This window comes from Pongo abelii, chromosome 10 (assembly GCF_028885655.2).
Source record: "Pongo abelii isolate AG06213 chromosome 10, NHGRI_mPonAbe1-v2.0_pri, whole genome shotgun sequence".
Lineage (NCBI taxonomy): Eukaryota > Metazoa > Chordata > Mammalia > Primates > Hominidae > Pongo > Pongo abelii.
In genome coordinates, this window is record NC_071995.2 from 65,615,291 (window position 1) to 65,673,068 (window position 57,778).

The following is a 57,778-nucleotide window of genomic DNA, read 5'->3' on the forward strand; positions in this document are numbered from 1 at the left end:
TTCTGTGAACCTAAAACTGCTCAAAAAAACTATTAATTTTTCAAAAGCTATTTATACAAAGCAGGTTTGTTCATAAATTGATAATTGTTGAAGCTGATGATAGGGACATGGGGATTCATTATACTTCTTCTCTCTAAATCTTCCATGATAATAAAGTTTTAAAAAATGTATTTGCTTCAACTGAGTCTCTGACTTAATCAACCAGAGAAAGATATCTGACATCTCCAAATAACAGGTGTTTAATTAGTCTAGTATTTACTGGCAGCCTGTTAATCATCAAACTCAGTGTTCAACCGAGTGTAGGGAAGAGGTTCTAGAACACTTTAAGACAAGCTTGTGCAACCTGCAGCGGGCCACAAGTAGCCCAGGATGGCTTTGAATGCAGCCCAATACAAATTCATAAACTTTCTTAAAACATCCTGAGTTTTTGTGTGATTTTTTTTTAAGCTCATCAGCTATCATTAGTGTAAGTGTATTTTATGTGTAGCCCAAGACAATTCTTGTTCCACTATGGTCCAGGGAAGCCACAAGATTGGATGCCCCTGCTTTAAGACATGTTGAATTCCTCTCGCAAAAGTTTAAATGTTGTTGCAGAGGCAAGAGGGCTACTTGTGAAGTAAGTGAGCAACACCAGAAAACAACCTAGTGGAGAACTTAAGTCCATGGCACAGAAAATGGGAAGTTCTAGCAGAAGCCTGAGTAAAACGGAATCAAAATTCGATCGATAAACCTGAAAGTTTCTCAATATCAGAATGTTAGGGGTTCTGTCAGCAAAAATATAGGGATTTTTGACTGACTTTGAGGCATAGATTGTCACATTCTATTCAGCCTGGATATTTTTTTAACTCCAAAATAAAAGACATGATGCTAAAACCATGCAGTAAGAGCTCATTCTTGAACTGAAAGTAAGGAAAAGATGAAGCAATATAAAAGCATGCTTTAAGAGCTGAGTTGTGCCCAGAGTTGGGCTGGATGCTGTCTTTTGGGCAGAGAACAGTGCCAAGCATTGAGTTGTCAATGAAATGATCATTTAGGTGGTTACTGGTCTTAAGAATATTAGTGCAGGCTCTGTAGAGAGTTCAAATAAGGAGAACAGTTTTGTTTCTAACTAGTTTAAAATAACAACATGTTTCTGTGCATACATGTTTGATAGATGCATTTTGGAATTTGTGAAAAATTATCGAGACCTTAGAGAGTACTTATGGTAAACTTTGCCTTATTAGAGAATTAAATGATGGATCTGCATGAGATTTTAATGTTAATTCTCACAGAATTTGTATGTTGTGATTTATCAAAATGTAGGAATAAAAAATTGTATATTTAGATTTTCATAGAGAAGTGTGAAATTACTACTCCTTGGGAACCAGGAACATTTGGGACTCTTTGTGCAGGGCTATTTGTTACTCTAAAATTAGATCTCAAAATCAAATTTCCTGAAACATAGAGTCAAGGGGGTTGTGAATTTCAAATTTTGGCAGCTTGTGAAGCACACAGGTATTTTGTGATGACTTTTAATTTAGATCTTGGAAAAGGAGAGTAGGATTTAAATCTAATTTTTATCTCTCTCTCTCTCTCTCTCTCTCTCTCTCTTTTAACTTGTGGAATCTTTTAAATGGTAAATAAAGTTTTCAGAAGAGGAAGAAGAAGATCTCTGCTCCAAGATTGCTTTCCTCAACTTCTCTGGGGAGCTTTTAAATCATTCCCTGTGTTTCTAACTGCTGCCAATTCCTAGAAATTCCCAGGTTTTAAGAAATAAATCCAAGAAACCAATCTGGAGAGGAGAAAGAAAAGTATTTGTGCTGAGCGCACTTGAAACATAATAGTGTAATAGCAGTCATTTAGAGAATGCAAGTGTGGAGGTTGATGCTTCACCTGTCCTGATTCACACGACCCTGCAGCCACTCTGCCAAGGGGCTGCCTCTATTTTCAGAGGAAAAAACTGGCATTCAGTTTGGAATATGCCTAAGGGCACACAGCTAGTATGTGGCTAAGGAGTTGAATCTGGATCTGTCTGACCCTAAAGCCCCAACTTCACAACATGATGCTTTCACAGTTTTTTAGTTTGACCTTCACACTCAGTGTCCACAATGTAAGCAGAGGAGAATAGGTGAGGTTCTTGTTCCATTCCCGAAATAGAGACTCTCTGAACAAAGCAAAGAAGTGAGCCCCTCTTGGCATAATTTAAGGCAAGGGTCCCCAACCCCCTGGCCGAGGACCAGTACTGGTCAGTGGCCTGTTAGGAAGTGGGCCGCACAGCCGAAGGTGAATGGCAGCAAGCAAGTATTACCACCTGAGCTCCGCCTCCTGTCAAATCAGTGGTGGCATTATCTTCTCATGGGAGCAGGAACCCTATTGTGAACTGCACATGTCGGGGTCTGGTTGCATGCTCCTTATGAGAATCTAATGCCTGATGATCTGAGGTGGAACAGCTTTATCTTGAAACCATCCCCATCCATCCATGGAAAAATTGTCTTCAACGAAACTGGTCCTTGGTGTCAAAAAGGTTGGGGAGCACTGATTTAAGGGATACCCTCTTCTGGTCTAAAATATTCATGTTTCCCTCAATCTATGAAATGGCTATGCACATACACAGTACTGGACATTCTGCCATTACATATTCAATTGTTTGAGTTAAATATTGCTTTTTCTTGGTTTCTCTTTTTAAAAGGCAAATACACCCAAGAGAGGGGTGACCTACTGATTAAGATCATAGTCTTTATAATCACATACTCTTTCCCCTCTCAGAAGGAGTTGGGGTGTTCTAAGATACTAAAAAAGGAATGATATACTGGATGGATTCACAGCCTGGGGTTGTGAATTGCTAAGGGTGCAGGGATAAGGCAGCTAGGAAATTCGTAACTGAGAAGAAAGTGATTAGTAAGATAATTTTGATATTAAAACAGAAATTATATGTTCACTGGCAAAGGGCTTCACATTTTTAACAAAAGCCCTTAGTTATTGTCTAGCTTTACATTGAAATAACAGTGTAATGAAATATTTTCCTGGAATCCCAGGGGGTGAACACTGGGGACCCAGCTCAAGCAGGAAAGCTCAGAAAGGAAGGGGCTGCACATGTGGTGGGCGCATACTCTCAGACACCATGCTGGGGGCTTCATAGATCTCATTGAATTCCATCATCACAATGGCCCCAAAAGAGAGGTTATTAGACCCTCTACACAGATATTATTAACAGTAGCTATCAACATCTCTGATTTTAAAAAGATGCAAAAGCCAATTCTATGTACATATCATTTTATAGACAAAAATAAAACCGATGCTAGTTTGGGCGTCACTGGCATATGGAAAAGTACTGAATTTAAAGCAGAAAACCTGTTTTCAAGCCCTGTGCTTGCCAGTAACAAGTTGTGCAACTCTAAGCCAGGCTTAATTTAAGCCTCAGTTTCCTCATCTATAAAAAAGGGATATTCATAACGTATCTTACCTAACTTCAGATAAATTAGCTCATGCAGTTCGTTTGGGGTAACGATTCATGACAGGTACCCAGGAGAAGAGGCTGGAGAAGAGGGGAACAGATTGTGAATTAGGAAAACTGAGCCTCCGAAGAAACTCTTGGCCTATTTCAGTTTTACTCAAGGACAGCCCCCCGCCGCCCACCACCTCAAATATCTACTGTATCTCATATACACTATTACAGTTTCTTATCCAACTCTGTCAGATTTCTATGAAATTGTCATAAATCCTAAGATTAAAAAAAGAAAAGAAATGCTTACATTCTTGCTATTAAGATCTCGAAAGTGTGTCTGCCACTTTATATCAACAATTAAACATACAGAATCTCTGGATTAGCTAGAGGGAACATCAGGTAAACACAGGCAAAACACCTGTGAATAGAAATCAAAATGATTTCGGTAGGCTGAGTAACTTGATTACACTGAGAACCTTGATTCCTCACCAAAAGAAGAAAAAGGGACAAAAACAGGAAATCATCAAAAGGGACATGCAAGGAGATCAGCCAAACAGTAGACATTTTCCTGGCACAAAGCAGACACTCAATATTTGATGAGATTTATAAGTAATTTTGAGGCTAACTCCTTCAGTCCTGAACATTTAAGGCTTAAAGCTAAAATCCTGTCCTCCATGTCTTCCCTGTGGCTAAATGGGGAGATTAAGTTTTTCTTGAATATTTCTGTAATGGTTTCCCATAGCCAGCTGCTCTCTGGAAGAGGTCAAGGTGGCTGCAGTGATATGAAGTTGTCCCTTGAATCCAGACCTGGCAATTCTAAAAGGCAGTTTAGAATGTAAGCATGTAACTACTCAGATGTAATCCTGGTGTCAGTGGGGGCTGTGGTCATCTGAGGCTGGAAAGTCCACTTACGTGGCATCTGGCTCATATTCCAGGTTCATAATGGACCAATCACCTAAAAGAAACCTAGGAAGGTAAGTGATTTCCAGGCTAAGCAAGCAGTTTAACAGAAAAGTTGTGCTCCTACCTGCCCCTCCACCATCCAGTATTACACTTGTGATAGTATTGTGCCCTTTGACTCGGGATTGCTCTGAAGGGAGCAGTGTCTTGCTGGAACAGGTGTGGAGTTCATACCATAGCCTTCATTGCTTGAATGAAGGAGGCTACATGTCTGTGGGACAATTGGAAGGAAAATCTAATGTCTGGCCCCACAGAAGTGCAGACTGAAATAAAATAGAAAATTTGTATCAAGTGTTCCAATTCCTGGGAGAAGAGGGCACTGGACAAATTACTTAGAAGTGCAGAAAGGTATGGAGAATGAGAAACAATCCTTGGGGGAAAGAACTGCTCACCCGAGTGAACTAAGTGAGCACTTTTAGGAAACTACCTTTCTAGAGAACTAAACATAGGTCCTGGAAGTGTTAGTGTGGCTTTATTTCTAGAGACTATTCAGAATTCCCATCACTGTAATCAGAAGGCTTTGAAACACACTCTATCTAAACAGTGATTTGAATTCCCACATACTCAGCTTGCTTTTGAGGGAGGTTTGGACAATTTGGGGCTTTAATTTTGTATATGGGCCACGAAGGTATAGAAAACTAAGCCAGCTGTGGAATGAGAACTCCCAAGAGAAGGAAGACCTACTGGGGATGCTTTGAACTCATTGAACACAACTGTCTCATAATGAAATGGAGCTCTGAAAACACTGATTTTCCAAGGTTTCAAAAGCAAAGACTTAATTAGAAAAATAATGCACGTGTTCTTAAAATAACCAATACTCATTTTTTTCTAGTAATAGCATTAAACTGCTTATCTTTAAACGGTTAAAAATCTTCCTTTATTTAAAAAAATAGAGATTATTGTTTGTTTATTTATTTGTATTAAGCCTGACACTGAGGCAGGATATCATTAAACAACATAACCAGAGGAATGGTATATACCAAACGGGGGGAAAAAATGGTGTGCTTCTGCCTGTAACGCCTGTGTGCAGGTTTGAGCAAATTGATCCGGAATCATAAATTAGCGTCTGTTCTCTTCCACACTTCCTTGTAAGGACACTTGGAGGTATATAAAATTTAGATGCTTACACATACATTTTTTTCCTTGTTGACTTTTACTTGAAATATTTGTCCTGTGAATCTATTCTTTAACAACAGTGCTTTTAAGATTTAGTCCATCTTAAGGGTCACTATAAAGCCAGTCTCTTTAATAATTTGGTAAATGTTAAAATATTCTATAGTTAGCAGCAAATAGACTGTTATTAACTTATTTTACTCAGATTAACAGCAAACTGATGGCATTGGTTTGGCATCTAGAAAATTGGTCATTGTCTTTAATTAAGGTATTTGGTCTATAGTGTATCCCTATATTTATTTTATACCATTGGCTAGGTCGAAAGATTTTGCTATTTTTCAACTGCTTAGCTATACTCTGAATATATTTCTTTTTTATTTAAAAATAATGTTGAAAATTTACATACAGAAAATATTACATAGATTTGTATATTAAAATACATAATTGTTATTAAAATAGAAAAACATTAGAAATATTAGACATATTTATTATAAATGCTAGTATAAAAATGTAATAAAAAATAAACCCCTGTAGGACCTCACCATTCAAAGATAATCGCTGTTCCCAATTTAATATATTTCCACTTAGTTTTCATTTCTATCACATATTATTTGTACATGGCCGAGACCATGTGTCTGAACCTTGTTTGCATCAAATGTCTCATTATGTCATAAGTATTTTCCCCACATCATTAATTTTTTCATAGAATGTTTAATGTTATATAACATTTCTCAATATGGATTTAAAATATTTTGTTTAACCTTCCTTCTTTTGCAAGGTATATAATTTTTCTGTATTTAAAATAATGCTGCAATTCAACTTTTTTTTGCATTATTTTCTAAAGAAACTTTTCCAGGAGTAAAAAGTACAGGAATATGCGATCCTTTTTTATGTTTATAATCCGTACTGTCACATTGCTTTTCTGATCCACTGAAAATATCAGCAATGTGAGAATTTCCCTATTCCCACTCCCAAGCAGTTCGAGACCGTGTCTTACTAAATGCCTATATTTTCACCCAAATACTCTAATATTCTTCTATTTTTCCTTTTCCTTGTTTTTTCTCCTCTTTTAAATTCACTTTAAGTATCTCATTACTACTTTAAATTTCTTTGGTTACTAGGGCAGCTAAAACATTTTTATCAGATTTATTAGCCATTTATGGTCTTCTTATATAAAATGTTTTCTGCAGTTTGCTTTTGAAATAGCCTCTATGTGACTTTTCCTTCTGGCTGGTGTCAAAACATTTCTAGGACCAATTCCAATAAATTTACTCATTGCCTTTTGATTCAGTAAAAATTGACAGGAATCCAGAAGTGATGATCTCTTGAATGTTGTTATTATTCCAAAGGTCCATATAGAACATTTGATTCAAAGAGGCAGTAACGTTTTGTAGGACCATTATGTAGCTATAATTATAAATTCTTATATCATATCCTGAATCTTGTGTCCCTTGTTATAAGAACTCATTTAAAGTAATATTTAAAATCAGAACTTAAGTTACATTTTTTTCTTTATTCCATCTTAGGACAGTATCCTAAATATCAGCTTGAATGTGAATTTTGAGAAATTCCTAGCCACAGGTCATAATGTTCCTGTGTGCCAAGATAAGTTGGCTGAGAAATCCTGGATAAGATTCAGACATACATACAGGATGAGACTTCTCATTTGGCACAGAATTGGCTGCACGAGAAAGTATTCAAGGGATATGAACGAGGAAACTACCAATTTAAAAAGATCATCTTCTTATTTACTAAAATAGAGCTTGTTCCCCAAATAGGCCTATCTATTCAAAATGTAAGCCAAATCATGCTACTTCTCTGCCCAGGATGCTGTACCGGCTCACTGTTTTACTTGGAATAGAAATTAGGCCCTACACAGCCTTTCCCCAGCATGCTCATCTCTGCCATTTCCTCCCTGCCTTCACCTTCTCTATCCCCTTCATTCTCTCTGCTCCAGCCACCCTGGCCTCTGTGGCATTCCTGGAATAAGTAAACTATCTGGCCTTTACATTAGCTGTTCTCTCTGCCTGGGTGTTCTTCCCCAAGACATTCACAGGGCAAACCTGCTTACTCCTTCAAATACTTACTGAAATGTCACCCTCTCAGTGAGGCCTATCTGACTCTTTTATTTAAAATTGCAACCTATACCCTCTTTTACAAGAACAGTAAGGAAGAAACAAATGACTATTTTCTCCTGCTATCCTCTCAACACAGATCACTTCTGATCACCAAGATGTGTGGGATTTTCCCCCACGCCAAGCAATTCACCAGCAGACACCAACTGGGTGTCCTATAATTTAATTCAATTCTGACAATAACTGGAGTTACTGCAGACCCCACAGGTTAAGAGCTTGTCCCATGAAACTGCCCTCCACTTCAGATACCAATCCCAAGTCTCAGGTTCTGTTCTATACTTCTGACCTACTAGCTACATATCGGAGGTTCCCACAATCCCCTGTGGGGTTCAATAATTTGCTAGAACAGCACATTTTTTTGTGTGTGAGCCCAGAAATGAGGGAAACACTTTGCTTATGTTTACCCATTTATTATAAAGGATATTACTAAGGGTACAGATGAATAACCAGAGGAAGAGGCACATGAGGTGAAATATGCGGGAAGGGGCACGAAACTTTCAGATCCTCTCCAGTCATGCCATCTTCCTCGCACCTCTACACATTCAACAACACAGAAGCTCCCTGAAGCTCAGAGTTCAGGGATTTTTATGAAGGTGTAATTGATTATTACCTCAATTCCCAGGCTCTCTCCCCTTCCCAAAGGATAAAGGAAGTACTGAAAGTTCCAAGCTTCTGATCAAGGCTTGGTCTTTCTGGTGAAGAGTCCCCATCCAAGAGCCCATCAAAAGTTACCTCGTTAGAACAAAAGACACTCGTATCACCCAGGAAATTCCAAGAGATTAAGATTCTGTCAGGAATGTGACCAACGACCAAATATTAGAACAAAAGATTCTTCTAGCATCCCGATTGCTCAGGAAATTATAAAGGTTTTAGAAGCTCTGTGCCAGAAACCAGGGGCAGAGACCAAATATATATTTCTTATTTTATCACAATATCAGACTGTCAGTTCTGAGCCCCCTTACCTTGCTTTGCTTCTCTCCCCATAACAATGATCACCAATCACATGGAAAGACTTATTTATTATGTTTATTATCAGTTACCTTTTTAGAATACAAGTTACAGTAGGGCAGGAATGTTTTGATTGTTGTTTAGCAACATGTGTCTCAGTAGCATAAAACAGTGTCTGGCAAATAGTAGATATTCAAGAAGTATTTGTGAAATGAGTTAAAAATGTCTTTAAGGGGCTGGGCACCTTGGCTCATGCCTGTATTCCCAACACTTTGGGAGGCCGAGGCAGGCAGATCACCTGAGGCCAGGAGTTCGAGACCAGCCTTGCCAACATGGTGAAACCCCGTCTTTACTGAAAATACAAAAATTAGCCGGGCATGGTGGTGGGCGCCTGTAATCCCAGCTACTTGGAAGGCTGAAGCAGGAGAGAATTGCTTCAACCTGGGAGGCAGAGGTTGTGGTGAGCCAAGATCGTGCCATTGCATTCCAGCCTGGGCAACAAGAGCAAAACTCAATCTAAAAAAAAAAAAAAAGTTCTTAAGAAAAAATACAGATGGCAAGTGTGCTGTAGATGGTATTTGAATGGCTATCTAGAAAAACTATGTAAGCTAATTCAGTCTTATATCACCTTTGTGATAATATAGACAATATTGTTTATTCATTCATTAAATAGACATTTATCAGTCATGGGCTATGTATCAGCAATGTGTTAGACAGCAGGGATATAAAAGGGAGAAAATATAATCTGTCTTCAATGACTATATAGACTAGCAGCATGTAAGAGGGTGTCTGTAGGCCTGGCACGGTGGCTTATGCCTGTAATCCCAGCACTTTGGGAGGCTGAGGCAGGCAGATCACCTCAGATCACCCGCTGAGGTGGGCAGAACATCCTGAGGTCACGAGTTCGAGACTGGCCTGGCCAACATGGTGAAACCCTGTCTCTACTAAAAATACAAAAATTAGCTGGGCATGGTGGTGGGTGCCTGTAGTCCCAGCTACTTGGGAGGCTGAGGCAGGAGAATCGCTTGAACCCAGGAGGTGGAGGTTGCAGTGAGCCGAGATCATGTCATTGCACTCTAGCCTGGGCAACAAGAGTGAGACTCTGTCTCAAAAAAAAAAAAAAAAAAGGAGGGTGTCTGTAATAGTCAATTTGCATCAATTTGACTGAGCTAAGGGATGCCCAGAAAGCTGGTAAAGCTTATTTCTTCTTGTGTCTATAGGGGCGTTTCTGAAAGAGATTAGCACTTGAATCAGTAGAAATAAAGAGGAAAGAAGTAAAGAATATCCATCCTCTGTAATGTGGGTAGGCACCATCAAATCTGTTCAGGGCCCAAATAGAATAAAAAAGGAGGAGGAAGGGCAAATTTGTTCTTTCTGCTTGAGCTAGGGCTTTCATTTTCTCCTACCCCTGGACATCAACAATCCTTGTTCTTGAGCCATCAGACTTGAACCAGAGCTTATATCATTGGCCCCCCTGGGTCTCAGATCTTTGAGTTTGGACTGAAACTACACCACCAGCCTTCCTGTCACATGAACCAATCCCTTATAATACATCTCTCTCTCTCTCTTTCTTTCTCTCTATATACACATATATGTGTGTATCTGTTGTGTGTATATGTGTGTGTGTTTTATATATATAATACATCCCTTTATAAATCTCTCCTTCTCTCTCTCTCTCTCTCTCTCTCTCTCTCTCTCTCTCTATATATATATATATATATATATATATATATATCCTATTGGTCCTGTTTCTCTGGAGAATAATACAAACAATAAACCCTGAAGATGAAAAGTGGCTCTAGAGGAACAGAATTTTAAGAATGAGTTTTCTGATTTGGTTCTGAGGTTTCTGGAATTGGCTTTCTAATACCATTACATTAATGACGTTAATGACTATTTCCAGTTCTAAAGAGAGCACTGATACTCCATTGCATAAACTAGTTATAGAGATAGAAAATATCTGCATTGAATACTCCTGATCCACCATTTATATGAAATAAGAAGCTAGATGACTCTGTATACGAGACTTTCAAACATTTTTTTGAAAATTAATGAGTATGATAGCATTGTTTGGTTGCTTCTTATGTTACTGGACAAAGTGGTGAAAGAAAAGGATGAGCTAAGGGATTCAGATTCCCAACTCAAGTGTCGTATATATGACATAATAACTTCTATGCGTGCCCTGAAGGATTCCTTATCTCCCGTAGCCACAGGGTTGAAATTGCTGAAAATCAAATGCAGAACCTCATGCTACAATTGGCTGAATTACAACACAGGATTTTCCAGATCAATAGCTGCATACCAGGTATCAGGGGATGTATTAACTTGCTCAAGCAATAAAACCACATCTGGCACAGCAGCCGCAATTGGAGTCACCACCTGGTAAGTTTGTGATAATCCAATGTCATTCTTCAAGATCCATCTGTCTTCTGCACAAGGCCAAATAGGAGAGTTGAATAGGGTCTTTGTGGGAATCACCACTCCTGCATCTTTCAAGTTCTTGATGGTGGCACTAATCTACGCAACCCTTCCAGAAAAATAGAATTACGTTTGACTTACTATTTTCCTAGGAAGGGGCAGTTCTAATGGCTTCCACTCAACACCTCTACAATAATAGCCCTCACTCCACAGGTCAAGGAACCTGTGATCTGCAGGATTTCTACTGTTAAAAGTCAAGACATTGATTGGGAAAGAATGGAATACTATAAGTTGGGATGGAGACATGCATGAAGGTCCTGATGAAACTGGGAACCTTGAGACCATAAATTCTGACGAGTCATCTTACCAGTAGAAGAAGTCTTCCCAACCCCAGTGGTATCAGCCTCTCTACCCACAGTTGTATTAGTCTTCTAAATTAACCTCACATTACCTGAGGAAATGGTAATGACCTCTCCTGAGGCTGTTGCCATGCAAAATAATGTCCTCAGGACCCAGTACCACCACTGCTCTTTGCTTCTAGACCTAGAGCTAGACTCAAGTCCCAGAAGGACCCTGAAGATAAGGTAGAAAGTGTGACCCATAAGGAGGTACTACACTGCAAAAGAACTACATGAGTTTTCTAATTTATACAAGCAGAAATCAAGGTAACATGTGGTGTGGAAGTGCATACTAAGGGTGTGGAATAATGGCGGAAGGAATATAAAATAGGATAAGGCTGAATTTACTGATAAGGGCCCACACTAAACAGAAATTCTGCATTTATTGTTGTAGCTGAGGGAGTTATAAGGGGCTTTAACAGTTTGTTTGCTTGGGTAGCTGAAACACTGACCGAAAGATGGCCCATTGTGAGTGAACTGGAAATGCTGGACAAGGCTTTGTTAAATGGAGAAGAAGGGATTCAAAGGCTTGGGGAGATTGGAATGTTAGAGTGGACTGTCATTTAAGACCTGCTCACCTACACTGGGAGGGTCCAGGAGGCAGGCCTTTCACATCTACTGAAAGAAATAAATGTGTGTGGGGACCCTCAATATTAAAGGGCTCTGTGATCACTCTTCTCTGTAGTCAAACCTCACAGTAGGAACTATAGTCACTGAAATGGAAAACTTAAATGCAATGGGAGTAATTGGATTTCAGGGCGCTTAACTGCCAAAGACAAAGTGAATGTGGTTACTATAATAGGCAGCAGAGTCAAAGCAGCAATCAGAATAGTCTGATGTGAACAGACCTATAGCACTGGCTAGTTAATCATGGTGTAATAGATAGGAGCCTATTAAAATCTTATTTGATCTGTATAAGCAGAAAAGTTCTAGGTCAAGTGAAGAAAAGATTAACTTGAATCACAAAAACAGAGAGTCACATCCTCTCAGTCAATTCCAAGAGACCCAAATATCACTGTGGCCCTCTAGTCAGAGTAGAAATTTATGAAGGTCAGGTGATCAATGGAGTTTTAGTTCAGGTGCATCTCCCAGGGGTCCTCAACCCATCCTGTGGTTATTTCCCTGGCTTTGAAATGCATAATTGGAAATACACTTAACCACTGTCAGAATCCCTACATTGGTCCTTGACCTGTGGAGTGAGGACTATTATTGTAGAGATGTTGAGTGGAAGCCATTAGAACTGTCCCTTCCTAGGAAAATAGTAAGTCAAAAGTAATTCTATTTTTCTGGAAGGGTTGCGTAGATTAGTGCCACCATCAAGAACTTGAAAGATGCAGGAGTGGTGATTCCCACAAAGACCCTATTCAACTCTCCTATTTGGCCTTGTGCAGAAGACAGATGGATCTTGAAGAATGACATTGGATTATCACAAACTTACCAGGTGGTGACTCCAATTGCGGCTGCTGTGCCAGATGTGGTTTTATTGCTTGAGCAAGTTAATACATCCCCTGATACCTGGTATGCAGCTATTGATCTGGAAAATGTGTTTTTATCCATACCTGTCCATAGGCCAACCAGAAACAGTTTGCTTTTGGCGGGCAAGGCCAGCAATATACCTTCAATGTCCTACCTCAGGTGTATAGCAACTCTCCAGCCCTATGTCATGATTTAGCTCACAGGAAACTTGACTGCCTTTCCCTTCCACAGGATATCACACTAGTCCATTACATTGATGATATTATAGTGATTGGACTGAATCAGTAAGAAGTAGTCGCTACTCTCCACTTATTGGTAAGGCATTTGTGTCTCAGAGATTGGGGAATATATCCAACTAAAATTCAACTGCCTTCTGCTGTAATGAAATTTCTAGAGGTCTAGTGGATAAATTGTTGCATCTGGCCTCTCCTACAACCCAGAAAGAGACCCAGTGTATTGTAGGTGCCTTTGGATTTTAGAGGCAAAAAATATTTCTCATTTGGGTGTGCTATTCTAGTCTTTTTACCGAGTGACCTAAAAAGCTGCTAGTTTTGAGTGGGGCTCAGAATGAGAGAAGGCCCAGCAACAGGTTCAGGCTGCTGTGCAAGCTGCTCTGCCACTTGGGCCATCTGGTCCAGCAGATCCAATGGTGTTTAAAGTGTCAACGGAGATAGGGATGCTGTTTGGAGCCTTTGGCAAACACCTATAAGTAAATTGCAGAGCCAGCCTTTAGGATTTTGGAGAAATGTCTTGACATCAGATAACTACCCTCCTTTTAAGAAACAGCTTTTGGGCTGCTACTGGGCCTTAGTAGAGACTGATGAACCACCATGTTATCATGTGATCTGGACTGCCAATCATAAACTGGGTTTTTTCTGACACCCAGCCATGAATTTGGGCATGTATAGCAACAATCCCTCATCAAATGGAAATGGTTTATATGTGATCAGGGCCAAATGGGCCCTCAAGGCATAAGTAAATTACATAAACAATTAGCCCAAAAGTGAATGGCTCTCATTGCTGCTACACTGCCTTATCTCTCCCAGCCTGTACCTACAGCCTAATGAGGAGTTCTCCACAGTGAATTGACAGAGAAGGGGAAGACACAAGCCTAGTTAACAGATGATTCTGCATGATACACAGGTACCACTCAAAAATGGATAGCTGGAACATCTCTAAAGGACAGTGGTAAAGGGAAATCCTCCCAGTGGGCGCCACTTGGGGAAGTGTACCAGGTTGTGCCCTTTGCTTGGAAGAAGTGGCTGTAAGCAATTATGTACCAATTCATGGACTGTAGCCAATGATTTGGCTGGATGGTCAGGGACTTGAACATGATAGGAAAATTGTGACAAAGAAATCTAGGGAAGAGGTATATGGATAGACCTCTCTGAAGGCAGGGGGAGATATTTGTGTCCCATATAAATGTCCACCAAAGGGTGACCTCAGCAGAGGAGGACTTTAAGAACAAAGTCAATAGGGTTCTATTGGCACCTGTTAGTCTATTTCTCCAGCCACCCCTGTCATCACCCAATGACCTCACAAACAAAATAACCATGGTGGCAGGAATGGAGATTATATGTGGGCTCAGCAACATAGATGTCCACTCACCAAGGCCAACCTGGCTATGGCACCACTCAGTGCCAAATCTGCCAACGGCAGAGACCAACACTGAGCCCCTGACATAGCATCATTCTCCAGAGTCAGCCAGCCACCTGGTGGCAGGTTGATTACACTGGCCCACTTCCATCATGGAAGGTGTAGCATTTTGTCCTTACTGGTATAAACACTTTGGATATGGATTTGCCTTTGCTGAGTGTAATGCTTCTGACAAAGATACCATCTGCGGACTTACAGAATGTCTTATCCACTCCTATGTTATTTCAAACTGCATTGCTTCTGATCAAGAAATTACCCTCACAGCAAAAGAAGTGCAGCAATGGGCCCATGCTCATGAAATTCCCTGGTCTTACCCACCATCCTGCAGCAGCTATCTTGATAGAATGGTAGAATAGTCTTTCGAAGACTCAGCTGGCATCAGCTAGGTGGCAACACTACCAGGGCTGGGGCAAGGATCTTCAGAATATGCTCTGAATCAGCATCCAATATATGCTGCTGTTTTTCTGTTAGTCAGGATTCACAAGTCTAGGAATCAAGGGGTGAAAATGGAAGTGGCACCACTTACTGTTACCCATAGGGACTAATAAAATTTTTGCTTCCTGTTCCCATGACTTTATGCTCTGCTGACCTAGAGATCATAGTTCTAGAGAGAGGAATGCTTCTACCAGAAGACACAACAATGATTTCGTTGAAGTGGAAGTTAAGACCCACCCAGTCTCTTTGGTCTCCTCATTCCTCTGAATCAACAGACCAAGAAGGGAGTTACAGTGCTGGCTGAGGTAACCGATACTGAATACCAAGAGGGAAGTGGACTACTGCTCCACAATGGACATAAGGAAGAGTATGTCTGGAATACAGCCTATGCCCTAGAGAATCTTTTATTATTGCCATGACCTTTGATTAAAGTCAGTGGGAAACTATAACGATCCAATGAAGGCAGGACTATGAATGGCCCAGACTCTTCAGGAATAAAGATCTGAATCACTCCTACCCAATAAAGAAACATAATCAGCTGAGGTGCTTGTTGAAGGCAAAGGGAATACAGAATGGGTAGTAGAAGAAGGCGGTTATCAATACCAGCTATGGCCATGTGACCAGTTACAAAAATGAAAACTAATTGTCATAAGTATTTTATCCTTATTTTGTTACAAGTGTATTTGTTTTCTTTCCTCTTTTATTCCTCTTTTATCCACTTATCATGTAGCGTAAGATGTATTAACTTTACATCAGTATTTTAGTATTATTAATTTTACATCATGGTATTTAAGTCACAGCATATTAGGGAAGAGTAAATATATCTGTTAAAGACTTTACCTCCTATTCTAGGAAAGGGATTTGTACATTTTTGTTGTATGCTGGATAGTTGTATCATATTAAATGAAATTATGACCTTGTTGTCTTTATTTGGAGATCAAGTATGGTTTAAAGAGATGTTTATAAGAAACAAGTTGACAAGGGATGGACTTCTGATGGCTAATTTTATGTGTCAACTTGATGAGCTAAGGGATGCATGCCCAAACAGTGGGTAAAACATTATTTTGGGGTGTGTTTGTGAGGGTGTTTCTGGAAGGGATTAGCATTTGAATTGGTAGACTGAGTAAAGAAGATTGCCCTCCCAGCGTGGAATCATCTAATCAGTTTTTGAGGGCTCAAAGAGAACAAAAAGGAGGAGGAAGGGCAAATTTGCTCTTTCTACTTGAGCTGGAACATTCATTTTCTCTTGCTCTCAGACATCAGCACCATCAGCACTTCTGGTTCTCAGGCCTTCAGGCTTGATCCAGGAATTATATCATCAGCCCCCAGTTTCTGGGCCTTTGGGTTTGGACTGCAACTATACCACTGGCTTTCTGGGTCTCCAGCTTGCAGATGGCAGATCATGAGACTTCTCAGCTTCCATAATTGCATGAGTTAATTTCTCATAATAAATCTCTCTATAGCTATATAAATATCCTATTGATTCTGTTTCTTTGGAAAACTCTAATACAGCATCCAACCCGGTCTTACCAGGGGGTGGTCAGGAAAGACTGAGAGGTGAGATGATGTGTTGGGGAGAGGGTGCAGAAGGCATTCCAGGTAAAGGAGGTAGCATGTGGTAGGATGTGGCTCCTGCTTACCCTAAAATCTATGTTAAGGAATTTGGCCTTTATCTTTAGAGCAGTAGGGACCATGTAAGTATTTAAATAGAGGTGTGGCATACTAGATTTACATCCTAGAAAGAGCACTATGTCCCCTGATTCTCAAGGTTTGTGTTCAATTTAACAAGCATTAAATGAGCCCTTATTACAAGCAAAGCATCCCTCCTTTGTGCTTTGGGGAAAATTAGAACATAAAAATTTTTCATAGACATACCTATAAAAAATTAAAACTATATTGGTAACCTACATTTTAAGCATATGAATACAATATATTTAAAGAATCTTGTTTTTTTCCCAAAGTTAATTGCAATATGTTTATATTGGACACCAAGGGAAAAAAATATTTTAAAAGCTTACTGAGAATGAAAAGGAATACATCTGCAACTTATAAGGTTGTGAGACTTGGTAGTTGCTTCATAAATGTGCAGCAGAAGCAAGTTCATATGTATTCTGAAAGCATGTTTGATGCATATGACTAGAATTTATGAAGAGGCAAAGCTATGTTCTTTATGAGCTCTAGGCCTTTCCTGCCTGGAAAGGACAGCCACCCTCTTGTGGGTGTCACATTTTGTCATCACTGCAGTGCAGGTGTGAGGAGCAGCCCCATACTCCACTTTTCCATGTGCCCAGTGATGTCATTAGAGTCTTTGTGCTGGCTTCAGTAAAACAATCTTCAGGACAGACTATCCTGCTCTGCCCTTATACCCTTTTTCTGATGTTGCACAATATTTAGTCACTTCTGGGATTTCCTATCAGAGTTGAGAATTGTGGGAAGAGGAAAGGCATTTTCATAAGAGTTTATTATATTATTTGGGTTCAGATTTGTACATTCTTGATTGGTTCTCTCTGTTCAAAGGTCAAATTCACAATAGTGCTTTTGACTCTGCAAGAGATAGATTTTCTTTGTCTCCTGTAGAACGTTCTTACTACCTATGAATAAAACTTTATAAATAACGCAATTATTTGGGATCTATTTTTGTATTATTCTCTCTTTTTTATTGCAATTATTAAGAACATGAACTCTAGCTGGGTCCAAACCAGGCACTGAAACTAAGTCTGTAGTCTTAGGCAAATTTTTAGACCTCCTTTTGCCTTAGTTTTTCTCCTCTATTAATAGAGATAACAATTCTCCACTTTCATAGCATTGTAGTCAGCTATGATACATAAAGCCCTTAGAATACTACCTGTATGATACTACCCAACATTGCATTTTGTAAATTGAGTACTTTGTAAAGTGCTTTGAAGGAAAGTCAGAATGAAAAAAAAATCCCTGAAATGGGTAAATGCCAACTCCAGAATTAATATTAGACAGTTGATTGCATCTCTCTCATTTTAACACAACTTTGATGGCACATGCAATGAACAGTGACTATACCCACATCTAAATTAGTGCTAAGAAATCAATAGCTAATTGAAACATTAATGTGGCCAGTATATTATCCATTTTGCTTTGTTTTTTAATTGTTTCTACTAAAGTAGCAGATTTTTATATTGTGGGTTTTTTTTTTCTTTTGGTCTTTTTTTCAGGTTCAGAAGGAACATGCTGCATTTAAGTAATATAGGCCTAAGAGTTGTAACATCTTAACCCATGGTAAGATGTTAAAACAAATGTAGCCATCAGTGATGCCACTGAATTTCAAGTAGTTGGTGCAAAAGTAATTGCAGTTTTCTCCATCACTTCAAGGGCAAAAACCATAATTACTTTTGCACCAACCTAACAGAACTCAGACCCAGAAACATGCCCAACAGCCACAATGGCCTAAATGTACCTCTCCAAAGGGCCTTATTTACAGTTGCCATAATATTAAAGTGAATCCTCTACCCCTTAGTAGGGCATAACTTGAAATAGTGAATTTTCCTTTGTTCATATTTAGAGGTTTCCCATGTTTGGAATTCAACAACAGGGCTTAACTTCGATAAATCAGGAATCATGGGTCATGTTCAGAGAATGTAGGAAATAAATCTTTCTATGTTGGCTGTATCCTTCTGAAGATCATATAAATATGCTCATGATTGGAAGCATGCATTCTTCTTTACAGATTTCAATTCTGAAAATAGAAAAGTTTACATCTATGGCATTTCTACTTAATTCATTCATCAAACATTTTTCAAGGAACTCTTATGTCCCAGGCATTGTTCTGGGTACTGAAAAGCAGCAGTTAAAAAAAAAAAAAAGAATGACAAAAGTCCCCAACCTCAAAAAGCATACATTCTAAAGGAGGGAGCCAACAGAAAACAAGTGAGTACAAATAAAATGTCATATGGTGGTAAGTATGAAGAAGAAAATAAAGCTAGGGTCTGAGAGGCAGCACTGCAATTTTAAACAGAATGCAGCTTTAAATAGAGTGCACCTTTAAATAGACCTGAGCAAGATGGCAATGTTTAGGCTGGGATGGCTGTAATCCCAGCACTCTGAGAGGCTGAGGTGGGAGGATCACCTTGAGGTGGTTAGAGGCTTCGTGAGCTATGATCACACCACTGCACTGCAGCCTGGGACACAGCGCAAGATCATATCTTAAATAAATAAATAAATAAAACAAAGAAGGCAACATTTAGCAAAGACTTGAAGGCAAGGAGGACGTTCTTGAGGAAGAGTACTCCAGGCAAAGGAACCAACAGTAGCAACAGGTAAGGCACGTGTGGTGGGGCATGCGCGGTGTGTGTGAGGAACAGCAACAAGGCCACTGTGGCTGAAGCGAAGTGAGCAAGGCAGGGCAAAACAAGGCAAACCACCAGAGGGGCAAAAAAGGAGCACATAAATTATACAGGAGCTTTTAGCTACTCCAGAGACTTTGGCTTTTGCTCTGGCTAATGGGAAACTGTCGGGGAGTTTTGAGAAGAGAAGTGCCATGATCTTACATTGCGAAGAGATCAGTATGCCTACTGTTAAGAGGCTACTTCTGTAATCCAGAGGAGAGATAATGGTGCCTTTGAGCATGGTGATATTTGTGGCAGTAGTGAGAAGTAGGTGGATCCCGGATATTTTTTAGTGTAAAATCAACAGGATTTGCAGATGGATATGATGTGATGTGTAAGAGCAAGAGAAGAATCAAGAATGACACCCAAGTGTTTGGCTTGAGTGATGGAAAGTCTAGACTTGCCATTTGCTGAGATAAGAAACACATATTGGGAAAAACAGAGGTGGAGAGGAAGAAATCACACATTCAATACTGGCTACGTTAAGTTTGATATCCTTATTTATCAGGTATCTAAACAGCAATGTTGAATGTCTTAGTTCACTTTGTGTTGATAAAAATAACTACCTGAGACTGAATAACTTATAAAGAAAACAGGTTTATTTGACTGACAGTTCTGCAGACTGTACAAGAAGCATGGCACCAGCATCTGCTTCTGGTGAGGACCTTAGGAAGCCTCCAATCATGGCAGAAGGGAAAGGGGAGTGGGCATCACATGGCAAGAGGAGGGAAGCAAGAGAGAGAGAGGGGCAGGTGCAAGGCTCTTTTTTAACAATCAGATCTCCTAGGAACCAACAGAGGGAGAACTAAATCATTATGCAAGGACAAATGTCCATGAAAGATCCTGAATGTCCCAAATACCTGCCTCCAGTCCCCACCTCCAACACTGGGGAACAAATTATAACATAAAATTTGGAGGGTACAAATATTTAAAGTATATCAAAGAAAGAGTTTGCTTTAAGCATCATCTTTGTTCTGAATATATTACTTATAGCTGAGTGTTTCTGTAGTAATGAGACATTTGAATTGTTTTTGTAGTAATGAGACATTTGAATTGTTTCTTGGTACAAACCATGTTTATGAACTTCTACAAGAAGTTCAGAACCTCAACACTGCTTTCAGGAAAAGCAAACTAGTAACAGTAAGATATCAATTGTGTGCTTCTGATGTAGAAAAAGAGTCCCAAAATAGAGCTAACTCTGTCTACAAAAGCTACAAGAGGTTACCAAAGAGTAAAACCAAAGATTTTACTGCAGTGAGCTATTACACAGGCAGTGGTTTTAGGGTCTTCGCACTCTTCGGTGCTAATTATAAATTGGTTTGATTTTCAAGCACAAGAGAAAACAATGTTTCTTGTGCCAGGTATGTATTTATGTACAAACTAGTCTGAAAGGCTTCAGTGTGAATGCCCAAATTACAATTGACCTCTCTTAGTCTCGGCAGTAGCACCAAGAAATGGAGCATAAGAAATGAAAAGAAAGAAATGTCAGGATACATTTGTAGCAACAGAGAAATGGTGGTGAGAAAATCTCAGGAAATACAAAACTTACAGTAAAATTAAAAATCTAAATGCCTGCTGGAGAAAGGTAGGTAATGTCAATGGGTAAAGCCAGCCTAGCACACACACAATAACAGGAAGTGGTGGGGACTGCGGTGACCTGCAGGGCAGGCACTGGTGGGGAGTGGGGAGGACTGAAGCTACAAAAGGTGGGGGATGTTCTCCGTTGCCAAGTAGGACTAGGAGGAAGCACAGTGCAGACAGATTTTGCCTTATTTCCAGAAAAGTCAGAAATCTGGATATTTACATGAAATCTCCTGATTTTTAAATGTTGGCATTTAGTTCACATTTTCAAAAAACACTGTGGAAGCCAAACAAAACATATCTGCAGGCTGCTTTTGATCTGTAATTTCTAACTCTGCAACTTCTAACTTTGCCATTTACATACAAACAGTTTTAATTATTGACTAAACTGAGCCATTAAATCCCTACATAGTTATGACAATGATTTCCCCTACACAGAAGAAACAGAAGAAGTGAAGAAGCCATTTTTTATTACCTGAAGCTTCTGTTGCAATATGAAATCATGTTATTCAAATACTAGAAGAGTAAAAGCAAAATAATAGAAGAAAAATAGTTCCTTTCCTTTTCAGAATTTTTACAAATGAAAGTTATCAACTTTTATTACTATTTTTGCATAAATCTTCTCAAAGTTAAGTCAGCATTAAACTAAATATGATGTGGAATAAGGTAGAGTTACACTCTGCTGCTTCTGAAATAGGTTGACATTTTATAAGATTCTCCTGGAATATTTCTCTGAAGGATGTTGGGTTTCAGAAATCATATGAGCTGATGGAAAACGACTGGTTCTGACTGAAATGAACAAGTGGAAGGAGAGATTTTCATTATGACTAAGGCTATTTCAAAGTCTTTCCCAGTAACTCATTTTCTCCATCATTCTATCTGGAAATCTTCATTGAAAAACAAGAATACCAGACAATTGGATAGATTTGAAGGAATGCTTAAACTCGATTCATTCTCATAGCCTAAGCAGGCCTCTGGACCATTCTTCAAGCACTGTGATTTGAGAGGAATCTGAGAAATGTTCTATCTTCCAGAGAAATTTCCTAAGACTCTTTTGCCCTGTGTTGGCTTTATTTCTACCTATACCTATAGATTTGGAGGAGAGAGGGTCTTCATTTTTCTCCTCTAAATTAATTGAGAGAATAGACATTCCTAGAGTAGGGGTAATATCTTAAAACCCTTACCAGCTAATGGTTAAGGCAGGAAAATGACTTTTTGTTCCCCCAGCAGGAGCAGGGAGCCAAAGGGCAAGACTATAAAGTAATGGCAGAAGCTCCGGAAGTCTGGAAACAGTATGAACTGGAGGTGTCAGGGTGTCACTCAATTCTGCCTAGAGCAAGAGTTCAGACAGCCTTCAAATCACTTTGGATAAACACAGGAGGCAGCCAGGGAAACAAAGCACTGTGGAGTTAAGTGTTCATTGCCTGGATGGGCTGATGGGCTTGTTGAGGAGAGGGAGTTTATTTTAAACATCTTTTTTGCCTCTTTGCAATGCCTGGTGCAGGGTTAGGCATACATCTTAGATGTAATAAATACAAGTTTAAATGAGTACAACATCTTCAGATGGATTTGCGACTCTAGTGTCAGACTATTGTATATATTATCATTTGACATTTCAAAATCATTTATATTCTATCATACTAAAAGGCTCACACATGCATGTATTGTTGAAGTTATTAATGGTTTCTTACCTAATTCAGGCACATTAAGTCTGCAGGTTAAATGCCAAGAAGGAGACTTTCAATATAACTAAAACATGTTCCTTAGAAGCAACCAAATAGTTTTAAGTATTTTAATGAAGATACTTATAAAATTACTGCACTCTTTCTTGCTTCACAAATTAGAGTTAAGTATAAAGAGCAAAACTGAACTATTTCTTAATCACTGCAAAAGATCATTCATCACATCTGTTGCATTAACACTTTAGGATTATTGTTGGTCTAGAGCATCTTACTTCAATGCTCTACGGCTTAAAGCAGCTATGCTTTTTAGATCCTTTGCTTGCTTTTGACAATTTTTCTGTCTCTTTCCTTACTGAAAATAGTCAGTGGATCTTTTACTATCACCCTCCCACCTTTCTTAATTTGCTAATTCTAACATGCAATGGCCTGAGAAACCAGATTTCTAAGCTTAATAGGAAGGTGTATCAAAGAATAATAGCTCATACTTGTGCATTTTCTGTGTGCTAGGTTCCGTTCTGTGAATTTTAAATAGGTAACCTGATTTAATCCTCATATGAACCCTACAATGAAAATACTATTTTACAGATGAAAGAACTGAGACACAAAGAGCTTGAGAAACTTGCCAAGTTCATATAATTAGTAAGTAGGGGAGACACAATCTGTATTCAGGCCATCTGACCACTGTACCATGCTATGGATTGTTTTTGAGTAAAAGAATGGATGATTCTTTCATTAATAAAATTCATGGATTGTGATGCATGGATTTTGTGACACCAATTGTGTTTATCTACAAGTCTTTAAAAAGTCCCTTCTGCTCTTCAGCTGTGTTCTGGATCGTTGATGTTAACATTTGGATGACCTCTGAAAAAGTCAGAATTATGGTATTTTAAATGTAGGGAAGGCATTTATATTTTCTGGCTTAGTCTTTTCACAAGATTAGTTTTAAAAGGTGAGTAGTGTTCTTGTTTGGTCCCATCAGTGATAAATCAAAATTTCCTCAGGTTCTTCAGGGAATTTAAAAAGTCCTCATTGCTTGAAATGAAAATAGAAAATGACTTAGAAGTTAGAGAGATTAAGGACAATTTTAGTAAACTTCACTCTCGCCCCCATTTTATACTAATCCCAAATCATTTCAGGAAAACTTTTAACAACTAGGGGAAAAGATGCATGGGGAGGGCTATGGAGGAAAAAGTGAGGTTGGAAAAGCTTGGCTCAAGAGGAAGCTGCTGAATGTAGGTTGGTCATTTACCTGAACTTCAGCAGGACTTACTTTGTGAACTTTGAGGAGATTTGCTGACATAAAGGTTAGAAGTGGTAAGCCTGGGGACAGAAGCTACTGTTGAAAATGTGGTCCTTCTCCAAAAAAGAAGGAAGTTCTTACACTGCCACGTGCTCCGGGGCAGCTGCCAGCTAGTCATGTGTTTGCTCAGTGATTTCTTTGGCACTTTGCAGGATCTTGCAGGATTTCAGGATATTAGTGCTTCCCCTTGACTTACTCTTCATAAATGGTCTCTTTAGACACCCTTTGCTGCCAGTTAGCTCTACGTGAAACCCTTTTTTTTTTCTTTTTTTTTTTTTAAAAAAAGGAGAGGATGTCTTTCTCTTTTCTATTGCTTTACCAGGTTAGAGAACATTATTTCTCTTTGGAGGGTCATCTTATTACTTTTCTGTTGATCTTATTTATATTACTTTGTTGATTTTTCATTTCTCAAGGAGGAAAAACTCGTCTGACCCCATGGTGTAGACACTTTTTTGTTTGTTTCAAAGATCTGAAATATACAGTAATTTCTCAGTCTTGGATCATCTCTCTCTATCAAGTTAGATTATTCGTCAACATTCCCACATACCAATATGACTGTGCTTGATTGAATTACAACAGAAATGTATAATTCCATCAAGTTCTCATATTTGATAGAGCATTTCTTTGGATAAATTCTCTGGGTCTTAACTTCCTTTTTTTCCAAATGTTGTCTTAATAGCTCTGTAGTGAGTGGAAGCAATTCTGTTTAAGAAACAGCACATAAGGGAAGACAAAATAAGGACCAAGCCAGTAAACAGCAGCATGGAAACAAGCCTACAGTAAAAAAAGGAAGAGATCTCAGATCTGCTTGGGATGGGTGTGCTGATGTCAGGATTTCTGTTGAATGGGATTCCCCAACCATTGGGGGTGGGAGAGGGAGAAGTACTAACAGGGAAGCTGAAGGTGCCACTATTAGGTCAGATGAAAATGTGTGGGCAGGTAGTGGAAGATAGCAGCCTCCCCATCTTCCACGTCCCCCCACAGCATATGTGCAAAGTTCTGAGTGGGTAAGTGAGCTCTGGCATCAGAGTCCCTGAATCCAGATCCATTCACTGCCAGTTACTAACAAGTTACTTAACCATTCGAGGCCTCCATTTCCTTGTCTCTGAAATCAGGATAATATACCTGCCTCATTGGGTTGTAGTGAGGAGTCAAGGAGATGGTTCAGGCAAAACACTTTGCACACAGCCTGACACATGGCTCAAGAATAAAGCAATCAAGGATTTTTTTCTTTCTGTAAAGCATACATTATATGAAACGTTTGTCAGGTTCTTCACTCATTGTAAATTAGGCAAGGAGGAAAGGATAACAGAGCATTGGTATGAGAGGAGAGAGAAGAAAAACAGGTGCCCGAAATGGAACAACCCCAATGAGATGGAGAACTGAAATATAGTCACGTGTCACTTAATGACAAAGATACACTCGGAGAAATGCCTCTTTATGCAGTTTCATCATTGTATAAGCATCACAGAGTGCACTTACACAAACCTAGGTGGTACAGCCTACTACACACCCAGGCTATACGGTATAGCCTAATGCACTTAGGCTACAAACCTGTACACCATGCTACTGTAATGAATACTGTAGGCAGGTGTAATACAATGGTAAATATTTGTGTGTTTAAACATGTCTAAACATACAAAAGCTACAGTAAAAATAAAGTATAAAAAATTTTTAAAAAGTTACACCTGTTTAGGGCACTTACCATTAATGCAGCTTGCAGAACTGGAAGTTGCTCTGGGTGAGTCAGTGAGTGAGTGGTGAGTGAATGTGAAGGCCTAGGACATTACTCTGCACTACTGCAGACTTTATAAATACTGTACATGGACTCTATGCTCAATTTATTTAAAAAGTTTTCTTCCATCAACAAGAAATTAACCTCAGCCTACTGTAACATTTTTACTTTATAAACTTTTATGTTTTAAAAATGTTTTGACTCTTGTAATAACACATAGCTGTGGTACGTGCCTATAGGCCTTGCTACTCTGAAGGCTAAGACAGGAGGACCCCTTGAGCTCAGGAGTTTGAGACCAGCCTGGGCAATATAGTGAGACCCCCATCTTGAAAAACAACAACAACAAACCCAGAAACACATTGTATAGCAGTACAAAATTATTTTCTTTTTGTATGTTCTCATTCTATAAGCTTTTTCCTATTTTTTTTTGTTTGTTTGTTTGAGACAGAGCCTTGCTCTGACACCCAGGCTGGAGTGCAGTGGCGCGATAGCTCACTGCAACCTCTGCCTCCTGGGTTCAAGCAATTCTCATGCCTCAGCCTGCCTAGTAGCTGGGATAGGCAAGTGCCACCATGCCCAGCTAATGTTTATATTTTCAGTAGAGCTGGGGTTTCACCGTGTTTGCCAGGCTGGGTCTTTGAACCCCTGACCTCAGGTGATCTACCCACCTTGGCCTCCCAATGTGCTGGGATTACAGGCATGAGCCACCACGCCCGGCCTTAAATTTTCTTATTTAAATTTTTTTACTTAAAAATTAAGACACAAGGACAGATTAACCTAGGCTTGCAAAGTCAGGATCATCCATATCACTGTCTTCCACCTCCACATCTTGTCCCACTGGAAGGTCTTCAGGAGAAATAACACATGTAGTGAAGCTGTCATCTCCTAGGATAACAATGTAGTCTTCTGAAATACCTCCTGAAGGACCTGCCTGATGCTGTTTTAAAGTTGATTTTTAAAATAAGTAGTAAGAGTACACTCTAAGAATAAAACTTTAGCATGGTAGCTACATAAACCAGCAACATAGTTGTTTATTATCATTATCAAATATTATATACTGTACATCTGCTATACTTTTATAGGACTGGTAGCACAGTAGGTTTGTTTACAGCAACAACATCTTAAACACATGAATAATACATTGTGTGACCACTTTGCAATGGCTACAACATCACTTAAGCAACAGGAATTTTTCAGTTCTATTAGAATTTATGAGAGTATCATCATATATGTTGTCCATTGTTGACCAAATTATTGATACACAGAACAAGACTGTAGCTCCAAATGAAAAGAGTTAACAATGTGTACTATAAGAAAATAATTTGATTCTAATATTCTAGTGATTTTTTTTCTATGTTTTGCCTAAAGCTTTCAATCTCATACTTGGCCTCATCTCATACATTTCATCCTGTCCCTCTTCTTCCTTGTAAAAATTTCTACAAAGTTTCTCCTATCTCCTCCTTTCTCATTCTTGCTGTCTCTCCACATTCATTTTCTTGTTTTGATTTACGTTTAAGTTCAGGGGTATACATGCAGTCTTGTTATATAGGTAAACTCGTGTCACAGGGGTTTGTTTACAGATTTTTTAGTCACCCAGGTATTAAGCCTGGTGCCCATTAGTTATTTTTCCTGCTCCTCTCCCTCCTCCTCACCCTCTGGTAGGCCCCAGTGTCTGTTGTTCCCCTTCACGTGTCCATGTGTTTTCATCATTTAGCTCCCACTTATAAATGAGAACATGCAGTATTTGGTTTGCTGTTCTTGCATAAGTTTGCTAAGGACAATGGCCTCCAACTCCATCCATGTTCCTGCAAAGGACATGATCTCATTCTTTTTTATAGCTGTATAGTCTACGGTATATATGTACATGTTTTCTTTATCCCGCCTACCATTGATGGGCATTTGGGTTGATTCCATATCTTTGCTATTGTGAATAGTGCTGCAACGAACATACATATGTATGTGTATTTATGATAGCATGATTTATATTCCTTTGGGTATATACCTAGTAATGGGATTGCTGAGTCAAATCCCACACCCATTTTCTTGCTTGTCATCCTTTCTAGTACCTCCACTATGATTTATTTATCTTTTGCTGCTCTTTAAAAGCATTGATCTCTCTATTTCTTTGTCCCTTCCAGGTCAGAAGAAAGCTGTTTTTTTCTTTTCCCAATAAGCAAACCTCTTTTTCCTGCCCAATTAACAAAATCCCTTGTAATCTCTTTTTTTGTATCTGTTATTATCTGCCTACCAATAGTTTATTATTTCTTGGCTAGTTTGTATTATTTGTGCCAGTTGGAAATGCTGATCAGTGGCCACTCACCTGCACACGTGCTAAATACAAGTATTTGCTTACAGGCCTTCAAAGTTTCTGTATTTCAAAACCTTCATTAGAGAACAGTGCTGTGTGAACAATGGATATGTCCAATATCACTTATGAGAGATAAATAACAAGCACAATGTACTGTCTACAATGATACTTAAAGTAGCTCTTCTTCAATCAAAACATTTTCGAATGTAAAAGTGTTAAAAATTTTCCAGGACCATTTAAGAACAATTGTCTAAATTATTCAATCACCAGAAATGATTTATCTTGCCTTCGCCTAGCTAATTAAAGACAAACATGGGTTTGAGCCTTAGATTGCCCACTGACTGTTTATACTATTGAAATGAGCCAGCATATTGCCACCCCAGATTTTAACTTCAGTAAGAGTGCAGATGTGCATAAATGTATGATTTAATTAAAAGCAATTTTTCCAAGGCCCTTGCGTGGCTAGATTCCTCTGTGGAATGGCAATATTGGTAGACAGGACCTATTTCTACTGCCATGGACTCCTCTTTTTCATTCATTTGAAGCAGAGGGGTAGATTTGTGGCAATAAGATAAAGAAGAAATAATTAACTTACGTTTGGACTTTTTGTGACTTTGACACTGAAACACCAGACTCAAATCATTCTCGTGGCAATGGTAAGAATTTTCCCCTGCAGTCCTAACGCCTCAAAGCTTGCCCATTATATGGCATGTGCTTTTGGGAGTACCTACCCCTCATCTCTAAAATGGAGGAAATTTTGTAATAATTGGGTTTGGGGGAAAAGAAAAGGAGAAATTTGTTAGCAGTCAACAAATTTGGATTCTAAACCTAATGCCTTGTCTACCCCTGCTAATGTCTCTGGACACGTCTCTTAGATATTTTTATTTCACTGTTTCCATCTATGAAGTAAGCTTGCCCTGGGTAACAAACTACTGGGGAAAGCCAGAGAGAGTGGCCTGACCATATCAACATGAGGGGCTTCACTGAACAGCTCATTTTGTGATATGAAATGTTATTGATGGTAATAACAAGATTGATGTTGTCATGGTGGTGATCTAGTCAAATCTTTACCTAATGCTGAAAGCAACATCTGCATAGACTGTAGCGCCAAACTACTTGCCTTGGCATTTGATTTGCTGTGTGACCTTGGGCAAGCACCTCTCTGTGCTTCAGTTTCCTAATCTCTAAAAAAGGACTAATAGACCTACCACACAAAATGATTGTGAGAACTATATTTGTCCACATGGATAAAGCTCTTAGAACACTAACTGACATGATAAATGCATTCTATAAGTATTAGCTATTATTTTGAGGGTACTCAGGCAGCCAAGATGTAAGGCTACTATTACTCATTGGAAGGGTCCCTTAGCCTGAGACTCTTCTGCATGCTTTCCATGCAACCCAGGTCTAGGAAGCCCCAGAGATAGTTTAGGGTCATTGGGTTTTCCTGGTGAGCAGGGCTATCCTGAACCAGACACTTCTAAACTTCCCCTATAATAGACCTACATCTGAAGGCAGAATGAAAGTCTATGTCCCTGGACTTGGCCCATGGAGGCTTGGAGTTAGAGGGGCCAAATAAGCAGGATTGGCTCATATCCCCAAGGTGTATGGGACCCCAATGCCCAGGGCTGCCAGTAAACCAGGGCAATGGCTCATTCTGGATCCTGTTGGTGTGGTTGAGTGTCTCTCCCCTTCATCTCTTTACAATAGCTCTTTAAAAAGAAGATAACAAAGGAAAGAGAGGTCTTTAGATTTTTGCATTTTCTTTTAATGACATGTACGCTTTAGCTTAAATTTAAACGTTGGCATCCAACATTGGCGAGCAGCCAGTGTATCAGTTCTCTCCACAGATGAGACATCAGTTATTATAGTGGGCTCCAGAGCACACTATTTACTCCTCATTTATAATACTTCATTTTCTTCCTGAGTGATTGATAAATTCTGTCTACACACCACTGGGAAAGGATTGAGGAGGGAATCTTTCTGGATTCCAGATTTCCCTGACCCATTATCTCTTAATTATATCTCACTTTAGCTGATCATTTTAATAAGCTTTATTACAAAATGCCTTGATAAGCAGGTTTAAGAATTGTGTATGCTTCTCAAACCCAAAGGTAGCAAGAAAACCATCTGGCCCTTCTGGCTTCTCTCTACTTCAAAATGAAGTCTCCTCTTTTGGGCTCTAGGGGAAGCATCCAAATAAATAGTATCTGCCTCTGCCTTGCTCTGGGACCACCCTCAGGTGCTCCTGAGAATGACCTCTGAACTGTTCTCTTCGCTCCGGTTTCTCTAACACTCTGCAGCCAAAATGATGCACCTTCCCTACTTAGCACTTTCCTCAGGTCACCTCACTGCTCAGAAATCTCCAGTGGCCTCTTGTGTCCATCCACCTCTCATGTGAACCTCTCCCTGGCTTTTTATTGTAGTCCGTGACCTGGGTTCACCTCGCTGTGCTCCTCGACATCTTATTTTCCAGTCCTCAGTTCCTATTCTCTACGTAAGGACCACCTGACCTTCTGTAGTGCTTATTTCCACTTCTCTGCCTTCATTTCTGTTGCTCCCTTAGTGTGGAGTGACTTTCTTCTGCTTAAGAGAAGCCTGCTCATTTTCTGAGGCTCAGATCAATTCCACTTTCTCCAGGAATTCTTCTCTCACTCCTCCAAGAAACCCAATTCTCCTAGCCCTCAGGAGATCCCATTATCTACATTACATGGTACTTAGATACATGTTATCCTCTGTACCAGTCAGGATCTGGCAGAACAAACAGGGCACAATCAGAATTTAATTTAAAGACCGAGTGCTAAAGTATGGATAGGATGAAGGGAAATTGACAAGAGAAAATGAAGCACCCTGGAGCTAGCAGCAGCAGGAAATCCTTACTACCTCTAGGCTTGAAGGGTCAAGGGGACGGGATGGTTTCCAAAACTCCAAGGGAATATCTACAGCTGGAGGAGAGGGCCTCCTGACAGGAGCTGAGGTCTTCTGGCAAGGGGCATAGCCAATCTTTGGCAAACCATCATGAAGGGAACCAGGGAGATAAATACCCTGTCCTCACTGGCTTCCTTCTCTCACTAGTCAAATTCTACTAGAAGTCAGTGGGCAAGGGAGCTCAGTGACACTGTTTAAAAAGCCTCCTGTGGCACATAGCAGGGTGGAAAAGAGTAGAGAGTGAATCTGATGAGTAAAAGGAAAATATGCAGCACATGCTGTTTACTGTGCTGTTGAAATGTTTCCTGAGGTGTGGCTTTCCTCCCGAGCTAGGCTGAAAGCTCCTTGAGAATAGAGACCATGGCTTGCATCTGGTTTTTGTCTTCCACAGTGCTTAGTTCAATGTGACTTCGAAAGGGTGTAAAAATACATATACATTGAGGATTTTTTTTTTTTTTTTCTTTTGAGATGGAGTCTCGCTCTGTCTCCCAGGCTGGAGTGCAGTGGTGCGATCTCGGCTCACTGCAAGCTCCACCTCCCGGGTTCACGCCATTCTCCTGCCTCAGCCTCTTGATTAGCTAGGACTACAGGCACCCACCACAATGCCCAGCTAATTTTTTGTATTTTTTTTTTTAGTAGAGACAGGGTTTCAGCATATTAGCCAGGATGGTCTCGATCTCCTGACCTCGTGATCCGCCCACCTCAGCTTCCCAAAGTGCTGGGATTAGAGGTGTGAGCCACCGCGCCCGGCTGAGGATTTCTTTTTAAGAGTCCGTTGTAATCTCTCACCTTGGGTTTGCTACCCCTCTCTCTCTCTCTCTTTTTTTTTTTTTTTTTTTTTGAGACAGAGTCTCGCTCTTGTTGCCCAGGCTAGAGTGCAATGGCGTGATCTTGGATCACTGCAACTTCCGCCTCCCGGGTTCAAGCAATTCTTCTGCCTTAGCCTCCTGAGTAGCTGGGATTACAGGCACCTGCCATCACACCCGGCTAATTTTTGTATTTTCAGTAGAGATGGGGTTTCACCTTGTTGGCCAGGCAGGTCTTGAACTCCTAACCTCAGGTGATCTGCTTGCTTCAACCTCCCAAAGTGCTGGGATTACAGGCATGTGGGTTTGCTATCTCTCTTTCTTCTTCTTTGTTTTTTTTTTTTCTTTTTGAGACAGTGTCTCACTCTGTCTCCCAGGCTGGAGTTCAATGGAACAATAACGGCTTACTGCAGGCTTGAACCCCTGGGCTCAAGTGATCCTCCCACCTCAGCCTCCCAAGTAGATAGGACTACAGGCACATGTCACCACACTTGCCTAATTTTCGTTTGTTGTTTGTTGTTTGCTTTGTAGAGACAGTCTCCCTATGTTGGCCAGGCTGATCTCGAACTCCTGGGCTCAAGCAATCCTCCCACCACAGCCTCCCAAAGTGCTGGGATTACAGGTGGAAGACACCACACCTGGTCTGATGTCTCCTCAAATATTTAAACCTCGATTTCCCAAATCACTCAAAATAAAATCCAAATTTGTTCATGTGGCCTGGTACCTGGCTATGTCTCTGGCCTCATCTCTATGACTTTCCCTCTTGCTGACTTCACTGCTCCAGCCACTTGCCCTCTTTGCCATGCCCCAAACATGTTACCACCTCAGGGCTTTGCATCTGTTGGTTCTTTGCATATCCTGGGCCTTCTGCCCGGAGATTCCCATAAGCTTCTCACTTCTTTCAAATCTGCTGAGATGTCACCTTATCAGAAAGGCCTTCACAGTAAGTAAGTCTAAGTAAAATAGTGCCCTCTCCGGCATCTCCCTATCTTCTTACAACTCTTCATCTTCACCTAGTACTTATCCCCACCTGATGTGTGATATAGGCACTGTTTGTTAATTGTTATTCTCCTTGTGCTAGAATAGAAGATCTACGGAGCAAGGACTTCATCTGCTTTGTTCTAAATACCTAGATTAGTGCCTGACACGTAACATAATAGGAGCTTGATAATCAATACATATAGAATTAATGGATTAAGCTGCCAGTCAAGTTGGGTCCATTTTTACTGTGTATGAGCAGTCTTAACAGTTTGAATGTAGGTGATTGCCCTTAGCCCATCCTTAGCTAAAATAATTTCAGTTCCATTCAGTAAGGTTTTGTTGAATCTGTGCTAAGGCAGACCAGCAGCAGTGTCCAGTGTGGCTCTCACAGTGCTCACGGCACATACTTCTCCTCTCACTCACCACTTCTTAGCTGGGGATGGCATGACTTTTGGTTAGAGTGGCACCAAAGACCCCATGACCTGGAACACCACAAAACTTTTTCCCTTTAATCTTCTCTGGTTTGCAGAATTGCGCCATGGCTTCTCTCATAACAGATTCCCTAGTAGAGAATTTCAGAGTTTCTGTTACCCCTTTTACATGTTCATTCCTCACCAGGTGCAAAGTCCAACATGATCCCCAGGACCCAGGAATCAGCCTGTTCTTTGCTGGCTGCTCCCCGTGCAGCCCCATAGGCTTATCTCCTAGAGGCTGACTCCACTGGCACCTACTTTATAAGCTGTGTCAATTGCGTGGCCACTAGTCTGAGAAGACTGGTCTGGAAGCCAGCTGCTGGGACCCTACCTAGTCATGGTGCTCCTGTCCCTTTGAAGCTCCTGGATACACTGGACACCACTCCTCTGGCATTCGTCCTGCTGGATCAAAGGAAGAGGTTTGAGCAGAGGTCCCACTGGGCTTTGTCTATGAGCTTTTTATTAAAGCACTCCAATCTCCAGGATGTAGCTTTCTCTTTTCCCTGCTTGCTGGTTTTAAACATTAACTCTGTCCTTAGGATGCAGTTGGAAGAAAAATCAGATGTATTGTTCCCAAGAAATTGCTGAATTAACTCTGCAGCCTTTCCAAATACCTAGATTGCCTTAGGAGGCAAATGTACCCCCCAACCTAGAATGGAGGAAACTGGCTCTGCAAGTGCCCTGACCGACATGTAACCAACCTGACCAGACACTTCATATCACCAACTTTCTAGTGGTATAGAAATCTCCTCTGGATTTCCACACCAGTAGTGGCTACAGAGCCACCCTCCAGAGGCAAATTCAGATACCTTGTAGCCATTTGGTTATGACGGCCATGCTTCCTACTTCTAAAAAGTTTACATTAGTAGACTTTAGGCCATAAGGTCTTCATGTTCTTTTCCAGGTAGTTCTGGACCTTGGTGATGGAGACATAGAAGGTACCGCCAGTTAGTGGTGTTCTCTTTTTTTTTTTTTTTTTTTCAGATGGAGTCTTACTCTGTCACCCAGGCTGGAGTGCAGTGGCACAATCTTGGCTCACTGCAGCCTCCACCTCCCAGGTTCAAGCGATACTCCTGCCTCAGCCTCCCAGTGGCTGGGATTACAGGTGCCCGCCACCATGCCCGGCTAATTTTTTTGAATTTTTAGTAGTGACAGGCTTTCGCTATGTTGGCTAGGCTGGTCTCAAACTCCTGACCTCAAGTGATCCACCCGCCTCGGCCTCCCAAAGTGCTGGGATTACAGGTGTGAGCCACTGCACCTGGCCTGGTGTTCTCTTAAAGGGAGTTAGATCCACCTTCACCAAAATGAGTCAGTTCCTTAATAATTTATCTAGCTGCTCCAAAAGCCCCTGCACCTTGTTTTCACATATCCATAGCAGATAAAGTTTAGAATATTTCTTTATTTTTACTTTTTTTGTGGAGACAGGGTCTAGCTATGTTGTCCAGGCTAGTCTCAAACTCCTGGTCCTCCCTCCTCAGCCTCTCAAAGCACTGGGATTATAGGCGTGAGCCGTCGTGCCTGGACAAGTTTAGGATAATTCTTAACCTGACTCGATGTATCCATAAACCTAACCCTAGGAGGATAGCAGTACCACCCCTCTGCCTGGCACCCCAAGCTTCCTCTATTCTGAATTGCTTACCCTTCCCCCGGGACACATCATGCTTTCTTACAACTTGACGCCGCTGAACATCCTATTTCTTCCACCTGGAATGTCCTAACCTGTCTCGTCTGGCTTGCAAATTCCCACGCGTCTTTAAAACCTCCACTGAAGCACAGCCCCTGCCAGACACCACTTAAGTGGAGCTCGTCCCTCTCTCCTGTGTGCTATCTCTGTGACTCCTATATGCCTTCTTTACTACTCTTTTCACTTCATTAAATGTCTGGTCTCCGATACTGAACTGTGAACTTCCTAAGAGCAGTGACCAGAGCCAGGGATTATTTAACTGTGTAGCCCCATGTCTTAGTTTGTTAGGGCTACTATAACAAAATACTATAACCCGGGTAACTGTAACGAACAGAAATTTATTTCTCACAGTTCTGGAGGCTGGAAAGTTCAAGAACGTGGTGCTGGCAGATTTAGTGTCTGGGGAGGGCCTGTTTCCTGGTTCATAAATGGTGCCTGCTCTCTGTGTCCCCACATGGTGGAAAAGGCTACTAACTCTCTGCAGTCACTTGATCTAACCACCTCCTAATACCATCACATTGTGGGTTAGGATTTCAAAATATAAATTTGGGGCGTACACAAACATTCAGACCATAACATTCCACCAATGGTGCCAAAAATATGTTAGGTTCTTAATGCTTAATTGAATAAAAGAATGAGTTCCTGGACAGGTGTGGTGGCTCACGCCTGTAATCCTAGCACTTTGGGAGGCCTAGGCAGGTGGATCACTTGAGGTCAGGAGTTGGAGATCAGCCTGGCCAACATGGTGAAACCCCGTCTCTACAAAAAATACAAAAATTAGCTAGGCGTGTTGGTGGGCACCTGTAGTCCCAGCTTCTCGGGAGGCTAAGGCAGGAGAACCACTTGAACCATGAGGCAGAGGTTGCAGTGAGCTGAGATTGCGCCACTGCACTCCAGCCTGGGTGACACAGTGAAATTCTGCCTCAAAAAAACAAAAACAAAACGAAACAAGAATGAGTTCCTAATAGATTGCCAGACTGAAGTGTAGTCTACTGCGTTTGATGATTCATCATGTCTCCTAGGCCTAGCACATACTAAATTCTTTGTAAATGTTTCTGGGATAAGGGGATTAAATGAGTAAATGTGTTTTGAAACCAGCAATTTTTATGTTCATTTCCAATTTTCCTTGTGATCAGTACTTTGCCCAGTGAAAAATCAACTTTCTTCCTCAAGGCTCTATTCTGAGTTCTCCTGTTTCTTTCTCTCTACTCCTGCTAGATCCTGCCTACCTCCTTGTTATCTGAATCTGGATTTTATAAACATATAGAACAGACAGAGTTTTTACAATGGGTGAAAACCAAAGAGCAGTCTCTTGCTAACTGAATGAAGCTTTTAAGGAGGTTCCTATTTAAAATGAAATCCGCTCTGGTGGAGTTATGAAGATTAAACATGGTAATATTTGTGAAAGTGTTTTATAAACAGATCAAAATATGTGTAATTATATGAGATAATTGATAATGATGCATTATAATAATAAAATTTGAGGGAAATACCTCCCCAAATTTACCCACTTCACTCTCCCCAAAGCCCCAGAAGTGTGTTTGTACAGCTTTTCTATTTAACATTCACTCAGGGAGATGTCAATATTTCATAGAATGAGGAAAATCTAAGCAATGGTTAATAGTCATTTAGAGGTCAGTAAAAATTAATATAATTTTCAAAGATGTACCATTTATAATCAAAATAGCTATGGGGTAGGTCAACCACAATATTTCCTTATGTTAAGCCACAAAAAATATATAAAATTGAAATTATATTTGTCATGATATAAAACAATATACTACAAAAAGTTCCCTAATGTCTTTTTCTTTCTTAAAGTTAATGATCGTGATCCTTTGTCAAAAAAAAAAAAAAAAAAAAGAGTCAGTGCTCCTTTTCCTTATGTTAAATGAGTAAATTAATATTACTAATTTGGAAATCATAAACTATGGCTTCCAGTAACTAGCATTTATTTTATTCATGAGAAAACAGTGGCATATTTAGCTTCTACTGAAGTATTGTACGAATAACTTAAGCAAAAAGGGGTGTCGGATTATATTAAAATTGATTGTTTTGCTTCGCTTTTTTTATTTGAACATCGGTTATATGGAGTACTCATTTTAAAAAGGAAAATGGCATGAAAATAATTGTTTTGAGAGGAGAAAAAAGAGGTGTGAGCTTTCTTGAAAGTGTAAGGAAAGTAGTGTGATGGAAATCATAGTGAAATCAGACTGGGAGTCAGAAAACCGGTTCTAGTGTCATCTCTGCTACTTAGTAGCCCTTTTCTTTTAGTCGATTCTAAACACTAAATATGCTTCCGCATGTGGATTTAAATGTGATGGTCGCTAGTGACAAGCATAGGGGGATATTTCTTGCTAGGGTCAGTTCAGGTCATGATTCCTTTAAAGGCATATTATTGGATTATTTTACTGTGGTTCTACTTCATTAGGAGAAGGCCCCGAAAGGATTTTTTTTGTTTTGTTTTGTTTTGGAGGGACGTAATACTAGGCAAAATTCTTTTTGTCACAGGTTCCCTCTCCCAGTGTCCCTAACTTGGAGGCCTCTTTAGGAGTCCCAGAGACTCTGAGAGGGTCACACTGTACCTTGAAACACAGTTTTTGGCGTTTGTATAAAGCTGCGGGTGCGCTCTGTAGGAGGTTGCTATGACAATTTGCAAACAGTAGAGTGGATGAAACTCTGCAGGAGGTGGCTCCCTTCCGACTGGAGTCTGCACTAGTTCGGGCCTGCACAAGTAGGTCCAGCCAGGAGCCAGAGATACTCGGGCGGGGCAGAGCATAATGGACCCCTGGCCCCAAGAGAACTTCAGAAACTAGGTACCTCTCGAGAAGGAAGTGCATGGCATAACTCTGCCCCGTCATCCGGGATTTGTCGGGCTTTCCCACCCCACCTCCTCTCACAGTTGAAATGGCAAAACCTGTGACCTTTGAACACAGGCGCACCGTGTGCCACGCACGACGAGGCGCGGATGTGAGACGGGAAAGCAATTTTTTTGTTGGTCTTCAAGGAAAAGAGAGGTTGTAGATGGCGAATAAAAAAGGCAGGGAAATTCTGCACGTGTCTTGGAAGGGAAGGGGGAAAGAGATGCGTCGGGGTGGGGTGAGAGGAATTCGAGGTGTCGCTCCCTCACTGCAGAGCTGAAAGGAAGGTGTGTCTCTCCCAGTGGCCGCGCAGGGGAAAGGCTCGGAGTTGTAAGGAAATAGAAGGTGTCTCTGATGTTTATTTTTGCCTAGCAACCCACAGCCAACTGCTTCCCCAGCTGCCGTCCACACGCGCCCCTCTGCCTCCTCTAGTCCTAGCGACTGCGAGCGGTCACTTGGTGTCAGTAAACCGGGGAGGGTGTGTGGTGGAGCTGGGAGGGCAGCCCCCTCTTTCGCCCCTGCTCAGGGTCAACGAGCTCAGCGGCCGCACCTCCCGGGACTTGACTCTCCGAGGTGACCCTCGCACAACTAAGTTATCTACATGATGAATTGGGGAAAGGGGAGTGGCTAAGTCGCTGGGACCGAGAATGGGGGGACGGGGAGGCAGTACTGTCTGTGAGCAGCCATTCAGTTCGAAGAGCTGAAAATGCATTTGTTTAGGGGTGCGCATGGCAGGGCAGGGGTCTCTGCGGCGCTTTCGGCCGGAGGGCAGCAGCGGTAGGTTGAGCTGTAGGGCAGAGGAGGGGCGCCGCGGGGGCCGGGGAGGGGAAAAGGTCGCCTGAGTGGAGCCGAGGGGAGCAGTGCAGATGGCCGGAGGGGGCGGAGGAGGGCGAGCGGAGGCCGCGGAGTTTTCCCGGGAGCGGAGGGGCGGCTGCGTGCAATGCGGCGGGCGGAGAGGAGCCGGGCGGGAGGTCGGGTGGGGGTGGGGTATGCGTGGCCGGGGCCGGGGGAGCCGGGGGCGCCGGGGGCGGGGCCTGCGGCGGCGGCGGAGGGCGGTAGAGGGCGGCGGGGGCGGGGCCGCGCGCCGGCGCCTGTGAGTGAGTGCGCGGGGGCGCGCGCGCGGGCCCGGGAGAGGCTCCCGAGCTAGGCGGTCCTCGGTCCTCGCGCCGCTTCCAGCTCCCCGCGCCCCTATGTGAGGGAGACTGGGAGGCCCGCGGCGCGCAGGGGAGGGCGAGGCATGTGCACGGGCCGGAGGGTGCTGCAGCCGCCCGAGGAAGAGGAGGACGGCGGCGAGGAGGAGAGCGGGGGGCTCGCGGCGGCGGGCCCGGGCCGAGGGGATGCAGTGGACTGTGTGTGTCTGGCTGTAGCAGACGCGAGGCGGCGACGAGGCGCCGGGGACCCGCGCGAGGGGCGGCCGGGAGGCGGCGGCGGCGGTGGCCGCCAGAAGTAGCAGCAGGACCGGCGGCGGCGACGGCAGCCCTGAAATGCATTTTCCTCTCCAGCGGCCATGTTAACCAGGAAACCTTCGGCCGCCGCTCCCGCCGCCTACCCGACCGGTAAGGAGGCCGTGCCGCCGCGCCGGCCCCCCCCGACCCCCGCGGGCCCTGGGCAGCCCCTGTGGCGCGGGCGGCCGCTGCCTGCGGGACCTCGAACAAAGTCGGCGGCGCGGCGCCGGGGATCCCTCGGGCGGACGACGCGCCCTGGGCTCCATGCAGGGTTGTGCGCGGCCCCGAAGGCCCCTCCGAGGGGAGCCCTCCGCCCGAAGAGGCTTCTGCCTGCCGGGGGCCCGGGCGGGGACCGTCCAGGCCTGCCGCCCCGCCCTGCGCTGCCCGGGGCTTGGCGTGGCCGTGGCTCCCTGCTCAGCTGTCCAAACCCACCTCCCGGCTGCTGGCCGTCTGCAACGTGGGCCGCCAAGCCGCGGCGCGGCCCGGCTTCCCCACCGGGTCGCGAACTCGCGCGCCAGGGCCAGACTTAACTTTGCAGCTGCCCACGCCCCGCCCGTGGGTGTGCGCTGGGGAGCCGTGACCCGAACGCCCGTTTTTACTGCCCTGGTCTCTTCCTCCGTCTTTCTCTGGAAGAGGGTTGTCGCTGCCCAGTGGGGTTGGGGGGGGGGTCTGGGTGACTTTCTCCCCCCTGACCCTCTTTTGTCTCCTCCCGCACGTGGCTTCCAGGCCGAGGTGGGGACAGCGCCGTTCGTCAGCTTCAGGCTTCCCCGGGGCTCGGTGCGGGGGCCACCCGGAGCGGAGTAGGGACCGGCCCGCCCTCCCCCATCGCCCTGCCGCCTCTCCGGGCCAGCAACGCTGCCGCCGCAGCCCACACGGTGAGACCCAGCCCGCGGGCGGCCCGGGCGGTGGGGGCGGGAGGGGCCCCAGGCCGAAGCACCCGGACTTGGAGGGGTCTGACGCCGGGAGAAGAGGGGTCGAGATACAAGCAGCCCCACGACTCGGGCCAGTGGCCTCTTCTCGACGCCGCCCTGGTTAAGTTGGGCGAGCCCAAAGCTGCAGCCACAAAGGAAGATTCGTGGCGTGGGCCCCTTACTTCCCCTCCGGAGCTCGCCCACCCATGAGCTCCTCTTCCTAGGAACTTCCTCGTTGCTGCTTTCCTTCTTTCCTCATTTTTCGTCCTTGCATCCCAGAGTTCCCTTCCCTGACCCGGTAAACATCTCTGTCCTTCCCCCACCTCCCCGTGGGTAGTGGGTATTTATAGAAACAGATACGTGTTAGGGGACAGCCAGACCGGCCTGCCCGGAAAATCGATCCCCCAAAGAGCCTCCCAGGCCTGGCTCCAGCCAGCAGGGAGCATCGCCAATTGTCCCCCGCGAGTGTAAGCATGTTTTATGAGTGCTACAGGTTTGAGCACAGCAGAAATTGTAATTAACATTAACAAAAATAAGAGCCGCCGCAGCAGTCAAAACAAGCCACCCCTGTAGGATTCTGCAGTTGGACATTATTCAAAAGGGAAGGGCAAGCGTTGCTTTGGAGGTGGGAAAGAAAAAGCACCTAACAGGTGCTGTGGTCTCTGGGAGGGGAGAGGCCAGCGTGGGACTGGTTGCTGGTGGCTGCGGAGACTGGCAAGCTGGATTCGACTTCAGCATGTACCTTTTCTCAGCTCCCAGGGATCACCCTTGGATGGTGATGGCCAGCCTGGAGGAGGTCTGCACTTGGAGGAGGTGATGGTTTGGAGGTCTTTTTTTTCCCAATTGGATTTTCCACAGGAACAGCATAAGATGGTTCTGTGTGAGGGATGCTTGCCAGGGATTGGTTTTATTTGCCAAGTGAAAGTTGAGTTCTTGAAGAAAAGGCCATCTCTGGCCTACAGGGGAGTAGCTTTGGGGACATATGTTATGGGGAAACTTGTTTGTCAGAGAACTGTGAGGTGATGTCTAGACTGTAGCTGCACCTGTTAGACTTGGAGAGATGTGTGCAAGTTTCGTAGGAAAATGTTTTGTTGCTGTTATTATCTTCCCCCTCCCTCTGTCTGTCTCTCTATCCTGACACATCTGGTCCCAGGGGCTGGGAATTCATTGCACAGAAGTTAACTAACCTGTGTTGGACTGTGGATGGTATAGTAGGATGGATGATTCTTTATATTACTGTTAAGTGTTCTTGTCACAGTGATATTTAAGGGACTGCCATTGATTTTAGGGGTTTGGATTTTTTTGTTTGGGATCATCTGACAATTTGGAAAATGTAATACCCAGTTTTTTTCTATGTGTTGATGTAATCACATGACATGGTGTGAGCTGGAAAAAGAACTATTTGGTTTGCATGTGGATTCCAATTTTGTAAGGATGGGCTTTGCTTGATCAGAGCCTCTTTGCAATTGAAATACATGTAATGAAAGTAGATAAAACGACAAGTCTCCACTGGAGGGAGAGCCTGTGGTGCACCAGAAAAGGAAGGGTGTGAATGTACTTCTCAGTACTCCTCATAATGGAGGCCTGTATTTTGCTGTGGCATATGCCAGATTTACTTGTTTTTAATGTGTGTGTAAACTTCGGTATGCTGTTAATTATTAGATGCTTGACTTTGAAGGTGTGAATTTGGGTTTCGATGGTGGTTTAGTTTTGATTTTATTTCTATAACATCGCAGATTTCGTAGTACAGGAAAGGTTACAAGGACCACAGAGTTTATCTGGTTCTATTCTTTCAATTTATAGATGAGGAAACAGACTCAGACAAGGTAACTGGTTTCATCAAGATTCCCCAGCCAGTTCATATCAAGGCCAGAGTGAAAGCCTACATCCTCCTGCATCTAGTTTTAATATACTGATGGAGACTGCTAATTCTAGGAAATTGTATTAGCCTCATTATAAATGCAAGAACCTTTGTAGATCCATATTCCCATATGTCTGTCAGATTTTTATAAATTTTTAGTTATTATTTCCAGAGTAATTACACCTAGGAAGAACTTCTAGAATGAATGGGGGGCAGGAGGGCGTTAAGGAGATAAAAATGATCTTGTCATAGGAGCTTGCCCACATTTTCTCTTACAGGTGATATAGTAGGCAGGTTAAATATATGATTATAAAGATTATAAACTTTGGAATTTATCTAGACCATTGCCCTTTTGTTTTATATCTCCATGCATAAGTTGTTTTACACTTTAGTTATTTCTGTTTGTGTGAGAGAGAGAAGTGCGCCCAATCACTGTCTTACTTCCTATTATTTTTCTATTAATGTTAATTGGCAGTTATTAATAGAAATATTTTTAAATTCAAAAATATTAAAATATGTATAACTTTTGTAACTGTTTTACTATGTAAAACACTCTCCAGTTATCAGTTTTACCTTTATAAAATCAAATTAAAATACACATTTAAAAAATGGCAGTATTTTGAAGAAGAAAAAGTAGACATTTTTCTTTCTGACAGGGCCACACAGACTGTCAGAATGTTTGAGGAGGAGCTAAAATTCCAGTCTTTTTGGACTCAATTCTATTACCATAATACTATACAGCATTTCTAAGATGACTTCAGAAAAGTTTTTAAACGTCCAAGACTATTATCACAGTGAAATATCTGCTGTTTGCCATTTTCTTATTGGAAGAAATGAAAACTACCAAACTGGTTAGACTGTTGTTTTTATGTAATATTTAATACCAAAGTACTTGATGATCAAAGAAGCCTTTGCAGGTCTCTCGATTCGAACCCATAAATTGTAGCTATTTTAACAATTGTATTCATTATGTTTTTATTTTTTGTTTTGTTTTGTTTTGTTTTTTTTGAGACAGAGTCTCACTCTGTTGCCCAGGCTGGAGTGCAGTGGCTCCATCTCGGCTCACTGCAACCTCCGCCTCCAGGGTTCAAGCGATTCTCTTGCCTTAGCCACCCAAGTAGCTGGGATTACAGGCACCCGCCACCATGCCCGGCTAATTTTTGTATTTTTAGTAGAGATGGGGTTTCACCATGTTGGCCAGGTTGGTTATGAACTCCTGACCTCAAATGATCCACCTGCCTCAGCCTCCCAAAGTGCTGGGATTACAGGAGTGAGCCCCTGCGGCCGGCCTCAGTATGTATTTTTAAATGTGACATACACTGTGCTATACATTGGCATATCGGAATAAGCCATGATCTCAGACCTCAAGAGGCTGAGCTGGAGGGAGAGGTTTTTAGTATCCTTAAGTTTATGATGTAGTCTTGACATATGTATTCTGGAAATGTTCTGGCATTTCTAGTCCCTCAGCACCCCTGCCCTGCTCTCTGCCCCATTTTTTATAAGTCAGTTAATTGTGCTTTTGAGCTTGATTGTGATTTTAGAGTTCGGCAGTGTTTGAGATTCAAAGTCTTCTTTTGCTAGAGCTTCTCAAATGAATCTCTAACATCTGGAAAGCTTTTAAGATTGCATGTGTTGCTTTTAGGTGTTTGGTTGATGTGTTTGTTGCAAGTGTTTTATACATGGTTTGATTGATGTGTCTGCTACAGGTACTTTATGCTTGGAGGTCCTTGGCCTCCAAGTCTGTGTGGATGCACTGCAAGCCTAACGTCTTGTGACTTAGGTCACCAGGGACGTTTCTCAATTCCCTGGGCCTTGACTTCATGTTTCCTTATGAAGGTACACAATGTAGTTCTCAGGAACAACTCCAAGAGAGGCAAGAGTTAACAAGGAGGATCTATTGGCATGTGTTCCTCCATCCCAAAGATATTTATTGAGGGCTTACTATATGCCTGGGTTTATGTTAATGAGGACTTAGAAACATAAGAGGGGACCCAGCCCTGGAATTGCTCACAGCCAGAAGAGTACATCTGATGTTAAAACAATTGCAGTAAAGAGAAATAAGTGTTAAAGGGTGAATCACCTAGGTATGAGAAAGGAGATTCCAAGAAACATCTGGAAAGGACAATAATAATGCTCTCATTGACTGACTACTGAGCACTTTACACATATTACCTTATTTAATCCCCCTAATAGCCCTAATGAGGTAGGTAACTTTGTTACCTTCTTTTTGCAGACAAGGCACTGAGGTTAACAGAGAAGAAATAAGTTGCCCTGGGTCACACATTTAGTAAATGGTGGAGCTGGATCATTTAATGTGTGTCTAACTGAAAATCTACCATTATGAAACGTGACCTCACTAAAAGCAGAGGATTGTAAAAGTTCGTGGTGTTTTTTGGGTCCTGGGCTATCTAGCTTTGTTCCTCTTGGAGAGAAGAGTGACAGTAGTTGATGAGAATGGAAAGACTCAGATCATTTAGCCTGTACATTTTAGAGCCTTGTGTTCTTACTGGTAAGTTCTTGGATTAGCTATGGAAATAGGTTACAGCCATGGGCCTTGGGCAAAAGCAAGAGTGGTCTCAGGTTGAGGCTTTTAAATGAGACTCTAGAAGCACTATGGAGAAGAGATTTGAAGAATTCTAGACTTAGAAGCAAGGGGGCATGTTATGATGCCGCCTCAGTTGTCCCAGTGAAAGACATCAGGAGAGTGAGATGAGGCAGTGTTGATGGAAAGGGCCTGGGATAGTAATGATGCATCTTCTTGATGACTTGGGAAGGTGAGGGAGGTGTTGAGGTTTTCCAGGCACACAGTGCTGAGGATTCATTCGCAGGTGGATAGCCTGAGTGACACATGGAGGGGAAGTCTTCTTTTTATCAAAAATGGAGGATTATGGGAGTGGGAAACTGGTTTGTTAGAAAAATCATGAGTTAAGTTTGAGTTGCTTATGGAAGAGGGAGCTGATCGATAGTTGGATATGTGTGTCTTCCGCTCAGGAGATAGCACCTTGGCAGGTCTGAGCTCAAGGAACAAATGCGCAAACATCAGGCCATGGGCAGTTGCTGAAGCCCTGGCTGTGTTCCGGATCAGTTGCAGGGGGTTATGGGAGTAAGAAGCCAAGAGAATCGAGACTTGAACCCTGGGGAACTCTTGAATCTACCTAAGGTTAGGTAGTAGTTGATGCTGCAAAAGGAGACCAAGAGAAGGCAATTGGAGATATAGAAGATGGTCGTTTCTTGGCAGTCTCGTTAGTTTTAGTTACTAAAACATTTTGTGATCATGTATTAAATTATGTGAAACACAAAAATTGCTTGAAGTAGATTTCTGAGGCTTGGTTTTACTTTGCTGTGTTTTTAGATATCTCTAAAGCCCCAAGGTTAATTTTGTCCTAATGAAGAGCTTTATGCTTTTTATAGCATGTGTACAGGTAATGTGGATTTTTCTTCTGAAATATCACCACTCCACTCTGAAGATAATGGTTCTATAGGAGAGAGATATTTTGATTCAGGCCCCTTTATTCTCTAGTGTTTGAAAGACCACAGTGGACAGGAGAGGGTGCAGAGAGCGAGGCTGGGGAAGAAAAGCATTGGACAAGCCTGTACCTCCTTTATATATGCCCAAGACTTGCCTGATTCATTTTTATGGACTGCCCTGCTTTTGGCATAGAACAAGGGTAAAATAACCTTTCTAGCTCCTCTTATTGAATATAAGGTCACATAGCATGGAGTATCATCTGTGAGTGTGATAAAAAAGCTCAGTTATAAGTCTAAGAAATGATACCCCTGAGCCTATGAAGTCACAGTCAGACAGGCCCCAAGTATTGTCTTCTGTTTTGTTTCAGTTAGAAGTGGGCAGAGAGGAAGCTCACACTCCACATAGTCATTGTGCATATTACGTATCCAATAAAGAAAATGTGAACGTCTTGGTCTGCTAGTAAGAAGGAGTTGGAATTTCATTTTGTAATCCAGGTGTTCCCAAATCATGTTTTGAATTACTGTGTTACATATACAGAGCCCTTCTGCTCTTTCAGTAGTATGTAAAGCCCCAAAGGTAGGATTTAAAAGGGGATAATAGAAACAATACTGATGGCAGTGGACTTCATCTAGTTAATTGTAAGTTCCTGGAGGGTAGGGACTCTGTCACTTTGGCAGCCAGCCTTCTGTTAATACCGGTTGACTGAATGAGGTGGATTGTGATGACAAGGTGATGTAAGATTTCATGCAAAAATCACCTACCAGGCTGCTTTAAGACTTGGGGTTGTCCAAGGCAGGAATTCCTAACTGGGAGAGGATCCTGGCTGCCAGTCCTCTCCTACCCCTTAACTCTCAGCAGCCATAATGCTTAAAGGAAATCCCAAGAAGATTCTCAGCAGAGGGCTGGGGTCCCTTGGTTCACACCATTGATATAATTTAGACAGGAATGTTCAGGGATGGCATGCATACCTGAAACAGAGGTTGCTTCTTTGGATTCCTATTTGGAAACCTGAGTATCCCAGCAGCTCATAGAAATGGACATCTTCAGAGAGCTGAGCCACTGACTCCTCCAGAGGAAGGCCAAACAGTGTGGTCGTTGCTTGGTTTGTTGGGCTGAATGCCTTAAATGGTTATTACAGTTAGTAAAGCCGGGAAACTTTTAAAAATAGGTTAGGGGTTCATAAGATACTATGGTGCATATCTACATGGGAATCTTTCAAGTCTGAAAACACAGGGTTTTTGTTTTTGTCACTGGATCATGTGTGCACTTAGGTTTCATCAGATTTTCAAGGAAAGGGGAAATACTGGTGATGAAGTGTTTTCAGGACAGAGCTCTAGGTATTAGGGAAAGAGTAGTGAACAAGACAGACACGGTCCCTGTCTTCATGTTAATAAACTGCTAGATGAAATATGAAAGGTGCTGTGATCTGGGGGTGGAGGAACCGACATAGAGTCTTATGTGTGCATGTTTTTTTCTGTATCCTGTTTCATTTTTATATCAAATGTGGATTGAGTGGAACACCTGTGATGTGCCAGGCCCTGTACTAAGTGTTAGATACAGAATGATAAAGTTAAGGTCTCTGCCTCCATGGGGAACCCTGAATATGTACAGCAAACAATCTTGTCTGTTAGGCATGGCATTTATGAGGTCCATTTCTCAGGATCACATGTTTTGTGGCCTTTACTCAAACCAAATGGGATTTTGTAAAGGTGAGGTGGCGGGGGGGTGTTGTTGTTGGGGGTTACTTATACCCCATTTGAACAGACACCACTTCTTTTCTATTTATATTTCCTGTCTGAATTCCAGATTGGCGGCAGTAAGCACACAATGAATGATCACCTGCATGTCGGCAGCCACGCTCACGGACAGATCCAGGTTCAACAGCTGTTTGAGGATAACAGTAACAAGCGGACAGTGCTCACGACACAACCAAATGGGCTTACAACAGTGGGCAAAACGGGCTTGCCAGTGGTGCCAGAGCGGCAGCTGGACAGCATTCATAGACGGCAGGGGAGCTCCACCTCTCTAAAGTCCATGGAAGGCATGGGGAAGTTGAAAGCCACTCCCATGACACCTGAACAAGCAATGAAGCAATACATGCAAAAACTCACAGCCTTCGAACACCATGAGATTTTCAGCTACCCTGAAATATATTTCTTGGGTCTAAATGCTAAGAAGCGCCAGGGCATGACAGGTGGGCCCAACAATGGTGGCTATGATGATGACCAGGGATCATATGTGCAGGTGCCCCACGATCATGTGGCTTACAGGTATGAGGTCCTCAAGGTCATTGGGAAGGGGAGCTTTGGGCAGGTGGTCAAGGCCTACGATCACAAAGTCCACCAGCACGTTGCCCTAAAGATGGTGCGGAATGAGAAACGCTTCCACCGGCAAGCAGCGGAGGAGATCCGAATCCTGGAACACCTGCGGAAGCAGGACAAGGATAACACAATGAATGTCATCCATATGCTGGAGAATTTCACCTTCCGCAACCACATCTGCATGACGTTTGAGCTGCTGAGCATGAACCTCTATGAGCTCATCAAGAAGAATAAATTCCAGGGCTTCAGCCTGCCTTTGGTTCGCAAATTTGCCCACTCGATTCTGCAGTGCTTGGATGCTTTGCACAAAAACAGAATAATTCACTGTGACCTTAAGCCCGAGAACATTTTGTTAAAGCAGCAGGGTAGAAGCGGTATTAAAGTAATTGATTTTGGCTCCAGTTGTTACGAGCATCAGCGTGTCTACACGTACATCCAGTCGCGTTTTTACCGGGCTCCAGAAGTGATCCTTGGGGCCAGGTATGGCATGCCCATTGATATGTGGAGCCTGGGCTGCATTTTAGCAGAGCTCCTGACGGGTTACCCCCTCTTGCCTGGGGAAGATGAAGGGGACCAGCTGGCCTGTATGATTGAACTGTTGGGCATGCCCTCGCAGAAACTGCTGGATGCATCCAAACGAGCCAAAAATTTTGTGAGCTCCAAGGGTTATCCCCGTTACTGCACTGTCACAACTCTCTCAGATGGCTCTGTGGTCCTCAACGGAGGCCGTTCCCGGAGGGGGAAACTGAGGGGCCCACCGGAGAGCAGAGAGTGGGGGAACGCGCTGAAGGGGTGTGACGATCCCCTTTTCCTTGACTTCTTAAAACAGTGTTTAGAGTGGGATCCTGCAGTGCGCATGACCCCAGGCCAGGCTTTGCGGCACCCCTGGCTGAGGAGGCGGTTGCCAAAGCCTCCCACTGGGGAGAAGACGTCAGTGAAAAGGATAACTGAGAGCACCGGTGCTATCACATCTATATCCAAGTTACCTCCACCTTCCAGCTCAGCTTCCAAACTGAGGACTAATTTGGCGCAGATGACAGATGCCAATGGGAATATTCAGCAGAGGACAGTGTTGCCAAAACTCGTTAGCTGAGCTTATGTCCCCTGATGCTGGTAACCTGAAAGATACGACATTGCTGAGCCTTATTGGGTTGAAAAGGAGTAGCTCAGACCTGTTGTTATTTGCTCAATAACTCTACTCATTTGTATCTTTTCAGCACTTAATTTTAATGTAAGAAAGTTGTTCATTTTGTTTTTATAAAATACATGAGGACAATGCTTTAAGTTTTTATACTTTCAGAAACTTTTTGTGTTCTAAAAGTACAGTGAGCCTTACTGTATTTAGTGTGGCAGAATAATAACATCAGTGGCAGGCCACTGATTACTTCATGACTGCCACGCATTTACAGATTGGTGTCAAAGACATTCACTATGTTTTTATGGTTCATGTTATATCCTCCCCAGGGTGACAGCCCCTTAAGGCCCTCCTTTTCCCTCCATGCTCCAGGTCCATGCACAGGTGTAGCATGTCCTGCTTCCGTTTTTCATAAATTAATCTGGGTGTTGGGGGTAGTGGGAGGAGAATGGTCAGAATGAAAGTGATACTCTAAGAAAAACTGTACCTTAGAGATTTTTCTCTAGTGCTCAAACAAATACAAAATAAGATCCCCAAGGTTTAAACTGCCCAGTTAGCATTCTGACATTCTAAAAGCCGGCAAAGCAGCTTTTAGTGGATAAATGGAAATGGAAACGTGTGTGTTCCTCCACATTTTCTAGTATGATCGGTGAGCTGTTTTGTAAAGAAGCCTCATATTACAGAGTTGCTTTTGCACCTAAATTTAGAATTGTATTCCATGAACTGTTCCTCCCTTTTCTCTACTTTTCTCCTCTCTGTTCCTCTTTTAATACCACACATCTGTTGCTTGCATTTAGTTTGTCGTCTTCCTTCAACTGTGTATCCCAGACTGTTAATACAGAAAAGAGACATTTCAGCTGTGATTATGACCATTGTTTCATATTCCAATTAAAAAAAGAACGGCAGCCTAGCTACTTAAGGTGGGGATTTCCATAGTTCCAAAGAAGATTTAGCAGATTAGAGTGAGTTCACACTTTTCAGGTGCCACTGTAAGGTTCTCTCAGCCTGGGAAACTATCAACTCTTTCTTTAAAAAGAAAGAGGGTTGAAAATCCTCTTGACGAACAGAAGTCACTTTGGCTGTTCAGTAAGGCCAATGTTAAGAACACGTTTAGAGGAGGAAAAGTTCAACCTCAAGTTAAATGGTTTGACTTATTCTTCGTATCATTAGAAGAACCCCAGAGATAGCATTCCTCTATTTTATTTTACTTTCTTTTGGATTGCACTGATTGTTTTTGTGGGAATGACACTTTATCTGGCAAAGTAACTGAGAGTTTGGTAAAAGAATATTTTCTTCTCTGAATAATAGTTATTTTCACAGTGAAAATTTCAGTATTTTATCACTAATGTATGAGCAATGATCTATATCAATTTCAAGGCACGTGAAAAAAATTTTTTAGTATGTGCAATTTAATATAGAAAGATTTCTGCCTGTTTGGACAATAGGTTTTGGGTAGTACAGATGAGGATAAGTAAGCTTATATATGCACAGAGATTATTGTATTACCTGTAAATTGATTTACAAGTACTTAAAAGCATGGTCCCCAGTGAGGCCAAGAAAGTTTCCGGTTAAGTTCTTTAGTAAGAATCCTACAGTTTATCTTAAGAAAAAAAAAAAAAAGGTTTGAAAAAAACACTTTAATTTAGGCTTCGTTGGTTGATGGTGGGAAAAAAATGCTCAGGAACTATTTCAGATATTTGCCAAAAAACCAGTAATAAGGTTAGCTTATTAAAATAGTGATAGATATTTGCTTTACTATTTAAGGTGTCACCGATAAATTAATTTGTACTTCTGTCTGTTTAGAAATTATAGCTTCTTTTCCCTTAGTCAAATTCTTTAGCATATTATACACATTTCTGTGTAATCTGTGGAAGTGCAATAATATGTTAGTAAGTTACATTTTAAATAATGCTCATGTGACAATACTCCCAATCAATGGCTTATAGAATTTAAAGATCTGTGTATTAGATTTTGGCTTAAAGGCATGAGAAGTATAAGACTTGGTTTGGCGGCTTTGTAAGACCACCAGCCTCTTAATGATGGTTAGCTTCTTTAGGTCATTAAATCAATAAAAAACATATAATGCTGTTTTTCTCTTCTAATGCTCCTCTTCCATTTCCAGTTATCTTTACATTTACATTTAAATATACAAACCTGAGCCTGCCGTTATTAATTTCCCTATAAAATGATGATACATGTGAAAATTTATAAATGGACTAATATTGCTTATATTTCCCCCACCGCACAAAACTGGTTCTTAAGATGCCAGCAATGAATTTGGGACTATCTTTATTTATAAATGGAAACCGGAAACTTTTATACCAAACTATAATAATGTGCAGCACTGTGGGGCTTTTTTTTTTCCTCCAAATACAGTGAAATTTTTTTATTCACAAGAGCTGCCACATTTCAGCATTTAGTGATAGAGCTGCTTTAATAAAATTCTAGTTTGATTGTCATGTCAAAAAAACAAAAATGTTGCATCTTTGTGATTTTAAAACATAAATTAATGAAGGGCTCTGATAGGCTATTAGGAGTTGGCTTGGAAACAGTTTTTGGTCTCACAGGTTACCATTGTCTGGGGATGTCTGAGCTGTTTTCAGATTTAGGAATAACACAGTGTTGTCTTGTCTTTGGCAGTCTCATTTGGCTCTGTTTCTTGCACCACCAGTGTGTTCATTACCACTTAAATATATTGCTACAGCAGTGGAACAACCGAGTGGTGCAAGACACTGTAGATTAACAGTAGAGGAGAAATTGTGCCCTTAGTGTTAACAATGTGCCTTTTGTTCTGAATGCCATATTGTAGGGCATGCATTTTTTGGCCTCTTTAACTCTTCGAATACTAGTCAGTAAGGATGGAACCCATCTCTGCAAAGATACATCTGTCTTAAATATCTAGTTACAGGCCTTAATAGAAACCATAAGGCATGACTCATCTTCAGGCACTGAAAAAAGATAACCATCAGGTAGTGTTACACAAGGACTTCCTATGTTTAAGGGGTTAAAGATGGTCTTTGTTGTATCTTAACATCAGACTGATTTTTACATTTTTTTTTTGTTATGCTAACACTAGACAAAAATCAACTGTATTTGTAAAAATTTACCTCAAACCATTTAATTTTATAGTGTGATTAATCCCAGGGCATTTGGTATGAACCAAAGTGCATTCCTTTTATATGTGCCTGGCTCTAGTAAGGATGGCCAGGGATTTTTACAATTTGGGTGCAAGGCACTTAAGCCACTTTTAAACTTAATGGGTGGTTTGGGGTCGTGTTAAATGACTCCATCAGAATGTTAGAAAACACTTTAGGCATCAGTAGCATTGGGCCATATTGGAATCCTAAAGTGTGAATTATTTTAAGGAGAGCATTCATTTTTGTAATTTTTTTCATCAAAAATATTTCTGGTAAGCAGAAGACTTTTTAAAAAAACTGATCTGGTCTCGGTAAAGGTTTTAATATTGCCCAATATAATGCTGTAATAGCATTTAAAAAAGTATTTGTGAACTCTTTGTTTCTTAGGGGCGTGTACATCTCTCTGCTATGGACATACATAAAATTAATTGTAATTATACTCAGCTCAACTGCTACAGTTAATGTCTAGGCAGTGGCTTGGGTTTTTATCGAGCAACAACTTAGACACGTGACTGTAATATGCTGCAACTGTGTGTACTGAAAATATGTGAAATGGTTGAATGTGGACTGTGTATATATGTATGTAAAAAATTCTGTGAGATGCTGCTGTCGCCACTTAACATTAAATATGTTCTAGTGGATTTTAATCCTAGTGGCCAGTTCTATGATACTGTATGTATTATACAGCTGATGACAGGAGTAAGACTGTTTAGTGAATATTTGTTAAATTTTATTGTTGTGGCCAGAGATAATTTCAGAATAAAATTTTAATGTCCTACCTTACTTCTCTCCCCTTTCTAACTATAATTTAACTCCTGATCTATTTCTGGTATTATCCTTTATCAGTTAGCCTGGAGAGGGTTTAGAATGCAAAATGGATAGCTCTATATCAGGGTCTTGAGAAGTTAAAATAATTCATTCTACTAGTTTGTTCATAGCAATACTTTATTAGTTCAATATAAGTATGCAGATTCCAAGTGGAAAAACAAAGGTTTTCGTAAGTAGCTCTTGCTTTTCCCAGGATATTCTATTCCCTTACCTGTCAGATTTTTATGTTAACTTTTTTATATATAGCCTCTGCTGTGTTCTTTATTATGCTAGAGCTTCGTATCTTTTATTTTAACCTTCACGATGATAGTTAAGCTGGGGGAGCAGAACCTGTCAATTATTCCCCACCAGTCTTCATTCTTTTCTCTGCACAAGTTCTGGTAAATTATTCTAATGTGCTCTAACCAGTTCCACCCAATGTTTTTTAATGCTTATGAGTTTGCAGTTTTTGTACTTGGTGGTCTCTATCGTTCACATTTTTTTGTGTTGTAGTGTCTCCTGCCTCGGTTGGCTCAGAAAATAAGGCCTAGGAACTGCAATTAGCTCATGATTTGTCAAGTTCAGTTAATACCAAGCTAAGAGTTTACTTACAGATGACAGCAAACAGATGCTCTAGTAATTCGTCAGACATTGCAGGGATATTGTGTAGTCAAATATTTCCCTCTTGTGGAAAGAACTACCTCACATTGTTATTTATTTCCCTTCTGTTACCAACAGCCAAGGAATTACTTAGTTTGGCTTCCTGCATCAATACTGGGATATGCTTAAACAAGGGAATGCCATAAGAGTTCCCAATTGCCTCGTCATAGCCTGGGCCATAGATTTTTGTTACTGCTAATCTTGCTTCTTAAACTTCACACCCAGTGCAAAAAACCCAACCAGCAAACTAACCCCAAAATCCAGTATATTTAAAAAGTAAGTGTTAAGAGATGTGCATTATGTACAAAATTGAAAATTGGTGCTAAAGTGGCAATGTCAATTTAAAATTTCTTGTCCAAATCTGACTGACTGACTGACTCAGGAGATTATAGTTCCTACTCATTCTTTTTCCTTTTATCAGATCTTTCAAAAGCTCTTTTTAAAATTGATCAATGTGCTATTCTGTTTGAGTCTCTACAGTACTATCCCTTTTGGAATCAACAGCTACACAAATAAATATTCTTGCAACTTCAAAGTTGCCTTCAAACTAGCTCTAGAAAATGTCCCTAGTTGACATTGGTGTTGGTCTGTTAGAAGGGGAAATTGATTTGACTGCTTTGTGTTTTGAAAAGAGCATTAAGAGGGATTTGAGGAAGGTATATGTGGCTTTCTTTTTTTTCTTAAGTTTGAATTACACTTCATTTCCTTTGGGTTATTAGGCAAATAAACGCTTGTCATTAGTAATACTTAGCACTGTCCAAAATGAAAAATGACTGCGAGTGTGTTGCACATACATGAGAAAATTGCATCTTACTGCGAAGTCTGGTTTGTTTCCTTATTTGGTTTGACTTTGACTTACTATTTTGCTATGGTCACATCCTTAATATCTGTGGTACATTTCATATATATATATGGGGTGGGAGCATAATTGCTATTCCCATGTGTCTCAAGGAAGCTTAATGAGGAAACTAATGAGTTAATATTAACTCTTCTGAAGAAAGCTGACATTTTAGGAGTATTAAGTCATCTGTCGTTAAGGAGCAGCAAGAATATATTATGATTGTATCACATGTTCCAGAAGAGCATTACCCCTTACATAGAAAGCTCCTTAGAGATTTCATGGTGTTGGATGAACATCAGTTTATCCTTATACATCCCTATGAGCTATAATTATCCTCATTTGATACTTGAGGAAACTGAAGTGACTTGCTCCAAAGTGACTTTACAGAAACATTGCAGTTTGAGGCTTAGGTTGTAATCAGGTAATTTTGGTCTTGGACAGTAAGGGAAAATCCATAATACATAACACAAAAGTTCAGAAAGGGGGGTAAGTTAGCTAGCAATGGGCATTTCTATTATTTAAGTTACATATCAGTTTCCAGGAACACTTTTCAAATGGGACAAACTAAAAAGTTGAGGACTAGAGCATCGTAGTCTCTAAGTGCACCTAATAACTTAATGCATGTGCACACACCCTCAGTTAATTTGTAAGAGAGTGACTTCTCATTGTTATTTGTGGAGAGGCTAATTATAGTAGCTTCATTCTTTATTTTCTGTGTTCTTAAATTTTTTTTTACATTTGAAAGTATGAAAATACTATTTTTGACACTTTACTGATTCTCAGGGATTAAAAGTTAAATTTTACTGACTGTAGCAGCAGGTAAATCTCTTAAATTTACTCAGGTTTCCTATCCTTTGCCTCCATATTTAAGAAAATATAGAATGCCTGCCAGGGAAATATATAAAAATAAAAATTTCAAATACAATTTTAAAATACCAATTTGTAAATAAACCAATTTTACAAACTAAAATATTGTGTCTTTCCTTGCTTTTTATCCCAATTTATCTCCCCTCCTAAGTTTGAGGAGTTTTATATATTAAGGCTATTTCTTCATTTGTAAAAATGAAGTATGCTATTTGCAAAGCAAAAGCCCATGAAAAGCCCCAAATCATTTAAGTAAAGCTCATTGAATTGTTTTCAATTGTTTTGGGAGAAATGTAACTAATTATAAGTAATTTATATGGACCTGCAGCAAATAAATATATGAGTAAATTTGGGCTAATTTGTCATCTTTTTATCTGAAGAGGAATACCCTACTTAATTTCCCTTGTCTGTAAAATTGAGTTTATTAGAATTTTGGCTAGGGTAGCTTTAAATATGTATATAAAAAATGCAGATGGCATTTATTTGTCAAATATTTATTAAATAAGCCACCCATAGCCCAGAATCTTGTAGGCACTAGGGATATATAATGCTGAACAAAACACACAGTGCCTTTTTTAGGGAGTTTTTAGACTGGTTGGGAAGGCAAACATTATATGGATAATTATATGAACAAATACATATTTTATACAACAAATACTTTGCATAGTTGCAAAGTAGTAAGTGCTGTGAAGAAAAAGCATGTTGTGCTGAGTGTGTGTGCAGTGTTATGTTGTATGGATCAAAGATGGCTTCCCCAGGAAACAAACAGCTTTTGAGCTGAGGAACAAAGAGCATGTATAGAGACCCTGTAGCTAGAGGAAATAAGGTGAACAACTGAAGGCAGGGCCACGTGGCCAGAGCCCAGAGAATGAGAGAACTTGGTGTGAAACGAAGGTGATGAGGTGGTTGGGAACCAGAACATGCCAAGCCCTGTAGGTGCTATTAAGGATTTTGGTCCTTACCCTATAAGCAAGGCAGCCACCAAGAGATTTTTGAGGAGGAAATGCCATGAGCAGATTGGCTCTTCCTGGCTGTCTTTATAGGAAAGTACTGAGAAGGGTAAGAGTAGATGAAGGAAGCCCAATTGGAAGTGTTTGCAAGAGATGGCAGACTGGCCCACAGGATGGGGATGGACATTTAAAGAAAATGGATTTGAGGGCTCGTAAGGATACAGAAAAACAGATGCTCTCTGATTTACAATGGGTCAACTTAAAATTTTTTGAGTTTGTGATAGGTTTATCTGGTATTGAATGCACTTTCAGTTTACAACATTTTCAACTTCGGATGGGTTTATCAGGAAGTAGCCCTTTCGTAAGTCCAGGCCCATCTGCATTAAGGTAGAAATAACAGTGATGTCTCTTTGTGTCTGAAAAGTCGTTGTTGCTATTTGTATCTGGTTTGCTACATTGCATCAAAAGGAATCACAGTATCTTATTTGTTTAAGAAAAGAAAGGGTTGCAAATTAATGCCTTTGGTTACAAAGTATGAAGCACTGGTATACTATCTTTTGCTGAAGTTTTGAAGCCTTTGAGTAGAATCTTGTTTATTAATTCATTCAGATTATTTTCAGGAAATTTTAAATTTTAAAAAGATTGTAAAAATGGGGTGGGGGATTTTACATATTAAGTTTTTATATTAAGACTAATATGAATGAAGGGAAGAAGGGAGGGAAGGGGAGAGGGAGGCAACTAGATTCGTGGGAAAAAATAACAGACTAGGAGGTCAGCAAAGGCCGCTGTGGCCTAGTGGCTGAATGTGGTGTTCTGAAGGAGGAAGGAGCTCAAGAGCAAGCAAGGCAAACTCCCTCTCCCCCTCCCTCCCTTTCTTCTTCCCTTCCTTTCATAGAAATTAAACTTTTAGTCTATAAGATGGTATATTTGGATTTGGCATATTTGAGTTTACCAAAACAAAAAAAAATTATAAAAAGTGAAAGAGGAGTAGAAGGAGGAGATCAATCCCTGCCTTTGAGGACATTATGTTTAATTAGGAAGACAAGATTAGACAGAAAATATTAAGTTTAGAACATTGAAAGATGAAATTCAGAATAAGTGCAGGTCATTTGTGTTGCTCTTGGAGAGTAATAGCTTTAAGAAGCTGGGTCTCCAGCCAGGTCTTGATGGAATTCAGATAGAGAGAAAAAGGATATTCTAGGAGAAGCAAATTGCTTTAACTGAGGGATGTCATGAATCATTCATTCATGTCATCCAGTATTTACTGAGCACCTACATGTATAATTTTTGGCATAATGCAAAAGATGGGCAAAGAGACTGGGTTTGTGGCAGGGTGAAGAAGGGATAATAATTTCTTTGGAAGGTAGGCCTTGCTTGTCCTGTGGTTTTCTCAAATGTGCCGTGTTGTTGTAGCCACAACACATGTGCTGTCTCTGGCTAGAGTGCATTTGCCAATCTCTGCCTCATCCTGTGAGACTCAGCCCAGACCAGATGTCACTGCCCCTACAAAGTCCTCTTTAAGCTGAGGTTGAGCAAGATCACCCTTACAGAAAGCTAACACTGGCAATCTCTCTGCTAACTGCAACGTGAGTAGAACTGAGTTGAGAAGGCAGTGGAATCCTCTCCCCTGTTTCCCTGCATCCTTCCCATTGGGCACACACTGGCAAAAAAAAAAAAAAAGAAAAGAAAAACAAAAAACAAGTGATGTCTGAAGATAGCA

General features: G+C 41.4%; 1 protein-coding gene and 1 long non-coding RNA gene across 3 annotated transcripts; both read left to right on the forward strand.

Annotated features, from left to right (window-relative positions):
* Positions 1 to 4,277: 4,277 nt before the first annotated feature.
* Positions 4,278 to 32,383, forward strand: LOC129049154 (uncharacterized). Its single transcript, XR_008511986.1, has 3 exons — positions 4,278 to 4,398; positions 18,664 to 18,863; positions 32,193 to 32,383. It is a non-coding gene; the product is annotated as an uncharacterized LOC129049154 (long non-coding RNA).
* A 6,696-nt stretch (positions 32,384 to 39,079) lies between these two features.
* DYRK2 (dual specificity tyrosine phosphorylation regulated kinase 2) lies at positions 39,080 to 52,719 on the forward strand. Of its 2 annotated transcripts, XM_002823495.5 has the most exons (3): positions 39,080 to 39,213; positions 39,829 to 39,977; positions 47,150 to 52,719. In XM_002823495.5, exons 1-3 carry the CDS (start codon positions 39,165 to 39,167, stop codon positions 48,755 to 48,757), a joined length of 1,806 nt encoding a protein of 601 aa, XP_002823541.1. In that variant the 5' UTR covers positions 39,080 to 39,164; the 3' UTR covers positions 48,758 to 52,719. The 2 variants fall into 2 exon arrangements, with proteins under 2 accessions (XP_002823541.1, XP_024112850.1); XM_024257082.3 differs by lacking the exon at positions 39,829 to 39,977 and having other exon boundaries at positions 39,091 to 39,213.
* The last annotated feature ends 5,059 nt before the right edge of the window (positions 52,720 to 57,778 follow it).

What these genes read in the sequence shown, in the direction of transcription:
- DYRK2 (XM_002823495.5), top strand. Translation starts at nt 39,165, where the DNA reads ATGTTAACCAGGAAACCTTCGGCCGCCGCTCCCGCCGCCTACCCGACC. An exon ending in TCCCGCCGCCTACCCGACCG is followed by an intron (nt 39,214 to 39,828) that starts GTAAGGAGGCCG and finishes CGTGGCTTCCAG; the next exon opens with GCCGAGGTGGGGACAGCGCC. An exon ending in CTGCCGCCGCAGCCCACACG is followed by an intron (nt 39,978 to 47,149) that starts GTGAGACCCAGC and finishes TCTGAATTCCAG; the next exon opens with ATTGGCGGCAGTAAGCACAC.